The following is a 68,466-nucleotide window of genomic DNA, read 5'->3' on the forward strand; positions in this document are numbered from 1 at the left end:
TGGAACTCCAGGTTATTTGTAGTAATCGATGTCATTGTATCACTTACTCTGTTCTATGAGTTTTACTGTGTTTGAGCTTAGAACAGTATGGGCACAGATTACTTAATAGTCACTAGTACTATACTCTCATACAAAATCGAAAATACCTACGTTATAATAGCCTACTAATTCTGACTAACGACACCAGGTGCTCACTACGAAAAAAAAGGAACCTAAGCACGTGCTCAGTGAGGTGAAAATAACGTAGCCCGCCGTGTGCAATCGTGCGGAACCGAATGCTGGGGTTTTATAAGGATCGTAATGTAAATAAAAGACTTATCTGAGCGTTTGCACTGTCGGCGATACACTCAGCGATAGGCACTTATCACGTAACCTCGAGCAAGTGACCGAGCCCTGTCATAGTATATCATTGGTTCTTATTATTTTTATCGGGTAAACATTATGTAAGTCCTCTCATCATTGACTGTCTTTATTAAACATTCTTCTCGTAGCTCATTACGACGTACGACTTTGAATAGAAATGTAAGAGCAAATACCAGTTTGAACAATAGGTATTCGCTTACTCTAAACCGAAAATCCATTGCCATCGAGAAGTTTTCTAATGTCAGTGATGATTCAATTTTTTATTTATTTATTTATGGACCATTGCAACGGCTAAATTTAAAAATCTCGTAACTCCGTTTTTGGACAAATTAATTCCCTTTTTTACTCTTCAACCACAATATCGGGCAGTTACAATTTAAAATATATTTTTTTTAATTCTTTTTTAAAAATGATTTCTAGTAATTCTTTTTTGCCCCTACTCAAAATATACATAAGTACGAGTTTTACGAATCTAGTCGACGATTGCCTGTAGAATCATCAGCTTAAAAACGTAACAAATAATTAGGAAGCTTACAACGTTATGTACTATAACCAAAAATTAATTCGTGTAAAAACTGTAACCACAAAATCCCAGCCATTATGTCCGCATTAGTGACGATAGACGCACTTCTATTACACTACTATACACATTTTTTTTAAATTTTCACCCGTATATTTGGGTAGGCAAAGGTTCTACTCTTTTTGTTAATCTATTTTTTAATTAAATCTATAAAGGAACTTTACCGTATAGCACGACGGTATGTTACTTCGTAATGCTACTCAATTTACATATCGATATTTTGGGCAAGAAAGGACTACAAAGCTTACAAAACGAAGGGAAAGCAACTAATTTAAATCGTTTTCTGTTTTGGTTTCGATCCGGGAACCGTTATTAAACAAATTTGTGTATTTGATGTGGGAGGGTGAACGTGCTCACGGAGTATGTTCGTACGAAGCTTATCAGGGTGCGGTTATTTGTACAGGTTGGTTTTGGTGCATTTAATATTGGAGTTGTTGTGGTTTCAACTTGTTTTGTCTGAGACGACAAGTAGTGCTATGAAGAATTTGTACACATGTTTGATAAGTAGTATTTTGATTCTGTGTTTGGATTCTATTAAGTGTTTTTTGATGTATTGTTTTTCTGATAGGGATGACATGTTCAATAAAGTTAAATAAAGTATAATAGTGCTTATTATTTTTATTAATGTATTTACGTGAGAAAAACCCTTTAGTAGCAGTAGAGCTCCTTGAGAAAGAGTTCGTCCAGGGAAGTACCGCCGTCTGTAACCGCCATTGCCGCCAAGCACTAATGTAGCATTACTGTGTTCTGGTTTTGAAGGGTGAGGGTGCTGGTGTAATTACAGGTACATGGGACTTGTCACTTTATGTCTCAGGGTGACGGACGCAGTGGCAGTGTCCCTTACATCTTTGCGATTTAAAGCTCTGAGTGGCATTGCAACTTTTATGGACAGGCTTTTTGGCGAATAACTAAATCTTTTAGTAGACAGATAAAAGAAGCATGAAATTTGAACTCAAGTATAGGTACATATTAGCAACAATCGTTTTTTTTTCTTGTTTTGAAGGCGAGAAGCGCCTGACCTTAATTAATTTCATATGGTATTTGATAACGTATCATTCGGAACCATAGTGTGATAAGGCCACATCTGTAAAATGACAACTTTTTAGGAGAGAGGTGTAGAGGCTCTACGAAAACAATTAGTCGATAACCGTACCAGCGCCGCAGTCAAGTTATATGACCGTACACGCCGCATACGAGCAGGTTGATGCGTGGTCCGTACGTTGTGACCCTTTTAAAGAAGTTAAATAGACTGTATGAAAAGGACTGAACAACAGAACTTATACTACACTAAGTGGGTTTCGTGCTTGTATGTTTTTGGTGAAATTACAGGCAGATTCGATCCAACGTCTTCCAGCAAGCCATGCCAGCTGCTATGCGAACTAAGCCACGGAACGAACTAACGGACCTTACGAATTTTTCTGTTTTTTACAGATCTTTGTGTTTGTAAAATAATCTTATTTGCCGTAGCGCTATCTGTGTCATATCTATTTCTTCACTCAGCCAGGTAGGTACCATTACAGCTTCAAGCAGCTGAATAGAAATCGCTTTAATGCGAACGGTTACCATGCTGGACTGCCATGCAGAGGTCCCAAGTTCGATTCTCTGGCCGAGAGAAACGTTTGTATGGCCTACATTTATTTCTCCCGTGAGATCGGGTGTAATTTGTGGTTGTCTGTGTATGTTTCCATGGCACCCGCGATACAAGGTTTCTCTAATAGCAATGTGTGTGCGCTTTATTATTATTATTAAGTTTATTGAATTTGTCAATGATGTCACTATGTTTGACCACTACGATATTCAATTATTTTTGTGAAATTACTCCACTAGTTTGTTATAATTATTAATGCAATGGTCATTTAATAACTTTCATGCCTATAAAATCTCACTTATACATAATTTTTTTCATGTTATTTTTAAGACTTATAAGTGATAAAAGCATAAAAGTAATGACCACATGTGGCTCTGTTATACCAAGTATACGAATTGGTTAAGACAAGGTAAGCATCTATGTTTTTCATAAGGGCTTGCGCGGGATACCCTAAAACAAACACGACTTGACACGTGACTGAATGTAAAGAATAAATAATGTTTCGCAGAATAATGGCGATAAATTAAAGAAAATACAGTAAATAAATATAATTTTATTGAATACTATGTTGTTATAGACGATAGACAGTGTTGCCATAGTCTTCAAAGTTTCGGCTCCAATAGCGCCAGTTGTGAGGATGCCACGTCCAGATCTCGTAAGTGATGTTTTTCTTCTGTGTCACAGAAATAAGTAAAGTTATGAGAATTTTATTGAATGAATAGGTTCAAGCATTCAAGATTTAGCAGGAGTAGAGCTCCTTGTGAAAGAGTTCGTCCAGGGAAATATTGCCACCTTACGTATTTCTGCCGCCAAGCAGTAATGTTAACATTAATCATTTCGCACTACTGATAGGAAACCCATAGGGGTAACCTATCACAAAGTAGAAAATTTTTTGTCCGAAATAACGTTTGTTCGAATTTTCATTACACCGAAAACCGAATTACAACGAAACAGTTGTTCTTTCAGGATATGTTAAATGCTTATCGTAAAGACACGATTAGGTTCGGTTAGGTTAGGTTAAGTTAGGTTTAAAAGAAAAACCGTTTTCCTCTCAAAATTACTTTCGAGATTATGAAATTTCGACCAAACGTTGCTACTCGAAAATGTCATTTGGGACTACTGATAGGCACAGCAACTGTTATGGACAGGCGTGTAGCTTACCATTAGATGCACGACTTGTTCCTCCCGTCACTTGATATTATAAAAAAAGACTTTGTGGAACTAAATTGTTCGACATTCGGCCAAAGAACTTGATTCTTCGGACGAGTGTCGAACAATCAACAACCGAGGATGCCTCGTAGAGAGGCGAAACACGTGTCGGGTAGGTATATTTTTTAATGGTTGTGTCTGTGACTGTAGTTGCACTTGTGTTATTTATTTTAATAATTTTATACGTAGCAATTTTGCGTGATTTAACCTCGACGGTGTTGGCGGAGTAGCAAATTAATATACTTCCATTTTTTTTAATGAAAATAAAAGCAATCTGATGACTACATAATCTAGATAACCTATTCTTAAACTAGTTACTCCACATAAGTATATACTTTAGGCACAAAATCATAGCTTCGAACCAGGATCACTAAACTCGGCTCCAATAGGGAATTGAACCTAGAAGCTCTTTTGTCTAATTTACCAGATAGGCCTCTTTAGAGCGGAGAAAAACTTGTTTCAGCAACCTTAGCCGTTCATTATTTTGAACGAATGAAGGAGATATCAAAACAACAAATAAATTTTAATTGCCTAATGTTTTTTAGAGACATGTGTTTTCTTTTTATTTGTAATAATTAAAACAGTTACTTTGTAAGCCAGTAAATTATTTAGAAGTTTTGATTGGCGTGTTATTGATAATAATGCAAATTCATTTTGTAAAAGTAGTTGTAAGCTCCCATAATAAATAAAATAGAAGAGATTATTTCATAAAAATATTGAACATTTAAACTATTAAGTGACTAGGCTAAGTTATGGAGTGTTTTAAAAGTTGTACTTTGACATGCTTATATTATTATTGTTATCACAAACGTAACGGGACGAACAAGTCGTTTGTCTGTTGTTAAGCAACACGCCTGTTCATAGCAGTAACAGTATCACTCAGAGTTTAAATCGCATAGATCTGAGAGTCACAACCACTGCACCCGTCATCCTGAAACATAAGTTGACAAGTTGCATGTGCCTATAACTTCACGAATAGTTGCTTTCCGAAACACTGCCTTCCCCACTACGCCTTAGTACGTGATTATAAATGAATGCTATCAAAATGCCTGAACTGCTGAAGCTGAACTCAAATGCTTGACTGAAACTAATAAAAATAGTTTCAGTCAGGCACAGAATTGTAACAAACGCCTTTCCATTTTGTTGCTGCAAAAAGTCTATCTACAATATTGAGTTCTTAACATTTTGCGATTGCTATTGCTACACATATAGGACATGAAACTATTTCTTTGGGTCAAAATCGCGTGTATATGTTTTTCCAACAAACCGGCGAACCGGCGAATTTATTATTAAAGGATATAATTTAAGTTAAAAAGTAATACATAGAGTCTATGTCGTCAGGAGACCTGTAAAGAGCCCGATTGCATAAGCATATTATAGGTTTCCGTTGAGTATATCTGGTACTCGATGTAGGTTTTATATTTAAAAATACTTTACTTTCAAACATGGAATTTATAATAAATACATTAAAAAATGATGCAAATTTAATTTAAAAAGCAAAATATGGTATTTTGACTTACAACACATTACAAGGAAGGTATCGATATTGATTATAATGAATTTTATGATGTTTTATTACCAAGATATTTATTCATTTTTCTTAAATTACTTCACTAGTTTGTTATAAGTATTAATACAAAGATCGTACACAAAGAATAATTCCTTCGATAATACTTTGTCTTTTTATTTTAACCAAAAACACTCCACTCCAAAATACCTCGGTATTACTTTGGACAGAGCCTTAACTTACAAACAGCACTGCATCAATACCAAGCAGAAAGTGGGCAGTCGAAACAATCTCCTGCGCCGTCTTACATCTTCCAAGTGGGGAGCTTCGCCACAAACTTTGCGAATAACCAGACTAGCCCTTTTCTTTTCGGCAGATGAATACGCTACCCCAGTTTGGAGCCGGTCAGCACACACGCATCTGGTGGACACAGCTCTAAGTGCCACATGCCGAATCATTACGGGGTGTCTGAAGCCAACCCCTGTTGGTATGCTGTATCCGTTGGTTGGTGTTGCCTCTCCAGACGTCCGCAGAGATGTGGCAAGCTCCCTGGAGCACTTAAAAAAACAGACTGGCCCGCGGCACCCCTTACATTATCATGTGCCGGTAATCCAGAGGCTAAAGAGTCGACATAGCTTCATTAAAGATGTCCCTCTGGACGGGGAAACTAATCAAGTCCGTATAAATCTCTGGAAGGAGAGATACGCCACGGCATCAGTCATTCCGCTGTCGGAGCACCTCCCTCCTGGGCATAATCTACTGGCACACTTGGAAGTCTTTAAATAGACTGCGGACTCAAGTCGGCCGAAGCAAGGAGAGCATGCACAGGTGGGCTATAACCCCTGAGAGCGCATGTATTTGTGTTGTCTCTCCCCAGACTATGGCACATCTTTTGTCTTGTCCTGCGTGCCTTTAAACGTGCACAGCGAGGTGTTGTACAACGCCACTGATAATGCTGTATCAGTCGCTGGTCCTCACAAATATAAACGTCAAAGTCGACACGCTAAGAAGAAGAACCAAAGACAAAAGATCTGTAACAGACGCATAGAAAGATTCATAACACTCGAGAACTAGCCCAATTGGTAGAACGGTCACCCTGGTATGACACAGACGCGGGGTCGATTCTTGTCAGACGAAGAATTTTTTCTATGTATTTTCGATCTTCGTATTAATAATTATTGACAAATAAATTAACATCGAAGGACTAGGCAGAACACAAAGACCAAAACTAATGTAGATAAGTTCATTTACTAAATAGTTCCTTCCATGAATCGAATTCGGTATTTAATACACCCATATTGCTAACCGCTAGGGCAACGAAGTCATCTAGTTAGTAGTGGTTACTTGTATGTTCAATAAACGGTTAATGAAAAAAATGAACCAAGTACTTACTTTGTGATTTGTCTTGTTAAGGAGTCTCAACACTTATGGATTAAATTAGATAGAGCCGGTCAACTTTATACCAATGTATATAAGAGCGAAAATGACGTCATACGTTTCGACGGCCCGAAACATTATAGGGATATAAAGTTTATTTCTAGCCGGATGAGCCGTTTTTGTGTCGATAAGTGTTGTGATCCCTTAGGTCAGGTTAGTTCGTTGAAGAAAAATAGGCGGCGAAAAAAAATATACGTAATTTTCGTAGTATTTCTTACTACGGTTTTATATTACATACATTATACTATATAATGTATTTATTTTAATATATACATTGATTTTAGTAGTAAAGTAAAGATTATTTGACCTAGGCAAACAAAGCATTCGAAGGCGGAAATTTCCATCGACTCAAGCTTTCGAGTCGATGGAAATTTCCCTTCTAAATAGCTCGCCATCTTTGAACGATTTTATTATTTTCTAATTAATTGAATTAGGTTTTTGCAAAATTAGGTATATCACATGACTTCGCGAAGAGTAAGTAGTGTACTTAAATATTGTTGTACATTTAAAGTGTTGTCGTGATGTAAGAGCTATTTTTAAAAATGTCGCGTTCCTTGATTAAACATGAGCAGCAACAGACGTCTTTTATTTACCGTACTCTGCCTACGTACTTAATATTTCAACTTTGTTTTCTTATAATTCGTAATTACTATGCAATAAAAATTAAAACATTGCAATTCGTCGTCCATTTTAAGATAAATGTAGACAAATTTCAACTTGATATCGATTGCACTGCCGAATAAACATGTATTACTCGCATCGAGTGTATAACCAGACATAGAGACGAAATAAGGGTCATACATTCTTGGTAACTCATCAGTGATACATCATTTATAAAAATCAACTCTCGTTTGCATTGAAATATAGACAACGCCAACAACTGACCTGTGTGTACGTCTCCGTTTATTCCAAATATATTCTGTATTTATTGTAATAAACATAATATCTCTAACAATGGCATGCTGTTCCATTCGGTGGTGTAAGGAAAAACAGCAAAACATCTAATTACAAAACAAACGGAATCAAATTTCATCGGTAATTAAATTTTAAATATGTAATTTTGCAATTTTCGTCCATTATAGCAAAGCTCAAATTAACTGGTCGATTTGAATTATAACAATTGACGACACCCATCAATTGTTTCGAACTCGGGCTGGCCAATCGGAGCGCAGTTGTCACAGTAATGACATGGCAGAATAGTTTTCAAACCATTGACTTACAATTATATGGACGTCGGGTCCGCGCTAAAAAGTGTCCGCACTTGTAAGGCGCTAAAATCGTATACAGAGCGCGACACTCCGCTTTAGTCTTCATTTGTTCTACGGACAGCGCGATACTGCGATGACATAACAATTTAAATTTCGAATAGGTTGACTTGGGACATTTTTTTCGTGGTTTTTGTATTAGACCCGTCGTCCATTTATTTGTAAGTCAATGTTTCAAACAAATTAAATAACATTTCGTCTCTATTTCTGGTTATATACTCGATGATTACTCATATCTACACGTATCTTATTACACTTTTTCGTATGTTGTCGTCGATATGTTGAAATGAATTTCAATTTGAATTATATTTTTCGTATTATATTATATTATTACTCGGAGTGTTACAGAATGAATTTCATTGCTCTAATGCTCATAGCATCGTTTACTGACATATACATTTCACAAAAAATCTCAATAATTAATTAATATCATCAATAATTATTACTCTATTAAAATAAACCCATTAGTGAAAATGTTAAAAACGCCATTAGTTAGGTTCAAGTGGGGTAAGAGGAACACCAGGTAAGAGGGACTTGAAGCCTTACCTCGTAATCTTAAGACTTTAGTCTCAGTCGATAAAACAGAGAAACAAATTAGTTTAAACCATTTTAAAGAGATGTCGCTACGATGCTCCAAAACCAAAGGGCGGAAAAAATAATTTTGACAGTTGTGAAATCTTGAGAACACGATGAATATTATTATCTACCTTACAAGAAGCAAGAAACACGATTCCTCTAATGCCATTTTTTGGGAGAAGAGAAACTTTAGCAAAATTAGCACGTTTTTGCCATATACATCGTAGTATAAAATTTAGCGTAATGATTGTTAAAACATGTAAAGCTGATAAACAAAGTCAAGTTACTTAAGGGTACTTCAAAGCTCTTGTAAGACTTTATCTCTTCGTTTTAGAGGTCAAAACATTTGACTCCAAATAATGTACGTCCTTTTACCCCACCTGACTATATTGGGAATTATGAACAAAATACAAGGTAAACAAAATAAACAATAATGTTAGTGATCAATCTGTTTAATCAACAATATATAATTATATTTTAAAATAAATAAATAAATTAATGTAAGGCAAATGCTATCTAGTTATTTTGTCTAAATGCGTAACAACATTTAACTGTACAAGTTAGTACGTAAGTATAACTAGCAAAACATAAATAAATAATGTGTTATTTACATTGCACATTGTGTTCCTAAATATTCTTTGGGAATTTTAATAAGTTGACAGTAATATGATTCTTTCATTCATGGCCTTAAACCTTTTTTTTTAATTTTCAATATTCCATACATTAAGTTTGCTATTTAATCTTAATGCCAACTTTTAAGATTTAATTGTAGATTATTCTACGGCCATACTTACTGCGATGAATCAAATCATTCAAAATGTTATTACTAATTATTCAAATCACAATTTTCGAATAATGGTTCAAGGGGTTATTTTTTTCGCGCGGTTTTCAAATCGATTGTTCGAACGTGAAAGTCGATTGGTTAATATTCTCGAATCTTTCTGGAATGTTCTAGAATGTTCTGTCGCAGTGCAGTATGACGGTAGACGAGTCAGTCGTCATTTATATCATTCCGTTATCGCCAATGCTCCTTGGATTCTTCACGTTTCAGATGTAGCTACGATCTACTGCTTTTTGATGATAGTCTGAAAAGCATTCGTACGTTTAATCTTTTTTATAAAAGTTTCATAGGGTAACTTTAAAAACAGTGTTTTCAAGGTTTACCTATAACCAACAGTGGATACTTTAAGGGTATAGTTATCAAAAGAATGATATTTAGAGCGATACCACACGGGCACAATGATTTCAACGCACCCAATGCCACATGAGCAATGTGGTGTCGCAACGTAACGCACCGCCACTTGCTTACGCACCACAGCACCCCTCCCCACTTCGTTTCCTGGCCCCTTGTTCGATGCGCACTCGTTCTGTACCCGCGCGCCGATTCAACACACTATGTGGCATGTAGTTCTTATTTAAATGTAGTAACCACAACGCTGCGTCACGGCGCAGGCGTCCCGACGACGGCGACGCAACGCATCGTGTGGCATCGCTCTTACGGTATTTCCAATTCAAAATCGCATGAATATAAGAGACAAGAAAAATTTAATGAACGACAACTTTGACTAAGTTACAAACTAAACTGAAAAACATTGACCTTATTATTATTGATACAAAGGTCGTACAAACACAAAGAAAAATTCCTTCGATCTGATTGGATTCAAACAAGCGTCTGTTGCCTCACCGTGGCTGCTGCTCGCGCACCGAATCAGTAGATTTTAAAAATTTCTCTGTGTGCTTGTTGCACTATTTGTTGTTGATCTCTTTGTATTTAAACAGCTTTTTTACCGTAGCACCACCTGTAGGAAGCTTATGAAAGTAGCCACGGTTGGGCGCACGGCAGACGCTGGTTCAAGCCCAATCAGATCGAACGAATTTTTCTTTGTGTTTGTTCGATCTATGTGTCAATAATATTAAAAATAATTAAAAACTAATGGAGTACTTTCACAAAAAAAATACATCATGGTAGTAAAACCATAAAAGATATACAATTAAATCAATATAACATTAATTTTCATGAAGTCAGCCTAACAACGTACTTGATGGGATTGATCACAACATGATATCAAACTCAACGGATAGATTAATTAACTAAATAAGGCGTTACTTTGCGGAACTGCATGAAAATAAAAATGGAAATAAATTAATTTGCCATTCAGCGTACCCAGTGGAGGTTAAATCGTGCAAAATAGCTACGCTTGTGTTGAATATTTTTTCATGCTGTATGAAAAAATTTTCCACTCCACTCCACTCCACTGGGTTCGCGGAATAGCAAATTAATTTACTTCCATTTTTATCATTAAATTAGTTACTTAAAATAGTTGCAGCAATCATTCCTTGGTAGGTTGAGAAATAAGGAAACAAGCTACACGATCACCTTAAAAAAACATACTGTTCATTTCTATCACATTGTTTTCCTAGTGCAAAAATATATGCTGGCAATGTACAAGCACTAAATAGATTTAACTACTTTTACTTTATCTAGCTAAATAGTCGTCGTGCGGTGCTCTGTGCCTCGTTTATATCCTTCCAACAAATGTTCCAAATTACAGCCACTAACTACCTAATGATTTAAGTTGAAAATAATTTTCCCCTATACAGTGTATAATACTATAGCCTATACTCTGGAACAATTTTTGAGGGCCTGAGCGTCTAAACTACTGGTGTCTACTACTGTACAATTTAAATTAAAGGAGTGCAGAAATACTGGTGTCACATTTCACACACTAAATAAATAAAGTGGCTTAATTCGAAAATTAACATTATTTTTGTGACCCTGATAAATATTTTTTTTAAAGTCACACTTGGCGTAATAAAGATACATCTGCCAAATTACAACATTTCAGGACATTGGTTTAAAAATTGTACGAAGAAATTTGGTGTCCATATCTTTTTTATACTTAATTTTTGTTATAAAAAAGCAATTGATGGAACGAACTGTCCATAACAGTTGCCACTCAGGGCTTTAAATCGCAAAAATCTGAGGGGCACAGCCACTTCACTCGTCACTCTGAGACATAAGTTGACTGATCCCAGTGCCTGTAATTTCACCAAAATTTCAATAGGAGAATTAAAAAGTTTGACATAAACAAATTCATTTCATGCAGTTTGTTATTTTAATGATTAATTTTATGCAATAAAAGCACTTTTGGCGCATGATCACATGTGGCTTCATTATACCAAGGATACAAAATCGATTTTCATGTAAAATTGTTTTGTTGTGATAAATTGCTCGGGACAGGTACATAATTTATTTTTATAATGTTGTTTGTCAATTTCCTAAAAACTGTTTTTCTAATTAAGCCACTTTATAGTTAAAAGTGCGATGTTTACTTCAAACTCACACGTAACGCACATAAAATTGACGCAAAGATATCGAGTTGCGGAAAACTGTAACACCATACCATATTCACGAATCGTTACAAGTCAATCCGGAAAATTTTACCATAGGGACCTCTGGTAGGTTAGCATATGTCCTCTATGGGACGCTCCATATAGTAAAATTTCATATTACTAGGTACAATTATCTGCTAAAATATTGTGGAATAAAAAAAATCACCTTGTATTCACGATCTATGCATTTCTTACGGTGGAAGAGCATATTACGAAAATGTGATTATCTACAGTAAAAATGTGGTTAAATAAACTAATAAATTACTATATCGTCATCAAAGCAAATGTATACAACAAGTACAGTCACGTTCATTAATAGATATACACGAACGAAATTCAAATTCGAATTAAACAATCAGTATCCTTTGCGGTCATAATCCACGTCAACATCCATATTGGGAAATATAAATAAGATAAACGGAAAAATTCAAAATAAATGGCAAAAATTTAATTAAAAATAAAAGTTCTACTTTGTGTTAATTGATCTTCTTGTCTGCATGACAGCACTATTTTCCAAAGTCTTCAAAGTTAAAGATTTGGAGTAATTTCAGTTTTACAGAAACAGGCAAGTCTAATAAAGCTTGATCGTCTTTATACCCGAGATTATACTGCCTCATTGGGGGTTGAATATTTCACACATTTTGCAAGGGAATTTTCTTTTATAATTGAGCGCTAAAAGCGCAAAAAACGCCCAAATGCCCAATATTCAATTTTGTATGAAAATAGTAATTTTTAGATGCCTTATGGCCATATGGAATATGTAGCGCTAAATTTTAATTCAATATTTTCATTCACAATGTTCGACACTGGTTGTTCGTGATTATAGGAATAATATTGTCTGGATTTGAATCACTTCATAACACTATGTGACATCAACCCTGTGTGATGAGCGAGAAAATAATAATACTTAATAATACATACAATAAAAAACTAGTTTACCAATGCCATAGTCAGTTTCCGTAATATACAAAAGTCTCCGAAGCTTGATCTCCAAAAAATAGTACTGTACAATATATTAAATCATGTGACTGTACTAGTCCACGTCAATTTATAATAAATATGACGTCATCAAACCTACACACAAGATACACAATCTACTCGTCTACGCGCCGTTAACAACAACTAGCAGTTTGTACAACGCAAAACTACCTACGAATTGTTCATATTTTATACTTACATTTGTAATCCTTATATTGGAGCAATTGATTTCAACCATAGAGCCTTAGTACTGCCGTTTAATTTCGTTATTCTGTCATATGATAGAGAACAGTTTGTCAGATATAAATATTTTAGAGAGCGAGGAATCGGACAGATACCTAATGAGCTTTAAAAAAAATTTTTTCTTTATAAAAAAATTCTTAAACTCGAAACAGATAAGACAATCTTCAATGTCTTGATAATCCTCAAGCTTTGTTTCAAAAACAATTTATATTATAGTTACAATGGCAATGCACAAAGTACGAAAGTAATCTGAAAAAATTTAACAGTCTATAACTAACATTCTAAGCACATTTTGTAACTACAAAATATAAGAAAAAATAAACAACTTTTCAATGCTTGAATACTTCTCGATCGAAATATATAGAATTTTAACAGAAGACAAGAAGGAACCGCTTCAATAATACATTAGTGGGATAAAGGAAATGGCTTAGCATTTCAAAGAGTGAATGCCTACGTTTGTGGATAGCCTAAATTATTTCACAAGGCGTCTCCACAAAAAAAAAAAGTTTTTTCGACATCCGGAATAGTCCAGAAGGTAAAACCATGTAAATCGAATAACTGTGAATTATATTTTCTAGAAATTAGGTAGGCGTATCAATGTATTCGATACTGAATTCAAAACAATATCTACTACTACAGATTTTGAGCGCAATTTAATATACAAAAAAATATTAGAAGTACATTTTCAGACTGAGTCCAGTCCAATAATGTCGATTAATTCTACCTATTTGAAACAAATTCTCTTATTTAAGCTGACTAAGGTATTGAGAATACTTGAATTGAAAAAAAAAACATTTTTTATCAAAGGAGTCTTAGGTACTTATTCAGAAAAGGTTTATTGAAATTGAGTTAAGTTTGTATATAAGGAACCTAAAGTGCTAAATAGTATTATAACAACAGAACGTTTTAAAAAGAATGATACTCTTAATTGGCCATTTAAGATCAATCTTAAACTCAAATAAAATATATTAAATTAAAAACAAACGACAGTAAGACTTAAGGTGCTTTTGCACCAGTGAGGCGAGACCGGGGATTGTAATTTGTATGGCAAAACTTTAATTCTCTCCTAGCGCATCTTCGGTGGACATGGTCTGGATTGACGAGGATGGGAGAGGCAAGAATTAAAACATTTGTTGTTGTAATGTTGATCCGTATTGCTGCCTACATAGAGTATACTCGCGCGAGCTCGCGATGGCTACTCATATCAATTGTGGGGTACGATTTGTGATGTAAAAAAAGATGACTTCTTCGGATTCATCTTCCGTTAACATTATTTCATAATAATAATTTACGGGACATGTTACTTCAGTCGCATGTTTATCGCTAACTAAACAACGCTGAATTGTCTAGTAGTCACAGTTTTTTTTATAACATCAAGTGGCGGGACGAACTAGTCCTACGCTTGATGGTAAGCTACACGTCTGTCCATAATAGTTGCAGTGCCACTCAGAGCTTTAAATTGCCAAGATCTGAGGGGCACTGCCACTGCGCCCGTCACCTTGAGACATGAGTTGGTAAATACCATGTAGCTAACATTACTGCTTGGTGGTAGTACTTCCCTGGACGAACTCTTTCACAACGAGCTCCACACAGTGCGCGCTTACGAGAGCTAATGGCAATTTTTAGTGGAAATAGGCCATCGAGATTTTAATTCTCGTCTGGTCTTGCCTCGCCGGTGGTAAACCGCCTTCAAATTAGACGCTTACAGAAGCGCTGCAGCAGTGTCACTACTAATTTTCATACAATATTTAGAAACGCAGTTGCAGCACCACTGTCGTGACAGACGTGCCCACTTTTGCAGTCTCAATTTAGTAAACTAAAAATTGTTGAAGAGCTACCAGACAAGCGGCTGCCGCGCCGCTGCAGCTCTTCTACAAACGTCTAATTTGAAGACGCCCGTAACGTCTTTTACTATTGCGTGATTTTAGGACACTCAAGCAATATTTGCCTTTAACCATTAAGGTCCTGTATTTCTCATACAGATATTATACCTGTCAAACAAATTACTATTTTTTATAATATTTATAGTTCTATTATTCAAACTATATTTTCCGTTTATTGTGCATTGTCACAACACAAATTATTGTACAAACCAATTACTGAAGATACTAACAATGTTCACATTGTTTCAAGCAAGTCAAATTACAGCATTTTGTACCTATTGTAATGGTCTGTAATTTGCGGGAACATCATTTCCATAGGATAGCAAGATGGGAAAAGTGACACAATGGTTTTCACCTTCTATGTATTTTTTTAAGTTTTCACTTTAGACTACACGGTAATTTACCTGTGTTACTATTAATTATGTTTAACCTGTCATAATTGTTCACTATTAACAATACAATCACATCGGTTTTCATAATGTCGCCATCTCTGAGGTCCCAGGTTCGATCCCCTGCCGGGTCAACGTACGAGACTAACTTTTCTATATTGTCTCGGGTCTTCGTGTTTGTGGTACCGTCGTTATTTCCGATTTCTATAATACAAGTGCTTTGGTTATTTACTTTTGGGATCCGAGCAACGTATGTGATATTGTCTAATATTTATTTATTTATCTATTTTATTTTCATTTTTCACTCGAGTTTCTATGGAAAATCTGGTGTTGATGCTTCAATATAGGTACGTTCGTCTTTTGTGCCATTTTGGGAGTAAAGTACTATAAATAGGCAAAACAGGTAATATAATATAATATTATTAAAAGCAAGGTAATATAATATTATTATGGTCGTATAAATAAATGTTATTTGTTTATTTTAGTCCAGAAAATTCTACAAAAATATACATTCATCAACAAGATCGATAAACATGCCTTAACCATTACATTACGTGTGTTGCCAGTTTTTGATGAAACAAAAATAGTGTTGTCTTAAACGGTCGATTCATGACTCACTCAGTAAAATGACCAAGGTAAATTACATGTTTACAAATCAAGAATTTGATAACAGAAAAATGACAGAAGTATGTATGTAAAATATAAATGAAAAATATTCCATTTCAATTGTTCGCTAAACAATAGTTTAGCGAATATTTTTTTCAGATCCAAAACGCGTATATTTGTTTTTTAAAACAACCAACGCTTCGAACCCTTTACGGGTACCATTGTCGCGCCTGACTGTCTATGGGACTTGTAAAGACATTTGTCACACGTTGCATATGAATTTTTCGTACTTGATTGATTAGTATTTCTTATTGACTGATTGTATTGAACTAAATTGGCAATTAAACTAAACACATCATTTTTCATTGTGTGATTAGGGCCGTCAATTCGCTATCGCTAATCAAAATCGGACTATATAGACACTATGTTAACACGCACTACACTATGTAAGCACGGTACTCAGTGAGAGCTTAGTTTGGCTAGCGAGCATTCGGAGAGCGAGTATTTATTTCACTAGAATATTCTATATATATAACCACTGGCCGTTCACTGCCAGAATTCATACTCGCTTCGCGCTTCGATTGAATATATTTCCACGAGACATGAAAGTTAACGAAACTAAGAGCCCATGCACAAGGCATATTTTTTACGCGCACACGAAGCGTGTTTCACAATACTGATGAGCCTCAAAAAGTACTTGTATTGATTTATACGCGTGTATAAAGTTCGTTTGTTTGTATTCGATTCAACAACAATAACATCGCGTTGCAAAGCTGAGAAAAGGGGCGTGGAAGGGGCGCGTGGTCACGCCACTGCGCCACTTCGCCACCCACAGTCGTCTGTATTGCCTACGCGCGTTTACCGGGCGTAGAATCTAAATTGAACTGCGTTAAAGCGTAGCGTCGTAGACGCGTAAAAAATACGTCGTGTGTATAGGCTCTAATGATGGTGGTGTATACCAAGATTTGCTTGAGCTGCTTTCGCGAAGGAGCGCATGATTCTTAAGAAATATGCTTACGAAATAGACGCCTCTACAAAAATGTCAGTAACTAACTGAATTCAAGCACTACAGGTCTGACAACTCTATTAGTTGTCTCTTCTCATGCTGGATTCCTACGGCCGTGGAAGGGTGCCGCCCGAGTTGGCGCGAGTTTATTGCATTGTATTCACGGACCATAGAAAACCGTCTTTAGTCTTGTAAGTATCAAAGGACATAATATAAATAAATACAATGAATTTTGCCTTCGATTTTACCTGCCGGGTAACTAACACACATTGACACATAAATTAAACAGACACAGACAATTCGCTGACTCACGCTGCGACACCACGTTACACTTACACAAACACACTTTTCTTTCTTCTAAATATTTAACCGCAATGAGTTGGCAGTATTTGGAATAACTAGTTTATATGGTTTATATAATACTGTTCTGTGTATCTACCCTGCAGATTTATTGGTAATGTAAATAAAAAAAGTATAAAAGTAACGTATAAGAAAGATTAGCGAATTAGTACATTAATATTAAAAAATCCCAAAAACCAAAGATGCTCATACAAAACTAATCGTTCACCTGATGGTGGAACAGCTTCTTCAATCCGATGATCGTAGCCAGAAGAAGAGCAATCTTCGAGATCAGAAGGGCCTTCCCAACCATCAGGGTTAAGCCCTTGAATGTAAGGGCTCCGAGAAGACCGAACTTCATAGCTGCGGCAGCTAGAAGTGGTCCAATGTTCTTCTGGCGACCCCTACCGGTCTCGACGGCTTTAGGGGCCTTCAGGGATACTCCTGAAAATAGAAAAGTTAGAAAAATGACTTCGTGATGACAAATGGTCACGGGAAACTATTGAAGATTTATTATTATCCATCCAGGATACAAGGATTAAAAAGTCTGCGTAACAATGGAAAGAAAAGACAAAATGTTTTTCACAAAATTGTCATTCATTCTGCATGTAAAGTCTAGCACATTAATTTTAAAGACTTCCGTGTTATCTTTCTAACTTCTGTCTCGTACAATAATGATAATTAATATTTCTTACGTGTCCAGGTAGTGGACCAACACTGAATTACCCAGTAGAACAACAAAAATTGGTAAAATTTAACGTTCTTTTTTTGTTATAATGATAATATAATTTTTAAGCCCTAAAAGGGTGACGCTGATATAACGAAGTCTTTTCATTAGCATTTTTTGTAGGTTCTTTGGTGAGTAACCAGACATTTCGAACAACTAAACTATCTAATAAAAATTACTAAAGGCATTACATTACATTACTTTTTACATTACAAAGACATTACATTACTAATTTTTATGCTGACTTACGCCGTAAGTGTGCGCTTAATCATTACGGACTATGGCAGGACAGAATGTCAGCGAAGAATATGTAATCCATAGTCTACTAGCTAATTCATAGAGCTATTATGGCGTATTTTCATTAGGTCGACAAGTCGCCTTCGTTTATCCGCCGAATGCGGCAATCTACCCAATGTACTGAGTCGTTTAAGGTCCGTACCTCGCTGCCGAAATTGACCGAGTCGACTAGGTGTAAACACTGTCTCTCTAGTGATATCAGTATAGCATTGTGGTCTGTGATAGCAAAGTGGATCGATTCTCTTTTGACTTTGTTTTTTTAACCGACTTCAAAAAAGGAGGAGGTTCCCAATTCGAATGTATTTTTTTGTGTATGTTACGCGATTACTCCAGCATTTGTGAACCGATTTTTTTTAAATAATATTGAGTGACGGAACGAACAAGTCGTACGCCCGCCTAATGGTAAGCTATACGCCTGTCCATAACACTTGCAGTGCCATTCAGAACTTTAAATTGCAAAGATCTGAGGGGCACTGCCTCTGCGCCCGTCTCCCTCAGACATAAGTCGAGTAGTCCCATGTGCCTGTAATTTCACCAGCGCTCTTACCCTTCAAAACCGGAACACAGTACTGCTAACATTACTGCTTGGCGACAGAAATAACCACCTTACGGTAAGACTACTCTGGACGAACTCTTTCACAAGGAGCTCTACTGCTACTGCTCTACTTTGTTGAAAAGAGAATAGATACCTCAGCAGTGGTCCCATTTAAATTTCAAGAAAATATTCCACCTCTAAGGGTAGCAAACTAGTGGATGAATCTAGTTTCGCTTTCTTTTAACCGATGTCAATAAAACTTGGCAAATAGGTGAAACTCCAAAAAAAACCCCGATAAACAAACGTTTGAGGTCGGTTTAAAAAAATAAAAAAGTCAAAATTATTTATTTATAAATTATTTATTTATACAAACAACCTCAAAGCTAAACAACCACACTATTCATCTGGTCTCAAACTAGGGACTTGTAATTTTGCAATCTGTTTCCAGTTCATCTAAGATAAAGGGGTGATTTTACTGGCTTAAGTGTTTAAGACCCTAGTTCAACAAATTATTGATAATCATCTATTAGTAAGGATTTGTACGCAGTGGTGGTTCTAGGGGGATTAGCAGTGTCATACCACTCACTCAGTTTTAGCACCCACTGCAAATCAGCACCACAATCTTTACTCAGCTGTGACATTAGCTAAGTGGATCCTTTTACATACGCCACAGCCGCACACATGACGTTCATTAAAATTGAATTGACTGTTTAAAATTGGATTACACACATCAAAAAAAGTTTGCGATCAATAGCATAAGCTCCTATAATTCTTTAAATTTAACTTTATCAAGAAAAAATCTATGTTGTATGCTTTCTTTAAATAGGAATACCCTGTTTGAAATTAAAATATAAAACTATTTTTTATTATTTATTTTAAAAAATTGAGCCAATAATCATAATGTAATAGTGATAGAAATTTCATAGAAAGAAAAAGACTGTTTAATTAAACTTAAACAACAATTTATTATTAAAATTTTATTATTAATTATTGCGAACGGTCTGCGTGCAAACTTCAAGCCCAGAGGCGGCCCTGACTTCTGCTTTTATTTTAGTGGCGTTGATTGTTGGATCACGGGCTGCCAGCAATCTAATATAGCGCTTTTGGACAGCTGTCAAAACAGTTGGGCGACCGCTGCTGGGTCGGTCAGCTAAATTCCCCATTCCGTGATACCTCTGCAACGTAGCCACGACACAGGATTGGGATATAGCAAGCCTGCGTGCTATTACTCTCGTGGTGTATCCTTCTTCCCTCAAAGTTACTATTCTAGCTCGTAAAACCTCTGATAATCCTCTTGGCATTTTTTCAATCACAACTTTCCGCGAAAAATATCTTGAATCGCTTATAATTGACTAAATCAGATTTCTGAATGAGCGTAAGCTAGGACTGAAAGCCTTTTTATATGAAAAAACAATTGAACGGGGTCATTGTTTTATGTTCTAATTTATTTTTAAATAAAGAATCTAAAAAGAAGAAAAAATCATAATATAATCTACAGTAACAAAAAAGATTTCAGTTTTTCGAAGTGATCGCAAACTTTTTTTGATGTGTGTATGTTTCCTTCGTCATTTTTATTTTTTGTTTTACTTTTGCTTTGTCTTTTCTTTATTTCTTCCTATATATTTTTGTGTTGTTGCGTTGTTATATATGAATTTTATTCTATTCAAACAAACATTTACATTACATAAAAGTAAACAGAATCGCTCGGTGGTAAATTAATGGAATCATTATTAATTCCTATTTAATCTTTATTAAACTCCACAAAGATATAAAACCTTGATTGTAAAGCCGAATAATTCAATCAATGCTAGACCCCACTGCTAGTGTGTCATGCAAATAAATATTACATTCATTAACCAAAACATAAAAAGGAAAGTACGATAACTAGCTTTTTTGCTGTACTAGCATATTCTCGCATGTCGTAGAATACTATCTATGTCTATCTTCTTATAATTTTCCGCGATTTATCAAAATCTTTTTCATAAATTATATATTGTACCTTTAAACGGTGTAAAATTTGTACCTAAACATTCCCTTCTACAAATTCCGGGACTTCTCGGAACTGATGATATTAATTATGCATATTATTTAAGCACATTGGCAACAAATTATAATTTCCTATTAAGTATTTACTACAAATTATTATCTCAATCAAAATTAATAATGTAGTTGAGTTTCTATGGTATATGGTATAAACGGAAGATAACCTATATTTTAGACTGTTTAGAACATAAACTGTAAAAAAACGTAACTTTACACGCATTGATGACGACATGGGTATGTCTATACTAAGCTACGTAATCGATCACTGCTAATTACTTTTAATAACAATAATAATACTTGTGTTAAGACTTGCCAACATTTAATGTATTGAATCAAATTTGCAATTGCTTGTATTTGAACGATTGATTTTATAAAATGAATGTAACTTTCTGTTTAACCTGAATAAATAGAACATTAATAATAAATGATGTCATTAATCGACAAATGAAAGTAATTGCGGAATCCGAAGGCCCGTTATCCACCAAGGCGGAGCAAAGAAGAACTATGCTTTAGAAAACAATCTCATTTTATTATTTTTACTAACGACGTGGTTACATTTTTTTAGTAGGACTCGTGTGAGATTTCAACTAGATTTTTTTTATTAATGCTACATATTTCATGGTATATCTTAACTATTCTGACGCAAGTTGAACTTGAATACCCTCTTTCAACCGTCGTCCTGCGTCCTGTGTTTGGATTTCATTATTGGAAGGCTATTCCAAGATCGTTATCCCAACTACAGTTAGTGAATTACAAGGAGTTTTTGTGGTTTAGCCCCTCGTGACATTTGAATATTACAAAATTCAAACAATATACGGTCTGGAAAAAGTTTTGAATTAGGCGAGTAATTTTCGAGTAATTCTTATTCAATTATTTGTTCCTGAAAAATTTCAGAACTACAAGATGCAACCAAATTGGATAAATCAATGATTATTTTTTTATATAAAATATGGGTTCGCACTTCACCACAATAAGAACTATTAACTCAAGATGAGGTCGCCTATGGTCGGTACCTTGCCCAGAAGATGCCTGTTTATCCTACCCTTAAAGACGTCGGCCGCTTTTTAAGTGAACTTCTGAATTTACTCTTAGCAAACATAAATGATAATATATTTCGAAAAGTATTTCATTATACGATCAAAGTGACGTGAGCCTCTACCAAGAGATTACAGTGACAATTCTCGCTTGCGATCCTGTAAAATATTAGTATACAAACGTTGTTTTTTCTTGTGACCGCAATCACAGTAAACTCGTAGTAGAGGTACTGAGCCTCTATCATGAGATTAGAATGACATTTCTCGTTAGCGACCGCGTAAAATATTTGTATACAAAATGTTGTTTCTTCTTTTGCCCTCAAGAGGCGCTGTATAATTTGCCAAGTAAAATAATGAAATAATTTACGTGATCGCTACAGACTTCTCACTATAATCTTGTGGTAGAGGCACTGTACACGAAAAACTGATAAAACGTCAGGAAAACTCACCAATACCCAGACTTCCATCCTTTTCCTGTTTCCCACTGATGACAAGGTCAGCGTTGTCCAAAAGTCTGTACCGGAGCGATCTGGTCGTGGCAAAGTTGAACAGCTTGTCCACGATCACTTGCTGAGCCTGGTCTTCCAGGGACGTACCAGCCCTAGCCAAGGACTCAGACCTGATCGGCATCTCTGCTGCTACGCCATTGCTGCAAATAGAAGAATAAAATATTAAGCTGCAATCTGACAGACATTTCGCTCTCTCACTCGGTTCTGCATCGCATCGGGGATGTTTGCTAAAGCGCGCATAGATTGCTTCCATGCAATCATGCGCAAGCGGTGCACATCACTGATGCGTAGGGTGCCGGTCAGCAAAAGTACATACAAGACATGGACCATGGTTACATGTAATTTTATTATTATTTACTTTAAATTTTGATTTTAATTTGGTACTCTATTTTTGAGTTTCATTCTATTAAATTTTTGTAATGTATAATCCATATTGGTCGAAATAAATGATTTATGATTACTATATTATTATTTATATCGGATTCTACGTTCATATGAATGTAAGGTTATTTATTGACCAAAGCAATATCTACAAGATGATAAAACATAGCTTCTCTTCGCTCTGCTTTGGGAGATATCGGTCATAATCAAACTTCAGAGGCACTACAGATCATCCAGACGAGAAACAATTTAAAAACGGTTTCTTTACTCTGCCTATAATTAAATTCAGTACTTAATAGTACTGTAAATATTGCTTAATTGCTCAATCATCTTCATTCGTAATTGAGAAAATACTAGAACAAATGAAGGTTTAAAAGTATTTCCATTACTAAAATTCCGAGGAAAATGGAATCGTATCTATTGTATTTTAGTCACAGCAGGTAGAGATCCTTTTGAAAGTGTTTGTTCAAGGAAGTACTGTCACGTTACCTATCCGTCAAGTTGAAACGTGAGCATCCGGGTTTGAAGAGTAAGGGGCTGGTGAAATTATAGGTACATGGGATTTGTCAAGTTATGTCTCAGGGTGACGGGCGCAGTGGTAGTACCCCTCAGATTTTTACGATTGGAAACTCTGAGTGGCTCTGCAACTGTCTTACATAGGCGTGTCGCTTACTACCAAGCGCACCATTTGCTCATCCTGCCGCTTCAATATCATAAAAGTGCTTAATGTTAAAAAAATACCTATAGTATAATTTATGAGATATAAGTACCTTTGAAAAAACAAAATGATTTTATTTGACATGAAATACAATAATTAAAAACATGCAAATGAATAATAAATATATAAATAACCTTTGTGGTTAAAAATAGGACTTTTTTTTCACATTTGGTCAGTTCGATTCACAAATGAGGTAAGCAACTTTTTAAAAGTTTTTGAATGCAGTATTACTTACTTTTAGAAATAAATTCTTGGTATCGCGTAAAGTATTTTTGCTCACAGAAATTTCAAGAATTCTCGACAGTTCACAGTTTGCTTGCGACGACGAATATTTTTTTTTTCTATAAAAGCTGTAGACGTATCAAAACTTTCTCTATTTAAAATCTAACACCGTCAGTAATGTTTCTAATTCAGGTTGTTTATGTTTACGTAAATAATCGGTGTTTAAATTTATTTTGCTCTTTGTTTGGTTTGTGATTTTGTTTTGTAATTGTTTATTATTGTGTTACATGTTACCTGTGCTAACCCTTCACAATGATATCGCATACCAACAGTGATTGTAAAAAACCAGTGAAACATTAGTAAAATTCCCAAAAGTGCAGTGTCGAAATTAAGGTTAACCCATGTAACGTTTTAGAGAGCACTCTTGCTGAATCGCTGAAGTGAACCTGTCAATTAGCATAATTAGTTTTAAGGCTAACTTATGTAATACTTCCATTAATTAAATGTTATAAAAGGACACAAATTGCCTTTTTTAAAACCTCCTTCCGGTTGCCAGTTCCGTAATTTATATGTAAATGTTTTTGATTATGTTTTTAATATTTTTTTTCTTGTGTGGTGTTATTTATGGTAGTCTAATTAAACGACAGATCTATTTCCCATTCTAGAGGCATCATTACAAAACAATATTATGTTAAATGAAGCGTTCTAGGACAAAGTGAAGTATAATCAACGTTAAAAGTGACTGATGTCATAAAGGTTGCGTCACGTCACACCGTGCCGGGCTCGGGCCGTCATAGTGGCGTGTCGTTTCCACCGTGCGCAGGCCGGTTCAGTCATTCACTGAGTCATGTTACACTGTGCCGGGTCCGGGCCATCAGAATTACGTGTCGTTTCCACTGTGCGCCGGCCGGGTCAGTCATTCTCTGAGTCATGTTACACTGTGCCGGGTTTGGGCCGTCACAATGGCGTGTCGTATCCACCGTGCGCCAGCCGGGTCAGTCATTCATTGAGCCACGTTACACTGTGCCAGGTTCGGGCCGTCACCGTGCCGTGTCGTTTCCACCGTACGCCGGTCGGCCTGGTATTTTTTTCCAAATCAAATTTTTGTGTGTTTTTTATCGAAATGCTTCGGATGAGTCATAACATACGTACACATTTTAAACTTTTCGTCGTTCATTTTGCGCTTGCGCTTTCCAGTACCCTATAGTCCAACGTGGAACGTGCCCGGCGAGTGCATTCATGTTATGACGTGTCGCGATTGGGGCGGGTTGCAACTGGGAAAATATACTCGACACTAACATGAAGTTCATACAAAAGCATTTATAGATCGACCGTGTCGGCACATGACCGGAGCACGGCCTGGCCCGGCACGATGTTACATGAATCCGCCTTATGGGTTATAATAGGTATTTATGATATTAGTACATTTTGCCGAGCTTCTATTTTTTTTTATCCTTTACACCATTTGGGGTGCAAGAACGGAGCCTTTCCACGCAATATACCATGCCTTTTCTATTTGTACCTACGTTTAACGCGCCTTGGTCACGATCGGCAAGTACCTTATGCCTATTGGCAAGTCCTTTCATCACAATGACATGCATTATAGTGTGTGCTATCGGTACTATAAGAAGGATACCCATTACACAAACATTGAGAATTTATTTACTTATTTTATTTTTGAGGGTACAAACAGCTTGTATTACAATGTAATAGAAACTATATTAAATAATTGTATAAGCAAGAACCCTTAGTAAAATCCAAAGTTCCCCACTGATATAAATACAATAGCAAAATATAGCATTGACAACACTAAACAACTAAATGACATTGTACACACACACACACGACTGACACATTATAGAAACACAGTAACATTACACAATATAGCTTACTTTATTAATAAAAAATGATACAAATACAAAGATCCGACAAACAAGCACATAGAAAAATTCGTGAGGTCCGCTGGTTCGTTCTGTGGCTTAGTTGGCAATACCAAACTATGCCAACTGGCATAGCGTCTGGCACGGTTTGCTAGCAGACGCCGGTTCGAATCCGGCCGGATCGAAGGAATTTTTTTCTAAGTATTCGATCTTTGTATTAATAATTATGAGAAACTAATGTAATATCAATTCAATACAAATTTAATAAAAAATGAATTAGATAATTATTGTTATCGTACGCGCAGCTTGTGTTAAACAAATCAAAAACGTAAAGAGCAGAAACTTTGTTAAAGTTATTTATATTTATCCAAGAGGAAGTATGTCTTTATAACTTGGTGAACGTGACCAATGGCGGATTTGCAATTTTGGCCGCCCTTGGCCCCAGGCTATGTAGTCAGCACCAGCAGCCGTTCAGTAATTTTTGAGTTTATCGCGATCAGACAGGTAGACAGACGTAGTAATTACACGTTACATTATAGGTATGTAACATATGTATATTTTATACACAAAATGTATGAAAGTGATTTAGGAAGGTTATTTTTATACGAAGTGGCGCAGTGCGGCCCACCACAATGTGCGTGAGCCTTTAGAATATTTAAGTACGTTGAGTTATTTTTTGTTATCATCAGTGAATTTTTTATCACGATTGGCCGCCCCGAAAATCTGGCCGCCCTAGGCCCGGGCCAACTGGGCCTTAGGGCAAATCCGCCACTGGACGTGACATAGCAGACATAAACTATCTCATTAAAATTACCAGCAATATCGTCGACTGCCCCAAGCTTCTGTTTCTTCTGAGACTCACTTAAGGGTCCTTGCTAAGCATTTATGTATGGAGTCACTAATTCATTTACCAGCTCTACAAAATTACAAACGGATTTCGTTTATATGGCGTGCGTGCAATAACTAACAAAGTTTCTGCTCTTAAGGTTTTTGATTTGTTTAACAGATGCTGCGCGTACGTTAAAAAGAATTGTCTAATTCATTTTTTATTAAATTCGTCATTGTTATTAACTACCATGGCCATTTATATGCAATACTTGATAAGGGCCCTGTTTTTTCTTATTGGAGTAGAACACCAAATTTTATTTGTATACCTTTATAATAAATATTATGTCAACTGTAGACGTTTAATAACATCTTGTAGTTCTCGCTAAGGTGAGTTTGTATTTTTTTTGAGAAATAAATATCGTAAACTATACTAAAAATCACATGAATGTACATACGTACAAAGCAACATATTACACATTCTAAAAGTAAAAGAATACGCCCGTGGTAACTGCGAGACAGAAAAATTAATGGACATATCGTGGCAGAGTTCAAAATGTGTATTCCATTTATTATACAATATCTCTTCTCAGCTTTGTTTACGTCTTGCTCGTTCACATAGAAAAGAAAGATAAGAACATGACAAAAGCAAGAAACTAATGAATGCAGTTAGAAAGAAAAGTCCTTAATCGCAGCACAAAACACAAATAAGGAAGCTTGTGAAAGAAATGGTTTGGCCAAAATTCTTAAGAAGATAATCCTACTAGGCGAGGCCACGTGGATTCGTAGCTTTATGTTATATAACTATTTTATATGACGATCTCGGTGGCCCAACGGTTTGCATTGTGGGCGCTGGATGAGGAGACGGTTTTGATTCCCGGTTGGACCAAGTAGCAACCGAGAAGAGTGAAGGTGCTGGTTAAATTACAGGCACATGGGACTTGTCAACGTACGCCTCCGGGTGACGGGCGCAGTGGCAATGCCACTCAGATATTTGCGAATTAAAGCTCTGAGTGGCAATACAACTGTTAGGCTGCTAACTGATTGATTGTTAGCATCCTAACAGTTGCGAGGTTTCGGCAGCATGAAGGTGATTACGACTTCATGCATTAAGGATAATACCTAAATAATTTGCTAAGTTGTTACACGGCGGGATGTAATTTACCCGATCATATATAATACACATAGAACAGAGAAATAACAGGTGTACAGCTATTCGCAGATGACATAGTCCTAATGGCAGAGTCGGAGGAGGTGCTACAACAAATGCTGGACAACCTAGCATCCGACTCGGAACGGACTTTGCTCGGCATGTACTTAAATAAAACGAGAGTCATGATCAATGATGATATTGTCCCAAGACCAATCGTAGTAAATAGCCACCTTTTTGAAGTTGTTTCCGAATACATTTACATTGAGCAGATTTTGCAATTGGGTAGAAACAACTTCGAGAGGGTAGCCAATAGGAGGATTCAGCTTGGCTGGGCAGCGTTTGGCAAACTACGTTGAGTCTTTTCGTCACCCATGCCGCAAAGTTTGAAAACAAAGGTGTTCCGACCTGTCACGACATATGTTATGACATAAGGAGCCGAGACGTGGATACTCACGATACGGTTAGTCCACCAGTCAAAAGTCGCTCAGCGAGCTATGGATGGATGGAACGGGCTACGCTTGCAGTTTCTTTGAAGGTCAAGGTACGGAACGAGGTTATCCAACACAGAACTAAGGTCGTCGACGTAGCTGGTAGAATAAGCAAGCTGAAGTGTAAGATAACCGACGAGGGAAGTGCGTTCTTGAGTGGAGACCACGGCTCGGCAAATGTAGTGCGGGACGCCCTCTAGCCAGATGGAGTGGCGATTTGCGAAGGGCTACTGGCAGCAGATGGATGCAACGAGCTGAGGACCGGGCGAAATGGCGCCCATTGGGAGAGGCCTATGTCCAATAGTGGACTACGATAGGACTGTTGATGATGATGATGTATAACAGGTATATCTTATGTATTAATTGATAAAAATAACCTAAAATATAAGCGCCAATAATAACCAAGTAGAGGCAACATGTGCTGGTTCGACTCCACTTGGATTGAAGGAATTTCTTTTTCGATCTTTATATCTATATTCATAAGAAACTAGTGGAGTATTTTCACAAAAAATAGATACTCGTAAATATCATTCTAGAAAAACATCTTGATATTCAATAAAAATAAAATATGAATGTTTTCTCGACAAAACATAATTAAGGCTGTCAGCGCAAAAGTTGTGTAACTCACATTCAATTTTTTTGGGCAGCTGCCTTGTTGTTATATATATATATATATACATATATATAAACTTTACAAATATGAGTGTAAATATATCTCAAGGAAGAATGGCATAAGTAGAGTTACATTAGAAATGTTTATTGCTCCATTAGATACAGAAAAGTATAACCCACATCCTCTACAAGTCTTGTAACTCAATCAACTATATTTTATTTATATTATAAATACCTTACCTTTACCTAGTCTATTCTAATATAAGTGTATATTCCTTGTATTGACAAATTAACCATTATCATAGCTATGCAAAGGGGGAACGCTGCCAGCATCTTGGGCACTTTGCCACGGTGATCATATTTTAACTATGGTCTAGTAAATAAAATTCATATTAAGAAAATAAAATAAATCAATGAAGGAAATTTTTGTACAATATTATTTTAAATAACCGAAGTGCATAATTATTATTATTTTTGGATGGTATTTCAATGCAAATTTTTTTTAAATCCTTATTTAATTTTAGAACTTTAGTTCCATGGAATATATTGTCAGTCCTATAACAATCTCATTCTAATTGTTATACAATTTACTCTATAATGATTTTAATGATAAATAAGGAGAATGATTTAGGTGATATGTATAAAAAATAGTCATATCATTAAGCGTTCGCAGTAGCTTTGGGCTCAATTTATATTGCGGCCGAGCGGAATGGGAGCGAACCAAACATGTACGTAACACAATTGATCATAAAGTTCATTATGCTGTGAACAATATCGTTAAACAAATTCGCTTCCATTCCGTTCAATCGCAATATAAATTGAGCCTTATGGTTTGACCCACCGCCTCTCAAGCAGATACCGTGCGTTCGAAATTGGGCTCGCACATTTGAGTTTCTCAGAATATATGTGCAAAATTTACTTTGAAATTTACCATGCGCTTTTTGGTGAGGAAAAACATCGTGATGAAACCTGCACGTTGAAGAAGGATCACAACCCTTGCAAAACGTGTGAAGTCCCTAACCCGCATTGAACTAGTGTGGCGGACTATGGCATTCGCCTGAGGGGAGACGCATGCCCAGTAGAATAGAATAGAATACGTTTATTTGCCAGAATACAGTAATTACAAAGGTCTTAAGTAAAATTAAGTAAGACGTACAAATGGGTTGAAATGATATATGAAACAAAATTGGCAAATTTTAAACCTCGTATAATGGATTTCATGGGGTTACACCACTTTTGTGCTTATAACGTCAATTTTAAGTTCGGTATATTTCAATATAAAACAACTGCTGTATTACAGTTTTCACAAAACGCCTGTTAAACATTTGCTATTCAATCGTAACGATCAAACGTTACTTTGCGGTATATTTTTTAATAAATCTGCTAACGCTGTACATTTCCAATAAGCAATACTTCAGTGCACAAGTGGTGTTCAACGTATCATATACAGTTAAGATATAACAACTGGAGCGTTATATATAAAACGCAAAGTTCCGTAAACAATGTCTGGAATGTATTATTGGAGTTATGTTTGAGGAATTTCCACTAAACCTCTTTCTTTTTATGACTCGTGTAAGGAGATTGAAAATGCATGAATATTGAAATTAAAAAACAAAAGAATAATACGGAAAGATAGAAATTACGGAATATATGTATAATAACATTTTGTATGATCATCAACCCATATAATCAAGGAATGGTTTAGGCCATGGTCTTAGACTTCACATTCTTGGTGGACTTTCTTCGACGTGAAATGGCCGAGCATAGCGGTAGGTATATCACATGCAATGTGTGATAAACGTCTCCGTGACATATTTATTTCGGTTGATAAAGCTGTGTTGCCATAATATTTTATTTTATAGCGGATTCTGAATCGGTAAGATACCGAATACTTAAGGATTTAAGGGCGCTACTAGCGACGCGGTCAGCGTGGCTGTATTCTGGGCCACAACAGTTTATTGTATGCCATGTATATGACAAGTGTGGGACTATTTTAACGAAGTGCAACTCCTGTGGTGCTGCAAATGTCTTTAGATGTCCATGACTTCTTTACTTTCAGTACCCGCCCATTGTTGTGTACCATAAAATTGTTTAAAATATATCGTCCTACCTTTCATCAACCACCATTACGTCGTCGCTGAGCTGGAAGGAGGCGGTTCTCAGCATCCTGTCCACGTAGCCCACCAGCTCGATGGCGATACATGAGGACGTTTCCCGCGCAGCGCATTTATTGCTCAAACCACGTTTCAGGCTTTCTTCTGTGGGTATGGTCTGGAAAGAGAAGGAAAATGATAATGGCTTTTATTTTTTTATTCTGACTTATAATTTTATTATTATTGATTTTATTTTAATCGCAATTTATAATACTTTATTTATTATTTTAATTGATATTTATAAATTGGTTCAATAAAGTAAATCAATGACGAATGAATGAATAAATGAATGAATTTCGACGACCTCCGGTTTTCATGGTTTCGCCATCTCTGAGGTCCCGGGTTCGATCCCTGGCCAGGTGAATGTAGAAAACTAACTTTTCTATATTGATTCGGGTCTGGGTGTTTGTGGTACCGTCGTTGTTTCCAATTCCACGACACAAGTGCTGTAGCTACTTCCTTTGGGATCAGAGTAACGTATGTGATGTTGTCTAATAAAAAAATAAAAATATGCTTGTGTGTTATAGGTCGTGGTAACTCGATATAAATGATTTTTTATTTTATTTTATAAAGCAAATTACGTTTTTAACGCACCAATGTACAGAGTTCAGCTGTTTCGAGCTTAAATAACATGCAGTAGAAACTTGACAAACGCTGAGCCAAAGTAATAAATTACTTAGGAGTTCTTTAAAGTATTATGTCGTAAGGCTATAAATTTGTGACCAAAACAACGACAGCATAATTTAACTTCGAATGGAGTTTGAGTTCAGTGTAGCTATTAGTATCGGGTAAAAAATCTTTGGGCAAACCAGTACAGCGTAAACGATTGCAACGATACAAGATAGCTCGGAATCATGAGTGCAAAAGAAGAGGTGAATATCGACGAGTTTCTTTTTTGTTAATTGTGGCGATGAACAGTCATACATGAAACATTATTAAATTATTACCTTTTTTGTGATACTAAGTGACGGGAAGAAGAAGTCGTGTGCCTGGTGGTAAGCGACACGCCTATCCATAACAGTTGCAGTGACATTCAGAGCTTTAAATCGCAAAGATCTTATGGGCACTGCCACTGTCGCCGTCACCCTGAGACTTAAGTTGACAAGTCCCATGTGCCTGTAATTTCACCAACACCTTCTAAACCGAAACGCAGTAACTAGCGGCTAACTAACTAGTGCTAGCAGTTTAATAAAAATTATAATTGGTAAGACTTCTATAACACGTTATTTTGTGGAATTATTAGTAATGATAACATTCTTGTTTTATATGTCACTAGGATTTTACAAGACGGAGTTTATCAAACGATAGTACATATTAAATGCCATGTACAGTTTTTTTAATTTACTAATAATGGTGTCAAAAAGATCAATATTAGAAAAAATGTTGTTGTATCTATATGTTGGTGAGATGGTAAATGAACGAATGTCGTTTATATAATTTAGTAATTTAGCAAATAGAGGACTTTTGCGATAAGACTGCACGAGTTACGAAAAGCTACGAAACGAGTTCTTAAGTTTTTAGGATTGTTATACATAGAAAATGAAACAATTATTTTCGGATGTAAATCGCGTATATTTGTTTTTTCAAACAATACAACGTTTTAGCCCTTTGCGTAAAAGTTTACGTGTAAAGTCATTAACCAGTTATGTCTAATATTAATGCAAACCACTATATTTTTCACTACTGTTAATAATTAAATACCTTATTAAAATTTTTCAAAGATACATTCCAATTTACGCTATATTCTTGTTTTACAAATTTATTTTATTTTAACAATCACAAATTTTTCATAAATTTAATTTTTTATCATTAATAATGGTAATTATAATCAATTAAAAACATAATAATTACTCAGTACTAATTGTAGTCAGTCTTGTGTCTGCTTGGGATTTTTCATCAGAGGAAATACTACACTCGATTTAGATCCGAAGTTTCAATTCCTAAGAGGTGTATAGTTAAATGAGACCCAAAATCCGTCAGTTTGAAATGGCACTGGCTGGACACGTCTGCCTCATGTCAAGCGATCTGTGGGTAAAGATCACTACGGTATGGATCCCACAAAACGCAAGACGAAGACGTGGAAAGCTCAGAAGGAGATGATTTGACGAGGTCATGAAATCCTGGGTGGAGGAAGGGAATAGAGGCTTTTACTCTGCAGTAGGATAGTAACTGCTGAAAATTGAATCTAATGACTTTTGTAAAAATTACAATATATATTTATTATTAGGCCGAACGATTATCATGCCGGACTGCCATGCAGAAGTGCCAAGTTCGATTCCCGGGCCGGGAGAAATACTTGTATGGTCTATATTTATTTCTCTCGTGAGTTTGGGTGTAATTTGTGCTTGTCTATGTGTGTGTACATGGCACCCGCGACACAGAGTTTCCCTAGTGCGGGGCATGTTGAGTGAGTGCGTTATTATAATTATCATTGTGACGACGTTCTTGGTCGAGTGGCCGGCACACCAGTTTTCATGGTTTCACCATCTCTAATGTTCCAGGTTCGATTCCTGGCCGGGTCAATGTAAAAACTAACTTTTCTATATTGTCTCGGGTCTGGATGTTTATGGTACTGTCATTGATTTCGTTCTTCTTCTTCTTAGCGTGTCGACCTTGACTTTTATATTTATGAGGACCAGCACTTAGCGACTGAGACAGCATTACCAGTGGCGTTGTACAGGTCCTCGCGTGTACAGAAGAACTCACGGAAGAAATAAATGTAGGCTATACTAATATTAGAACCCGGGGCCTCTGCGTCTAGCATGGTAACCGTTTGGCCACAGAGGCAGTTATATATTATCAAATACATCAGTTATTTGTATAAATGCAGCGACATCGTTGGTTTTCCGATGTAAATATGTAAAAAATATAAAACGTCTTGCGTAATGACCCCACGTTGCTTTGTTACACCAAGGACTTATAACAGCCTTAAAAAATTAGTTTCTCGCAAATGGAAATTTCCAACAGCAATATAAAGTTGACGACATGACAAATAAAGATTACACTTTTCAAGATTTCAAGGAGGTGGCCATGGTAAAAATTGTTTGTGTCAATGGGTGGAATCTGTCTGAATTAACTGCCTCCGTGGCCGAACGGTTACCATGTTGGACTGCCACGCAGGGGTCCCAGGTTCGATTCCCGTGCCGGGAGAAATATTTGTATGGCCTACATTTATTTATCTCGTGAGTTTGGGTGTAATATGTGGTTGTCTATGTGTGAGTCCATGGCACCCGCGACACAGGGTTTCCCTAGTGAGGGGCTATGTTGAGTGTGTACGTTATTATTATTATTATAATCACCCCCATTTCGAGAGTAACGCAATTAAGTTAACACCCTGCACAGTAAGTTAATTTATTATACCCCAGAAAATTATGTCCGACGTTTGCTAACTTAATTTTGATTGTGTATTGTCTTCTTTCTTTGTTTCTTATCTTTCTTGAAACCGTGTAATAAAAGAGCGTTGTGGTGTGAAATTTCCTTAGGAAAGAAAAGGTACGCTTCGATGGTTTGACCGGAAAGTACGAGTGTTAGTAGAATAACGGCACAAATTTATAGAGCAAATATGAATGGTAGCGTGGGAAAAGGTAGACTTCGGCGTACATATCTTAACCAGATGATGGTGAGGATGTTCTCAATATGTCTACGGTTAAATTACATATAAACTTAAAACTTTTCTACCTATAATCAAGTATAAAATACAAAAAGCGACATCTACGTCAGTTGAGGCATTTGTAAAGATACCGGCTACGGTAAGGTTTTTCGACTCTCACTATATGTCACTAGAGAGAAAGCCAATACAAATATCTATAACAAAAACACTGGAGAATTTCGACAGCTCGGTAATCTGACCTGTGGCCCAGTTGGTAAGAGCAATGCAACGGTGCAGCATGGTCGTGGGTTCAAGTCTCACCGGGTCGTAGAATTTTTACTGTGTGTTCGATTTTTATATTAATAAACATAACAAAACTAGTGGAGTTATTTCAAAAAAATCTCAATATTTATTAAGTTCTTAGGTTTTCGCGATTGCTACACGTAGGAAGTGAAAATAACTGATTTTTTGGAACTATATTAAGTATTAATTAAATTTTTATTGAATTGATATTCAATTGGTATTATCAATACGGAACTCAATTCTCACGCTATATTTATCCAACTTTGTAGAATCTGATTGCAGGAAACTTACAACCACTTATAATTATTCATATAAACTATACTTTTTTTAAACTAATCATTTAGATTAGCAATTCTTTGGCTGACTGTACATGACTGTGATGTTAAAAGGAACTATAACAAAGCCGATTAGATACATCATAATCTAGATCAGAATTCCAATAATCACTCTTCCGATGTCAATATCCACGGATACATACATAAAAGAGCAAACAATTAACTTGAGTTTTTTAGAACATGAGAATTGTGTTAAGTCTAGGTAAAAACAATGTGCAAGTGGCTTATCACATTTAATGCATCGATGCGGCGCGGGAAACACAATGGCTGTTTGCGATCAAACTCGTTATTTAATGTTTAAAACGTCATAAGCATTTAAATTACATTTAAACTTCACGTAATAGTTGGGCTAATGATAGAGCAGTCTTGTTTTAGAGTGGCGACTACTTCAAGACAAACGTAGTGCATTATCAACTGCCGTATTTGGAAAGATGACGACCACAGTGAAATTTTTATCCACGTAAGAGAGACAGGCTGCAGCCATTCATGATTTCTTGTAACTACACGGCAGCTAGCATATATATATATATATATTCAATTAAACCAAACAAGAAAACAAGAGACAATTCACGTGTAAATTACAGCTCATGTCACGTTTTCGTCCCAAAGGCCATTCACGTATAATCATAACTGTAATCTGATTCGTAGGTGCCAAATCGGAATTTTGATCAATTATATTGTTTTTCGTAATCAGAATGATTTATTCTGTGTAAAATTCGCAACTGATTACTGTTTCGTAGAATCGATAACGATTTAATTAGTAAACATCATCGACTGCATTCTCAGCACAAGCGTGGAACAACTTATGGTTTTATAATATGAATTTTCAAATAGAGGTAAACAGATCATGGAGGCGTACCTTTGGATATAATAATATGTTGCGATTAAAATACAGTGATTTGTTGTGTCGCTAAACGTTTTTTAAAGCATGTTACGATTGAGATATAGATAGCGTTAGGGTAGGTACCTTTATGTTTTATTTGAATTCATTACAATTCACAAGCTTGGCGTAATAAGGTCATATCTGCAAAATGACAACATATAATTTCAAGAAAGAAGTTTAAAGATTCTACGAACAAACTTAGTCGACAATTTTTTTATGCTTAAGTAGGAGAGACCAAATTTCACATATCCGTAATTTATTTGTTGGAGCGAACAATGCTCGGCATTTCTCTACGCGATCGAATCCGAAATGAGAAGATCCGTAGAAGAACGCAAATCACCGTCATAGCTCAAAGAATTGGCAAGTTGAAGTGGCAATGGACAGGGCACATGGCTAGTAGTGACGGTCATTAGGGCAGAAAGGTTCTGGAATGGAGACCACGAACTGGAAGGCGTTCAGTGGGACGGCCCCCTACTAGATGACGGTTGATGTAGTAAGAGCGGCGGATAACCGATAGATGCATGTCACATCCGACCGTCTACCGTCCCGTCCGTCCGACCGTCCGTCTAGTCTGTAAGGGTGGCCTATGTTTAACAGTTTGTCCTTTTGCGCTCCTCGTAAATACCTTAATTAATGATCTGTGCTAATGTGTATCACTAATTTTAAAATAAATGAATAAATAATTTTAAATCATATGACTTATCTATTTACATTTAAACTTAAATAGAAAAAGGATTTGTATTCAACTGAGAAACTCAAAAATATTCTTCTGTGTAAAAGAAGCCAAATTTTTAAAAGTTTAATATATTTCTTTAAACAAATTTGACTTCCAATGGCCTCAATGGAAAAATCAATAAATCTACTTGGCGTCTAACGTGTCAAATGATCACACCACTACCGTGAGACCGTAGCTCTTTTCAGGGAGATTCTGGCTGAAAATGAAACTTGGTTTACACAGCGAGGACTCTGAACCCTATATGGGTTCAGAGTTCTCGCTACACATTTGTAACCAATAATTACAGTATTTTGGTTTAGTTAACATTTATATGTTAGACTTTTTATCTGCATGTTTTGGTTTTTTTATACGTGGCAAATATATGGAATTAAGAATTTGGATGTAGCCTCAACGACATAACTTATTTTAATTATTGACGATGTACAATTGAATATCTTATATTATGTTACTTAAATACATTTTTATATAATAAAATATTAAATAAACTAATCATTATTCGTTTTGTATCTTGCAAACAGACAACAATTGGACAACTGTGGCGTAAAATGTGAGCTTTTTACTGAGAATCATGTGGAAATCGTCTCAATTTAAGAAAAAGAAAAATAGAAAGGTGAAATGAAATTAGCAAAAAAATATACAAAGAAAATAAACTCGTGCTTGTTTATTTAATCATGTAAATCTATAAAAGATAAGAGCCATTTTTTGCTCGACTGTACTTCAAAACATGATGTACGTATTGCACGTGGAAAGTGTTCTAAACCAAAATAGTTAATTTTCTGACTTGTTACATAGTTCTCTCCTTTGAAATAAAGTTTCACTTGTTCTTTTCATCTATGTATAGGTAGTTCAAAATCATGGTATTTATAATATAATAAGTACTGTGTTATTTTACAAAAGCAGCGAGTTGTATTCCGAATTTTTATTGTTAATGCGACACAGAGTTTTTAATTGGCTAAAATATAATAATAATGATGATAACGAGCACACTGTATCTCAGGTGCCATGGACACACACATAATCACACATAAAAATTATAAATTACACCCGAACTCACGAGAGAAATAAATGTAGGCCATACAAATATTTATCCTGGACCGGTATCAGTGTGGCAGATCAGAATGGTAACTGTTCGACCAAGGAGGTAGTTCATACCCGTCTGAATTAACGAAGTGCTACCAACTTACCTATTTCTGCTGCCAAGCAGTAACGTGAGCATTACTGCGTTCCAGTTTGAAAGGGTAAGGTGCTGATGAAATTACAGGCACATGGGACTTATCAACTTATGTTTCAGAGTGACGGGAGCAGTGGCAGTGCTCCTAAGATCTTTGTGATTTAAAGCTCTGAGTGGCAATGCAACGGTTATGGACAAGCACGTTGCTTACCACCAGGCAAACAACTTGTTCGTCCCGTCAGGTATTATAAAAAAAAAATCATTCGGTTCTAAATTGATTCTACCAGGAATCAAACCCAGGGCCTCACATCTAGCGCCCTCTGGATAAACCGTTCATCGACCGTCAATTATTTTTTATACCATCATCCTTTTACGTATTTTTGAGGTAGCTCTATGTGTTTATAGAGCCATTGGTATGTAGGTATCACTTATTTAAGCCCATTTTCTGCTAAAGCGGAGCGGGGAAGGGCGGCATAAGACACAGCTAGTTTCCAGTCCGTTTTGTAAATAACGAGCCTAATATCCCAAAGGGTATCGATTCTAAACGGTAGCGAATCTCTCTGGGAACCACAACCGTGCTAGTTTTCCACTTTCCAACGATAATTGACACCTGGGTATAGAGTGACAGCGATGTGAGAGAGGAAAGATGGCGGAACTAATTACTAGTTACCTTAACCTTGGATTACTAAGATAAGATATACCATTACGACGCTCATTAGAGGAATTCTATCAATAAATATAGTTTGAAATAATTTTGTTTATCGTCATTGATATCGAGGTAAATGTTACTGCAAATAAAAAAATAACATCGTAAGAATCGAAAATTTGGAGCTATGGGTGGTAATGTAAGTAATACAAACACATTCAGTGAGCTGAGTATAACAATAAGTAGATAGAGTAGTTACTGTATCTACTTATTATACTAACTCTACTTCTTAACTTAAGGTAAGATCGTAGATCGAAGAAAGTAAGGTTGTAGATCTCGTTGTGCTGATTCCAGATATGTTAATACGTGGGGCGCACTATAAGTTTCCGAAATGAACAAGCAAAAATACTGTAAATGGTTAGAAATTAATTTATTGTTTCTCAATATATTCTCCGTTAGCGTTAATGCACTTTTTCATACGAAATTTTTCACGAACCAATTTTGGAAACATTTATGCCTCCGTGACAATCTCTAAAAGATATTTTTCATACTCTTCGATAGCCTCTTCAGGTGATGCAAATCGTTGACCGCGTAAGTGGTTCTTAATTTTTGGAAATAAATAAAAGTCACAAGGTACCAGGTCAGGACTGTACGCGGGATGGCAAGTAAGGTCAACGTTGTTCACCTTCAAAAAGTCATTTATCTGCCTGGCCGTGTGAGAACTGGCATTATCGTGGTGTAAGATGATACGGCGTTTATTTTTACGGAGTTTGTCAATAACTTCCGGCAAACAAATGGTCGCGTACCAATCACTATTCACGGTACACAGATTCTCCAAGGCAATATTAGCCACGTGTCCAGTTTTGTTAAAAAAAGAGGTAATCATCCGCTTACAGGCACTTTGCACGCGCGCCACTTTGGTTGGTTTCGGATCAACTCGAAAGACCCATATTCCTTGATTGCTGCTTTGGGATCGTAACTATAAATCCATGTTTAGTCACCTGTTACTATGTCCCACACCAAATCTGACGCCCCTTCGTTGAATCTGGTAAGCATGGCATTGCACCAAGTGACGCGATCCGTTTTTTGAGCCTCAGTCAAATTGTGTGGGATCCACCGAGACCACAGCTTTTTCACATCCAAATGTTTGCGTAGTATTGATTGTATTTAACTCAAGCCTATGCCTAAAGATGCTTGAATCTCATGGTATATCACATGCCTGTCTGTTTTGATCATACGGCGCACAGCATCAATGTTTTTGTTGTTCACAGCAGTGGACGGGCGACCATCACGAAATTCGTCACTGAGATTCACACGACTACGTCTGAATTCTGCAAACTAGCTAGCTATAAATAGTCGTCTTGTATGGCGCTTTATTGCCAAAATCAGTTTGAAGCCGAGCGAAGCTCCGATGAGCTGTTAAATTGCACATAAAGTCGTAGAAAATCATAACACGAAAATTTTCACGAGTTAAATCCATGATGAAGTAGACAACCAATTTTTAAAATGGCGCCACAATGTAAAAACAAGTGATAGTCAGATGAAACAATCTGTATTCTATAGCCAAAGAGTTCCATTTTCAAATGTTGTAATTACTTTTTAAATATTGTTTATGTAAGTGACCAGTTCCGGAAACTTACAGTGCGCCCTATGTATTTCTAACCACACAATTAGCAATAAATATTTTAAGTTAAATTCACACATCGCACTGTTAATACAATAGTGTATTAACTCAAAAAGTGTATTTTCTCAGAATCGACAGAAAACTAATTACTCGCTTCCCATGAAAGATCTGTGTAAATTTATGGGTTATATCCTACTTGCCAAATATACATACTTAAAAATGAAAGAAGAAAATTATTTCATATTTTTGAGTAAGGGCTATTTTGATCAGAAGTATCTCACATAAAGTGTGTCTCATTTTGAGTTCAGTAGATATCTTTTAGTTTTTTTTACAATATTCTAACGACAGTCTTATTGACGTGTAGAGAATCAAATTTTACGTTCAATAAATATCGTATCTTGAATTTCTCATATTTTGAGTTATAACATAAACTATGTATTATAATAGCTGTGCGATATATTATTACGTACAGATCTCGACCTTTGTTGACGTCTAAGAGCGGTTACACACGACAACTTTTAGCAGCAATGCAAACGCGATACAGAAGCGATACATTGGCTAATCGTCTACCTTTTCACACACGCGCAACGTTAAGCAGTGAAGCAAATGCGCGACTACATAAATACAAACGCGCGATTGCATCGCTACACGTGAGACTTATAAGCGATTGCATTGAAGCAATCGCGCGTTAGTATCGATGCAATCGAGCGTTTCACGAAAAGTTCGCCGTGTGTACAACTCTAAGTTGATAGGTAGTGGTAAATATTTTGCCATTACAAATTTAGAACTCGAAAAGGAATTAACATGGTTAATTGATTACTTAGAAAAATAAGGTTCGTAAATACTATAACTACATTTAATTTTGTTACGGGTTACAATTAACATTCCAATATATACTACATATCTTTTGCAAAATGTGTTATTATTAACCGACTTTAAAAAGACGAGGAGTTTCTCAATTCGTCTGTGTTTTTTTTGTATTCATGTTAAACGAAAACTCCGGCGGCATTTGTGAACCGATTTTGATGATACTTTTTTTGTTGGCAAGGGGATACCTAGTGGACCCATTTGAATGAGAAGGATTTTTTTGTACTCTGTACTGAAATTATAACCACATGAATTGTTACTAAACTTAATTGAATAAATTAGGAAGTAATTAAATTGATGAAAACTTTATGTAGCACTGCTATCATATATCTTCTTGGGATTCTTCGTCAAAGGAAATAAAGGTAATTTGAAAACCGATAATATGACCTCAACAAAAAATTTGGATGCACTCGACTGTGAAATATTCAAGTTATATACAATGGTTTGAGATAAAAAAAGGTCAAAATCCGCCAGATATGTAAGGTGGAGACAATAAAATCCTGTCACTAAGCTAGTTGATTAACCCATATTGTTTTTTGCCGAGCTCGAGTATCCTTCAGGTTTTACCATTTATTGTAATATTTCCCATTTCAATTTGAAGAAATTATTCTACCTCGAAAGGTAGAAAATTAGGGGATAAATCAGGTTTATTGGATTTCAACCACTTTCCTTTAACCGTTTTCAATTAAACTTGGCAAACAGATGTAATTCCAATTTGATTTTGGTTTTTTTTTTATAAAAAACGTATAAATTATTAACCGATTTCAAAACCTTCACCTCCTCCTTGGAGGTTCTCAATTCCACTGTATTTTTTTGGTATGTATGTTACGCGGTAACTCCGGTATTTGTGCACCGATTTTCATGATTCAAAGAAACTTGGCAAATAGATGTAATTCCACGTACTTTTGAAGTCGGTTTTTTAGTACTCTGTACTGAGATTATTAATAGTTAATGTTATATTTATTACACTAATTTTTTTTTATTTTTATTAAAGAAACTTACTATTCCTCCTTATACTTAGACATAAACACCCACAGTTTTAATTTCGACATTTTAATTGGGTGGTATTACTAGTATATAAAACGATTCAGTTGTATAGGACCTTTGGTTGGCTTTGAACGTACCTAGGAAGTAACAATACAGCTCGTTGTGAAAGAGTTCGTCGGAAGTACTGCCACCTTACCAACTTCTGCCGCCAAGCAGTAACGTGAGCATTACTGCGTTCCAGTTTGAAAGGGTACGAATACTGGTGAAATTACAGGCACATGGGACTTGTCAACTTAGGTCTCAGTGTGACAGGCACAGTGGCAGTGCCCGTCAAATCTTTGCAATTTAAAGCTCTGAGTGGCACCGCAACTGTTATGGACAGATATGTAACTTACCACCGGGCACACGACTTGTTCATACCGTCACTTGATATTATAAAAAATAGACTATTAATGCTTTTATAAATTCTCGTTAATCGCTTGTAACCTGAAGCAAATAACAGTTTAACAATCAGAGATTCTAAGTTTATCGCCATGTGGGTATCGAAAAGCGAAACTTTAACAGATCTTTAACGTAATAAACCAGTCAAGAACTCGTGATTTCATCAGAATTGGGTCAAATTTATAGTTCGGTTGAGACAAATTTACTCGATGATTCAGGTAGAAATGTTTATTTTATATTATGTAGATGTTTATTTCATCTGTGAGTTTCCAGCTGTGTCTCGAATAGTTTATAGTTTCTCTCATAAAGTACGGTCCAATTTGGATTTTTATAGAGGATCAATTTCACGTTAAATATAGTTTTACAGACCTACCTCTTAACTGAATCTGTATCTGAGGTTACAGTTATGTTGCGCTATACTCGGGAATCATCCGAAGATTTTTCTGACGATATTCAATAGCATGTTGATCGAAAAAAGTGCAGTCATATTGTAAAACGATAAAATAAAACTGTTTCATTGATAATTGAAATGAATAGACATGCCATTTGGACTTTTTTCAATCAACTTGTTATTGAATATCGTCAGAAAAATCTTGTTGAAATTATCCCGTGTGCAGCGCGACATACAACAGTGAGTGAACAGTTACTCCTCCCGTACTGCGCAGCTACCTCAGGAACCGACTCTGTGAAGCGGTTGGCTTGTAGTAAATGTGTGCCACTTTATTCATAATGTACATTAAGGTACTAGGGTTTTAGAATTCTAAGTAGTACCTTCACCCTGTTAACTCATGTGATGCGCCTTAATTTTTGAGAAAATCAAACAAAATAATTTCTAAAGACATACCGTTCATTTAATATAATTTTTACTTGGACTATATGTACATTCTATTACTTACTTTAAAATAATTCTTGTTTCATATTTACATTTCATAAGAACATTTTCGTAGCAGTAGAGCTCCTTATGAAAGAGTTCGTCCAGGAAGTACTGCCACCTTATCTATTTCTGCCGCCAAGCTGTAATGTCGGCTGTATTCTGGTTTTGAAGGGAAAAGGTGCTGGTGAAATTACAGGTACGTGGGAGTTTTCAACTTATGTCTCAGGGTGACCTCGTGCGCCTCGGATTTTTGCGATTAAGAAGAAGGAAGAGCTGAGTAGCACTGCAATTGTTTTGGACGGGCGTGTAGCTTACCATCAGTTGCAGGACTCGTTCATCCTGTCACTTGATATTATAAAAAATATATATAAAGCTTGTTATAACAATCATTTTATATACTGTCAATTTAAATTTTTACGAGGTGTAGTATCATATAATAAGTATATACACATATTGTAATAAGGTTAAACCGACTTGCCGCGCCGTGGTAAGTACGTTCAGTAGATAGGTCAAGTTAGATTAACATATGGAAAATAACACACACACAACAAACACCGTCGCGTAAACAAGTCTGCAGTTTGCGAGCATGTCATGGATAAACCTACACATTCAATGAAGTTTGACAAACCCCAGGTCCTTGCAAAAGAAGTCCGTTATCTGCCCAGGATGCTGCGAGAGGCCATTGAAATTAAAAAACATTCTAATTTCAACAGAGAAGATGGTTTTTCCGTACCACCAGTTTGGGATCCAGTATTTCCTCTAATGAAAAATCCCAAACAGACATAGACTGCAGTACTAATTAATATGTTCTAGTTTATTCTAATTTCTATTAATAATTAATAATAAATTAAACTTAATAAAAATTCATTCAACAAAATAATTTGTAAAACTTAATGTAGCGTAAATTGGAATGTTTTCTTTGTAAAATTAAAAATAAGGTATTTAACTAATAACTATTGTAACTATAGTGAAAAAATAGGGTGGTTTGCATTAATATTAGACATAACTGGTTGAAGACTGTACCACCTCAGTCAACCGTGACCATGGGACCTGTAAAGGGCCCGAAACGTCGGTTTGTTTGAAAAAACAAATATACGCGATTTAAATCCGGAAAAATAGTTTCATTTCCTATGTGTAACAATCGCGAAAACCTAAGAACTCGATATATGGCAAATAATTAATATATTATTTATACGATATATTTCACACCCTAATTCATTAGATACTATTTATAAGTATTCATGATAGTCATTACACTGTCATTTAGCTCTTCCTATTTCAATTAAAAATAATACTAACAACACATGCAGGTTGTAAAACCATTTTCAAAGTAAAGTTCAATAGACACTAGGCATTGCGTGAGGATATTCTCGAATGAAATCGAGAGAGAGCACGCATCGCGCGAGCGAAAGAGCGCAAAATTTCATTCACGAATACCTGCATACATTATTCCGCACGCAAGCACGCATCACTCTTGGGAAATAATAAAAACTGTGACAGTTGATTGTCATTGCGTACCTAGTTAAATGCTAATGTCCTCTGGGATAATAATGGATAGCCTGACACTACACAAGTACGTACTACCACGCTGTTCATAACATTAGGATGGAGAAGTTGAAGTCGAAAAGATAGACTTTTTTATAATACCAAAGTTACGGGACGAACAAGTCGTGCAGATGCAGTACCGCTCTGAGTTTTAAGTCGCAAAGGGCTGAGGGATTCTGCCACTGCGCTCGTCACTCTGACACATAAGTTGACAAATCTCATGTGCCTGTAATTTCACCAGCACCCTTACCCTACAACAACGGAACGCTGTTATGCTTACATTACTGCTTGGCTGCAGAAATAGGTAAGATGGTAGTACTTCCCTGGATGAACCTTTCACATGGAGCTCTATTGCTACTAATAGTATCTTGATCAACGATGACATGTTAATTTTGTCGTAGGGAAAGCAAATAATTTGTGACTCTAACTTTTATTTCAATTGACGATACGTAACAATTCTCTTCAATGTATATAATTTAGATAACAAATCGATAATTGGATAAGATTATCCAACTTACAAAAGATACTTTTTTGACATTTTCTTCATATTTTTAGAAGCTTTTCAAATTAAAAAGAACATTACGTAAACTGCTTATCATAATTTATGTGTCATCTTTAAGTGCTTTGTCTCAAGGCTCAGATTTCCATGCGCTTGTTCCCTGTCTCCTGAATATTGGACATCCACTTTGACGACATTATTTTCTAGACGCCCTAATGTCAAAACGTCAATAGTCCGATGATTGATGACCTAGATCAATTTTGTGAACTGTGTTTGTGTGAACAGTTTAGAAAGGATAAGAGAGACGAACAAGTGCTCCTTATAATTTCTAAACGATATTTATTGAGAAAAGTGAGTAAATTTGCGGATGACAGCGATATGTATGGAATCCACGTCGCCATCTTGACTGAGAATAGCAATATCTCGCGTGGGAATCTACACGAAGCTGTAACTCCTTTTCTAGGCACAGCTACGACGGCAAAGTGTATCGATTTTTTTTTGCATTCCTAAGACGCCATGTATATCAAAACATACATAATAAGTGAAGTGATTCAAACCCAGACATTATTATTCCTACGACCACATAAACGCTCAGTGTACAAAATATCGCATTAAAAGATCCTGGCCCATACAGATTATGGGTTCCCGGTTCAAAAACCACATTACTTTTAAGTTATATATTGTTAATGTGTGAAAACCCTAGTTAGATTGTTGTCGGACTTTCTGTCAAAATATCACACACACTCATGCACGAACCCTGCGCGGTCAGTTGTATCAGGAATAAGACGTAAATTTCTCTCTAGGAAATCATAAAAATATTTTTTTATTCCATAATTCCCAGTCCCCCAGAGTTAAGCGACACATACATTATAAAGTAGACCTTTTTCTATAAATCTACCCATATGTCATTACTCATTGTACGCCGCCGTGGGATATGGCTTTTATAGTTAGGTGGGCCATGATCTTTAGGTTTATAATTATTTTATATGACCACATATACATATAATTGCCGTGGCCAACGGTTACCATGCCGGACTCCCAGGTTCGATTCCCGGGCCGGGAGCAATATTTGTATGGCCTATATTTATTTCTCTCGTGAGTTTGGGTGTAATTTGTGTGTGTCCATGGCACCCGCGACACAGGGTTTCCCTAGTTCGGGACTTTGTTGAGTGAGTGCGTTATTATTATTATACATATCCTATAAATTCTATATATCATGGGTGGGTTCTTCATAATGAAAACTGAGGGCATAATAGCTTGGGCCTGAAGCATGTAATTGTATTTGATATATTTTCGTATACATTGAGCGAGACTGAGATTCTCTTCCTATTGTAGTTGCAGGGTTATAGCAAGTTAAAAGAAAAAAAATATTAAAGTCCATTCACCAGCCACCAACCCTTATAAGTAGTACATTAAACCGCCTATGCGAAGTATGAGTGACTAACTTTTCAAGCATGAATTCGCACCCCTCATGGAAGAATGGCATAAGTGGAGTCACGTCAAAAATGTTTATTGCTCGATTAGATACAGAAAAATATAACGTAGATAGAGTTATAAAAATTGGAGTGGATCCGGGTTCTATTTTTCTGTATCTAATGGAGCAATAAACGTTTTTCATGTAACTCCACTTGTGCCATTCTTCCATGACGGGCACAAATTGTTTATTTAAAACTACTTGTCAATTATACTCACCCATCAAAACGGAAATAGGCAGTAATAAATATCGCACTGAAATTTAGTTTTATAATATAGGTATTATACATTCTATGAGACGAAGGAGTATCTAAAAAATACGTTTTTCATTCAAAACTGATGCGCATACTTGTTTGGGCATGAAACGTGTAATATTTAGTACAGTTCAGTATATTGGGCGTTCAGCGCTTTTAGCGTTGCATAGTCTTTTTTTTTGAATATGGTGTAAAATGACATTTGCAAGTTTGCATTTGCCAATTTTCGTACAATTTTAAATAGTCTTGTAGTTGTTGTTGACAGTTTTATCTACAGATTATGAAATGGTTAATATAAACATTTTGCAAAAAAAAGTCTGAATAGTAATCATTACAATGTCGTAACTTTCACAATGTTACGACGTTCTAATGATTACCAATAAAATTGCGTTATTGTTCTGTTTTTTTTTTCTGGTTTCGACAATTGGTCTATTAGTATCGAAATCTATTTTTAGCCATATATATTTTAATAGCGACAGGCGTATTTGATTATGTATATTAAGTTCAAACTAAAAACTTTGAAATATGTCACCTATTTGTATTTTTATACACATACTGCTAAATTTTATGTACGTATGAATTATCAAAAATGAACAATTCAAATGGACCTGTGCCCAGCAGTTGGATGAATAAAGTTCGGATATTTGTTTCATAAGCGTAACCAACATTCAGTCTATAATCGATAGAATATTTATCGACTGCAATCACTAGTTGCTTGCAAGCGTCCAGCACTTTTGTCCAATGAACTGTCATTTCACTCTATCTTTAAAAAATACAGATACAGAGAGAATACAGAGAGTTTGCTGGGTTTTACGGAGGTTGGGTTTTAAATTGAAAAATAAGCTTAACGTTTTGATTTAAATTCAGTAGCAATAAAGCTCCTTGTGAATGTATTTGTTCAGGAAAGTCTGCCACGTACCTTATTTCTGCCGACAAGCAATAATGTGAGCATAATGGACTAAATCAATGGGATTCAAGTGCTACTAAAGGGTGAGCAAAACCATGAAAGAAATGTACTTACAGTTTATTAAACCAATGTACAGCTACCAACCAAACAGAAAACAAAAAAAAACAATGACAATAACAAAGACAAACGCGCCAAAAAGAATTACATTTAAACTTAGAATTTCAATCTACAACTAATGTTAGCAGCTTATAAAATAATGTACAAAAAGATTTGTAGCTACTACTGCGATTCGCTACAGTGGGCGTTACTCTATTTCGTTACATGTGAATCAACTCTTAAGGGCGCTATTGAAATCACAGGCACATGAGACGGCTTATTCCCAGTTGTCACTGCAATATATCTTTTTATCCCGTTTGTCACCACCTGTGGGGCTAACACGACTGGGCGCGACAAGCACGAAAGCGACTTAAAACGCGAGATACTGCTGTTCTCGCATAGAGATCTCGCGCTTTATGTTGCTCTCATATAAGATTTTTTTTCCATTTGTCGCCAGTGGGAACAAGGCAGTGGTGACAACTGGGAATAAACCTGTGGGACTTGTCAACTTATGTATCGGTATGATGGGCGCAGTGGCAGTGGCTCTCAGGTCTTTGTGATTTAAAGCTCTGAGTAGCACTGCAATTACTATGGATAGGCGTGTCGCTTACCACCAGGCGCACGACTTGTTCGTCCCATCATTTGATATTTGATAAAAAAAGTGTTTTGATCAATGGTATTGCAAGCTGTGTTCACTCATAAGTAGTGCTGAAATTTAGATAAGATAACTGTAAGTGAACCAATAAATAAAAAAAATAAAAAAATATGGTAACATGCTAATTGTGTCACAGGGAAAGCAAATAATTTGTGGGCCCAATGTTTATTCCAATTGACGACGAAGAGACCTCATCAATAGGTATAATTTTGAATCAGTGAAAGCAGAAAAAATACGAACTAAGTAGATCAGTTTATTTTTGGCAACCGATATATAATCACATGAATTAAAGTTGACCTCAAATGAATCTGTTATTATATACCCATGTATTTAGAAACAAGAAAAGCAGAACCGTAAAGAACTGCCCAATTTGAACTCGCAAACTTTTTTATCGCGACTGGTTGAAAATTTACATCTACTAGTTTGTTAAAATTATTAATACATATATTAATATAATAATTATAACAAAGTACTGGAGTAATTTCACAAAAAAAAATTAATATCAATTTAATATAAATTTTTCAATTATATCCATCTAAATATACGTTATAAAATAATATAAGTTTCTTTCATAAAACTTTGATATAATTTGATATAAGTATCAGTAGAGGTCCTTGTGAAAGAATTCGTCCAGGGTAGTACTGCCACTTTATTTATTTCTGCCGCCAAGCAGTAATGTCAGCATTACTGTGTTCCGGTTTTGAAGAGTGAGGGTGCTGGTGAAATTCAAAGCAAATGTGACTTGTCAACTTATGTCTCAAGGTGACGGGCGCAGTGGTAGTGCCCCTCAGATCTTTGCGACTTAAAGCTCTGCGTGGCACTGCAACTGTTATGGACAGCCCTGTAACTAGCTTACCATAGCACGACTTCTTCGTACCGTCACTTGATATTATAAAAAAAAGGAGAAAAATATATGAATTTAAAGACATGTAAAAGCAAATTTTAAAAATTTTATTTATAATAATAAACGCATTAGAGAAAACCTGTATCGTGAGAGCCAGGGACACACATAGACAGATGAGATAAATATTTGAGAGATATGTTTAAAGAGATTAACATTCTTACATTAACATCACAGTACATTTATGAAAATGTTATTTATATTAAGAAAAATATCAGTATTTTTGAAAAGTAGTGACAGACGTTACATTAAATTGAGGAATAAAAACAAACTAGCTCTTCTTGACAGTCTTCTTAAGGTCTCTAATTCATTTTGGGGCAATGTGTACGCTTCTATAATAAGATTCCGACTGATATTCAAAATTTGCCATTTACGAGGTTTAAAACTATAGTAAAACAAAAACTTTACGCTAAAGGTTATTTTGCAGCTTCTGCGTACTAAGATGACAAAAATCCGTGGTACTGACCTTTTTAGCTCTTGCAAGCAGTCTCGATGTAAGATGTTTAAATCAAATGTTGTGTAATTGCTCAAATGTATAATTTCGTCGGCTTATTGCAAGACGTCATTAAATGCTATATAAATTTTATGGCAATTAATAACTTCTTGCACTAAGTCGACGATTTACAAAGAACAAATTCTAGAGTTTCTTACTCATTCTTCTCAGGAGAATCGGCCTTACAAATGAGCAGTAGAGTTTAATCAGTATGACGATTTTAAGTGTAATTTACTTACATACAAGATTACTTGACTTTGACTTTGATAACCATAAATCACAGCCAAACTAACGAAAGAAATAAATGGAGACCATACAAATATTTCTCCCGGTCTGGAATCCCACCAGGAACCTCTGCGTGACAGAGCATAATGGTAACCGTCCGGCCGGGGAAGTAGTTAAAAATAATTTGAGACTCGTTTACGCTTGCCATTATTTCTTCAACCATTAACTTCAACTTGAGATGATTATGAACGAAAGTTATAATAATTGGAGCACCGATAAGTCTTAATTTGAACTTGACTCTTAACTTCAAAGTTGTCAGAAAATTTAAGAAGAAATTGTCTCAACGTTGGAGAAATCATCTTAGCATAAACGAGACTTCAAATTAATGTTATGCGATGTTCAAAAATATTGCTAACAACGCATTCTATTTTTTTCAAGTATTTTTAAATAATCGGTCCTTTTTGGACCATTTTTATCTCACTCGCCTGTCGTAGTGAATCTAAGTATTACTTTCAATGTGGACCCAACTATATTTAGAATAATATTTAACTCTATACTACAAAGTAACGAATTAATGTTCATTATTAACATAAATTCAAAATTGGTACATTGTACAACAAGTGCGTAAAACGCGTCATTTTACCCTAGACGAGTATATCCACCCGAGCCGCAGGCGAGTGTGGATACTTAAGTCGAGGGTAAAATGAGTTTTATGAACGAGTTATACACTCTGGTTTTCACTTCGATTGCGAGAAAATTAAATAGCAATATTACAAATAAACGTTAACACAACTATTGCTAAAAAAAAAATAAGAACCGCCTATGTACTACTTTTTTTTCTACACGTGACTCGGGTCAGACTACATAATGCTCAGTTATATTTTACAAGCTTATATTTTTTTCATGTACATTTCTTACAACTTATTAGAATTATTACTATTGCCTACTTTTCAATTTTGTAATATAACATGGATTAAAAAAAACAAAAGTAAAACTTTATTTTATAAAATTATTCACTAAAAAATTTAAAGTATTAATTGACAAGTGCTATTATAACTTAAATGAATTTTATATTGATAAACTTGCATGGTTTTTGGTTAAATTATGTTGTTATGTTATTTTATGTATTTGACGAAGGCAGATGATGGATAATTGACATGTTGGTATTGGTATTGGTGAAACGGGCTAGTTATTGACATGTTATTGTGATCTATGTTGTATTTTTATTACTATATTTTGTACTGTGTGAACAATAATGTAAGCCAAAATGTGGCGACTAAGTGCCATACCCCTGCGGGGTGTCATAGCAATAAGTACTAACCTAATGGAACGTGCATTGTTGTGACTTGCATTTGAAATAAATAAATAAATAAAGTTCTAGTGCGCGTGGCTGTTGGCGCAGGCATCACTGCCTCGGTCTTCAACGACGATTTTATTTTATACACTAGAGCATAAAATCCCATTTTATGCAGCCTACACCCAGCATAAATACGAACTTTAAGAGCATGAGAAGAAAATGAATTGAATTGAATTGAATATATTTAGAATTTACAATCTATATATTATGGAAAAACAAATAAAACCCTGTATCTACGATTAATCGTCAACATCTTTAGTTAGCTGATCCAGACATGGAATTTGGGCATTGTTCTTTAAAATAGTGCAAAACCGTAGTTGTATTCTATGAGTTCGTAAAATATTGTGCTTTAAGTGAACAAGTACTATTTAATGTCATAATCGTACACTATCAGGTCATATACATATATTGCACATCGGGAATACTCTGAATCTACGAATGTATCCGAACGTTGCTGTCGCGTCTATGTGTTATCGTGTTATTCACTAATGTATTTAAGACAACTTTATCCACGTTGTCAATTACTTCGACGTTAAATATTGACTAATAAATTATGATATTAAATTGTCATAAACACGACAGTTATTAATGCAATAAGTTATAGACGCGGCCACAGCATCCGAAAATATTCGTGGCTTCCGGATTTTCCCGATGTCCAATATTTACAGCCTGGAACTAAATATAAGAGAATTTATTTTTTTCTGTCCTAAAATTGCTATTGTTTTTGATAAACTTTGTCACATACCAATAAAAATATATAATCACATCCCTAATTATATCAAAGATTTAGATAAAATATGGTCTTCGAAAAACCATTAGAAGATTATTCCTCAATAAAAATAAATAATTTGTCTGAATTTTTTGATGATAAAAGTGTTTCATTAATTAATTGCTTAATAATTATTTGTCTCCACTTCCAATCAAAATTATAATAACACATAAATATACCTCCAATATGTATATATAATAATACTTATAGGAATAATGATGCAATATCTATGTCAATTGATTATTTACTTAAATTTTGAAATGTTTCAATATAATTAGTTTAATTTGTTGAAATGGTCCTATATAACTGGTTAATTTGTTACGCATCATGGGTATCATGTGTATGTACCTACTGTAACATTAAGCTTGTTAAACTGTACCATACATGTGAATTGCAATAAATGAATATGAACACACACATTTCTTATATTAGTTTAATCTGTTCATCGCGAGTATAATTTTTAATAACGCATGCACCCATAGCCCCGCACTATGGAATCCCTGTATCGTGAAATACACATCGACAACCACAAATTGCACCCAAACTCATGAGAGCAATAAATGTAGGCCACACAAATATTTCTTGGGTTCGATTCCCGGGCCGGGAGAAATATTGCCTCTGCGTCTAGTCCAGGATGGCAACTGTTCGGCCACGGAGGAGTTAGTTAATTTTAAAGCGTATTCTAGAAAAAAAAAATAAAAATGAAAATATTGTGAACAATACAAAGTACCTAAACATTATTATTTACTAGACAAAAGTACGTTATTCTCGATTTAGTGTTCCAGAGAACACTGAAAAATTATAAAATAAGGCAGACCTTATTTTATAATATTTCAGGATATTAATACTCGAATGTTATACACGTTACGATATAATAAATATGACTCGGATACTTAGAATAGAATAGAATAAGTTTTATCGCACATAAAACAAAAAACAGTGATAATATAAAACATAGTTGAAAGTATAATCAGCGGCCTTATCGCTTGACAGCGATCTCTTCGAGGCAACCTTACAAATTATTACGAAGTTATAGATGAAGGGCAGTTTATGGTGCACAAAGCAGCTCGAGGGTGTATAAATTGAACCGTGTACACTCTTAGACAAAATTCATAACACGTACTACATAACATACTCATTGTTCCATATAAACTCTATATTTAAATCGGTTAACGGAAAGTGAGTGACATCCAATACACAACACCCCTTTTCCAACAAAAAAAAAATTATCGAAATCGAAAATATTATACAAGAAATAGTCGAATTAATAACCTCCTCCTTTTTTTAAAAATCAGGCAATGGACACTAATCTGAAAGATCAAGAAAAAGTGATATAAGTGTGGTATAAAACTTTTACAAGTTAATTGAAATTGACTACTGGGAAAGAAAAATGGAACACTTTCTAGCGACACTAACAATTACAGCACGGGGCATAATAATTACTCCAACACCCAAGGGGATGAGCCTCGGTGCAACTGTGATACACACTATCATTAAAACTCGACACACATTGGAAATATACATACTAGCTGATATTACAGCGAACAAATGAGCAGTCTATTGTTGAACAGTTGTCTTATGTTGGAATAAAGAATTAAATGTCGTCGTTAGGTATGTCTTCCAGAAATATATTTCTATTGAAGTTAACTATGAAAACTCGGTATTTTGTTTTGCTTAATTTTATCTGTTTTTGCTATTTGTAGGTATTTATAGATTGTTGCATGTAAACTTGATTGAATTTCTTGTAAAGAAAGTTTACTTTTGTACAGTTTCTTTTTAGATGGGACAGTACGGGAAAATCCGAAACCATAGAAGATACAAGGAAACTGTCTTAGGAACCATTAAATCCTTTTTTTGCGAAACCAATTTAGGCACAGATAACTTCTGCTGTCCCGGTGTTTTTCATCCCATACAATGAAATGATTCTTACATAAAAGTGAGTCGATCAGCACTAAAAAAAATTTTAATCAATTTTATGAACAACTCACGCTTAAAAAAATATTCACTATGCAAAAATTATTTTCACAAAAAAGACTTTGACAGCTGGTTCTAGTTCCTAAGATAGTTTCCTTATATCTTCTATAGTTTCGGATTTCCCCATACTGTCCCATTTAAAAAAAACGCTGTGTAGATAGATGGTCGTACTCTCGTGCTTCCAAAATAATGCCTTTATGTATAATGTTGTGCCACATATTTCATTAAATGGTAAGCCTTATGAAATAAATAAATAAATGTCAAGCTATGTTTAATATTATTATTTGTTTTTCAAAATAAGTGCGCATTTGACTTGATAGAAAGTGATGATGGAGACAACGATGGAGCCTATTAAATCTCGCCTTGCAGTCCCCATACAGCGTTCACGGAATAAGTCTGCAGGCAGAGAATTCCGTAAAACCGTTCGCTTTATAAATGTGGAAACACAACGCTTCGTGCTTATCTTTGGAATTTCCACAACATCGGGGTGGAACCGCTGCTTATGTCTTGTTCCCCGATGACGGAAAGGGATTAAGTCATGCAATTCCATCGCACACTCTATATCCTGTAGAATACCGATAAGCAAGCAACTTTACGGCGATGTTCAATGTCCCGCAGTTTCATCTTTCTTAATTCCTAGTCACCAATAAGCCTCTCTTGCTTTTCAATTGAAAGTTATAAGTTATGGAAATAGAAATTTACAGTATCGATTGGTTTGTAATCTTTAGACCCGGATCCACGAAACAATTATTCTTTAACTTTGTGTCAAGGACCAGTTTTCATACAAATATTTTTGTAAAATAATATTCTAATGCTAGTTTTATAAACCTATAGTATAGCAATAGTATAGTGTGTGTCAATGAAAAATAGAAATGAGCATAATATTGTTTTTGAGCAAGTAGTTAGGCTCAACTCACACTGGCGCAGAGTGGAAGCGTCGCGTCGCGTCTTGTTTTTCAACTACAACGCGCGACGGCACTCGCATTAGTGCGTCCGTATCACAGTGTGGTCGACGTCTGACGCCTCACTGCGCCCTTATAACGCGCGTCGACGCGCGAAGCCGCTCGACACCGTATTTGCAAATGCATTGCACAGATTTAGCATAGAACACAAATTTGTACCTTAATAACGGGAAAATAGAGATGAATATGCTATAGGCGACAAACATGACGCGTCGCGACGCTTCGACTCTGCACCAGTGTGGGTTGAGCCTAGTGTTATTGGCTCCACGACATAGGAAACGAAAGACTATGGTCGATAATTTCATATTAGTACTTTACAAGAACTTAAAATTTTATATAAAAATAAACTTGTGCAAATGATTTTTTTTTACAAATTTTAAATTATAACTCATACTTTTTACTTTAAATAAATATGTTTTATTTTATTTGCCAATCTTATCGATCGTATGTATCAATAATAACGTCGTTAAGTAGTATGTGCACCATCCATTATGAGAATTAATTGTTGGAACACGGTGAAAAAAGTACGCACTCTCTGCTGTCTATAATGGATCTAAACTGGATATTTTAATTAACACTTGGTTAGTGGAGTAGGTGATTTATTCAATACCGAGAAGATCAACTTGTGTATATATATTTGTATATAGAATGTTAGTGTTGTCACGCGAGTTGCATTGTAATTGGAATACAGACATTGGTTGAGTATCAATTGCTATATACCTGTATCACAACTACAAACACTTGGTAAAAAAACTATACAAGCTGAACAGCCAAATATACTATATATTATAATATAATATATATAATATATAATATAAATACTCTATTTTACACAAAGTCTCGCAGCCCGTTCAGGGCTGCTGTAGGCAGAGATGGACAGTGGGTTAAAACCCAATCAACCCGGCCGGGCTTAGACTGGAATTTTATCCAAAGCGCGTTTTAACACATTTCGGCCCAAAATCATGGGCGGAAACATTATAGGCGTAAAATTATAGGGAATTTTGGTATGCTTCATTTCATACTTATTACAAATTGCAACCTAAAAAATATTTTTTAGACGTAAATTATGCCTCACACACAACAACCACTTCGCAATCCTGGAGACTCTCACTTACTACTAGGGATATACAATATGATTCGATTTTTATATATATTTAAAATTGATTCAGGTGTACTTATTATATTACATTAACATTAACGATTACATTACATTAACGATTTTTTGTATCCACTTATTTCAATGAGATTTTCAAAGGAATCGTTTCAATAGAAAGGCAAAATATGTAATCAACAATAAACATTTTGTTATATATATCACAGGCATTGCTATGCTTAAAAGGAGACTCCTGATACTAATATTGCAAAATGTAAACAGTTAAAGAAATAAACTGTTATTATTATATATGCATCAAATATGCGTCATTCCTCGTACTTCGTTCTTGGCGCAGTATGCGATGGATGCCATTTTGGATTTAATCGACAAGCGTGGCTATAGGCTTATAGGTGATTCGGAGTTAGTAGAGGTGAAGTGGTAGAGCCTTAAACACCGCCGTGAACTTGGTTGTTTATCGGTAATCTTCGAGGTGTATAAAGAAGAGTGAGTGATGGAATTTCTTAATTTGATTCCGCCTTCTCCTTTCCATCATCGGGCGACTAGACATGGGCTGAATTTCCACCCCTATGTTGTCGATATTCCCATTTCGCACGAAGAGTTTCGCTTACACATTTATATGGCGAGTGGCCAAGGAGTGGAATTCCCTGCCTGCGGACTTATTCCCCAAACACTATGACTTGGACCTTTTCAAGGCGAGAGTGAATAGGCATTATTTAGCTGTGCATGCCACATCGTCGACCTCATTGTCACTTTCCATCATGTGAGAAGGATGTGAAATGCGCACTTATATTTTATAAATTAAAAAAGTTTAGTTTAAAGTCGTAGTATTCTGCAGCAGTCCATTATTGTATAAAAGCAGCAAAATCATAAACCGTAATTGTTAACATATAACCCGTTCATGGACAGTACATAAATAGTACCGCACACAAAAATGTCAATACTTTAATTTGTCCTTAAATTGATTCAATATAAAATGTTCAATGAATATTGAATTTTGTCAGTAGGTTGTTGATTCTTCTCTATGTGAAATCAGTAGGCGGCAACTGCCCGTACTATCATATTCTGATTTTCAATTTGACGGCAAACGTCGTTAACATACATTTTATATAACACGTTATGCGAAGCTAAGATTATTTCGTGGCTCATGAAAAATCAATATATGTAATATGTAGGGGTAAGAAAAAAAGGTTGTGACAGTCGGCAAATTTGAATTCCTACTCCAACGTGTAATAATCAAATTTACTCAGCTCTCACGCGGTGTTCTTGCTAAATATTGCAAATACAATTTTTTGTGCTTCGTGCCTACACAAGCGCTCGTAAATTCTTACACTGAACATTATTTACTGCCTCTGTGGCCGAACGGTTAAATGCTGGTCTGCCACGCAGAGGTTCGATCCCGGGTTCGATTCCCGCCCGAAAGAAATACTTGTACGCCCTCATTTATTTCTCTTTAATGGTTTCTTTTTTATAGTATCAAGTGCCGGTTGAACAAGTCGTGCGCGTGGTGGTAAGCTACGCGCTTGTCCATGAGAGTTGTACTGCCACTCAGAGCTGGAAATCGCAAATATTTGGAGGGCACTGCAACTGCGCGCATCACCCATAGACATAAGTTGACAAGTCCCATGTACCTGTACCGGAGCGCAGCAGAAATTGATAAGGTGGCAGTACTTCCTACCTATATAAGAACAATAATTCCTAATCTACCAATGTTCATACTTAGCCAAGAATCTCAAGTTACTTTTGTGGTGCACAAAAGGAGCCTCCCCGTATCACGTACCACTGCTTTCCTGTATTGATGATTGGTAAATTCTTCATCACTGTGTCAAGGATTATTATATGCATGCCCCCGATACAATAAAAAAGCTTTAAAGAGCTTAAAGTAGGGTTATAATCAAGTTTTGTAGATTGTTTCTGCCAATAAATATCATTAATAATATTTCACGCTGGACAAAAAACAAAATTTCGTGATTTAAGTAATACTGCTCACGTTTGGCCAATAATGTCAATGTGGTTTCTACACTAAGCTTTGGGTTATACGCTCACAGCGAATAAGAAGATTTTCGCACAAAAAAATGTACAACGACTTCCAAATTGAACATTCCCTCAGGGAAATCGTGTAATATTTGTAAATAATATTCATATTCAGATGTATTGTGTTAAAACAATACAAATGATGATTTGGGAATATATCTATTATCCTTTTGACATAAAATATATTTTTAAATTTGTTATGAATTTTATATGTACCCTAAAGTTTTCTTATAGTCCAAAACAAATGATTTGATTTTTTTTTTTCAACAAGAAAAATATTGTAGTGTTTATTGGTAATAGCAGATATGATATGAAAATATGATATGGCATGAAAACAAATACGGTCGTAACTTAAAAATGGTGAAAAATGTGTAAATGTGTAAAAATGGTATTGAGAAGACACGATTTGAAAATAAAACCAATTGAATGAATCTTATTGCGAATAATGGATTTTTTATACACAACATTTAGTTGGCCCCTTATGAAAGAGAATATAACTTTATTGGTTCCATTCAGTAATTTTTGAGCTTTCAAATCGAGTTTTCTTAATTCCACAATTTTAGAGTTATGATAGTATTTAGTTTCACGTGAGATGTATTTTTTTAAACCATAGACTAGATAACTTTACAGCTTAAAAGCTTTACAGTACGTCCAATCTTCTATATCCCTAGTAAAAAGGTAAAAGAAACTCACTTCATTGTCAATGTCACTTGCCCTCGCGATTCCGAACAGCAGAACTGCTAAAAGGAATACCTTCATTTTTAAATTCTTTTAATCTGTCCGTCACAACACTGGCACTTTCACAGTTGACAAGCACTGCACCTAGGCGTAGAGGGAAAATGCACAACGCAGAGAAATAGTACTGTTATATATGAACACGCATGACTGAATACGCAGTGGGGTGTTGGACGTCAGCTCATAATCAAAATAATTTTTGTTTTTAATTTTCTGTGGGAATTTCAGGGCATAGATTATTGGTTTGTATACACGGACTTATAGTTCAGTTTAATTAAAAAGTAATATACGCACATGCGCTATTTTACGCTATTTTCTACGACACACATGATGGGGTAGCCGTATGAACTCGTTGGTCCAACGATTTGCACGATGGTCGCTTAATGAGGTCCCAGGTACAGGGAATCACCGAGTATGAGACCAAATTGATGTGGTTGTCTCACACCGACTGAGGAAACCCAAGCTCAGTAGTGGCAAAATATGTATAACATTAACCTACCAATAAAGACACAGTTAATTACACATTTTAATATTTGTGTGTGTGTAATATTCTACATAATACTGTATGGACAATAATTCACGTTGAGTACAGGCTACATCATTACTATTTTCAAGTAGTTTTTACTAGAAGCTAAATTTATGGTAAACTTTTTTATGTTTCCAGTAAAAGTTGAATATGGCGAATTTTTGGGCCTTCAAAATGTTACAAGCAAAATTAAGCAGTACTGCAATGACGTTACAATTTCAATTAAACGTTTTAGTTTTTTATATTTCTTTATCTCAATACGTTTATATAGGTAACTCTGGACTTTTTTTATGGGACGAATGATAATAAAAAATATAAATGATAATTTGAATTCACTTCAAAAAATATTCAGTCCATCTGGCACGTCGGCGATTATAATTAAAAAGCTATAAATTATGTGCCATCTGTTTGGAACGAGTTGCGTGTCTTTTTTCGATTTATTATTCTAATCCACTGTTATTATTCCTATGGCGAATAATTAGACAACATTTCTGAGTGCCATTTCTTTGTTTAGAAAATAATTTTATTTAACAAAATCAAAATTAAACGGTAATTTTATTTGACTTATATATCTGCGAAACAGAAAAAAACACGAAATTTTTTTGTTGTTGACAAAAAAATGTCAGGTGTTTTTGTAATTGCTGTTTTACACCAATAAATTTTTGGTTTAAGTACATTTACGTTTTGAGTTTCTTAACTACTTTTTATCTTTTTGAGCTTAAGACACTATAGCCAATGCTCTATATATAAATAAATATATTTTTATTGATAATAACATTTCAACAAAGATTTCAATAGGTAACGTTTTTTAATAGGTAACGGCATTTCATATATTCAAAAGAAAACAAAAGTTGTCACGTACGTGGAAGTCAACTTTTTAAAACGAAAATGTTTTTAGAGTATCCAATTTTATACATTATTTTCTATGTGTATGTGTATTTTGGTCTACAGGAAGAAATTTCTTTTAGAAATAAGCAGTACGTTTTGTTTATGTGTTCCGTTATGGTTCCGTTTTACTAAATGTGATTTGTGTTCTCCTGTGCAATAAATAAATAATTTAAGTAATTATTTACATATAATGTATAATAGAAAGGATTCCACATTTCCCTTTGAACGTAAGTATGCTTTCACATTAGACAGATATATCCCAGACCGACAGAGGTTATTCCCAAGAACATAGTTAATAATACGGGTAACAACTTTTCCTTATTTCTGCGGTCAAGAAACAATTTGAGCATTACCGCGTGCCAATTTTGAAAAGTAAGGGGTGCTGGCAATGTAATCCCTTTTGGTTGTTTCCAATAAAAAAATGATACTGGCCACCATCGTGACGCGTTTGCTCTTTGTTCTTTTTAAAATGTGTTGCTGTTGTGTGCTGAATATTACGTATCGCTGTGCATGGGTTGGAAGATAAAAAGAAAATATTTAAAAATGAGCAACTACTTTTGAAACTGAATGTCACTCGTCAAACAAATGAAATAAACATGCATTACCCTTGCAGATATATTTAAAAAAGTACCCATGATCGTCTTTCGGTATCTCACACGTTAGTTGTTGTAAATAAAAATACCCTTTTTTGCTTTTTAGCTTAAATGTATTATATTTTTTTATTTATATTATACGTTCCATGTTTGAAAGTAAACATAACACTAACAGCCTATGCAAACGGCGTATTTTATACGCGCCGTATACGCGCGTGTACACGCCACAGACGCGCTGTATCCGCGCGTATACATCACGCATTTTGACAAGAGATAGTTTTATTTTTTGGTTTTGTTTGTTAATTTCAGTTAGTTTGTTAAATGAAGCAACTACATGAAATCTTAAGTGTAAACTCCAGTGGAGCATGTAAGCTTCTTGCTTGCAACACAATGTTTGCGCGCGTTTAAATCGATTCACACAGCGGCAGCGCGTCTGTATCGTACAGTCCCATATCTTTCTACATAAGTTTTGTTTATAGTGCCCCTCCCTATTAACTTCTTGGTTATGTGGGAAGGGCACTGTGACCTGTGCAAACGAACTTGCACAGGGATCTAACCCCTCCCGTCCTAACCCCGGATCAGCACGTTTGCACGCATTTCATCCGGTTCGCTGTAAGGCTAGTGCCTTATATGAGACGCCCCGGGTGCACGTACAGTACCCTCCCTATTTTCCAGATAGGTGCCGGAGCTGTAGGCACGCTCACTTCCCATCGCGCTCCGCACGACTAACGGTTGCCACCGCTGAGCCGCCGACTCTAGGCCGACTACCAAAATTCAAATTCAAATTCAAATTCAAAATAATCTTTATTTCATAGGTAAGCATTATTACACTTGAAATCGTCACAATGGTTAAACTCTACCGCTCATTCGTAAGGCAGATTCCCCTGAGAAGAATGAGCAAGAAACTCTAGGGGTTGCTCTTTGTCCGTGTGCAGTTGCTGGTCTGCCATCGGACGCGTCCCCAGGTGGCGGATAGGGGAACGGCTCCCAGATATGGGAGCTACCGGCTTCGGCCGGCGCGGACCAAAACCAGCACCGGGAGGGGAGGAAGATAGCGTTGGTTCCGTCCGGCGCTATCGAACTCGTAACCGAGACGGTGGGCGGTGCTCGGTCTCAGAACCGGCTCCGGCCAACCCGTAATCCCACATGGAGTGTGACCGGGGGTCCTCCTCACTGAGAGGAGGGCTGCGAGGAAGAAAACCTCTATAAAAAATCACCCCAATCCCAAGTTCTAGCGCCCGGCGATGGGATGAATGGCTGGTGGGTGTCCAGTCATCAGGGCGCACCAGTGGGGAGCTCACCCTCTTTCAAAGCAAGCATAAATATGGAACAGGCACGTTTTAAAAATGGTCCCCAGGCGGGTCCCCGAAAGGGGGAATCCCGCCCATCCGCTTCGGCGGATGGCAGCCCCTCGTACTCTGGGGGGGCAAAAACTGCCTCGTGGGTCGGCCGGAAGTCGACCCTCGTGAACACGACAAACGCACACCAATAACGGACAACGATTTTGCACACGACACGGCAAATACGGATCGCACGAGTGCCTCCAATGTGGTGGTGAGCATTCTCTCCGACAATGAGTCGGAGGGTGAGACGATGCTCTCGACCCTTTCGGACGGAGAGGCCACCCTCTCTGAGGGGAACTCACGCGTGGTTTCGCGCTCCAGGTCAGCCGGAGAGAAGGGATCCTCAAGGGCTCCCAAGCGCGCCGCCCCCCCGTCGAACGAATCTATGGAGCCCGAAAGGGCTCCAAAGATTAGCACGGCCCGTAGGGGCAGACCTAGAGGCCCCGGGAAGTCCTTCCCCGGTGCGGCAACGGCAGGGAGGGGGCGCTCTAGCTCGTCAGAGTGGAACGCCCTCCAGAAGGATGCGGACGCGGCCTTCTTCAAGGAGGCCCTGGGCCGGGGTCAGGCCGGAGAGGCTGAACCCGATGGCATGGCGGGCCTCATGCGAGAGACCCTGGCCCAGGAGGCACGAGACGGCCTCGCAGCAATATTGGCGGAGACCGCCAAGTCCTCTAACCTCAAGGGGACGGTGGTCAAAGCCATAAAAGAGGCCGTCAGGAAGGTGGAAGGAGCCGTCAATTTCCTTCACCGTGGAGAGACGGCGACAGAGGCGGCGCGGCGGATGTCGGAAGACAACCGCCGGATGAGGGGGCAGCTCGCTGCTCTGGAAACGGAGATGAAGGCCCTGAGGGGGGCCTACTCCGCTGCTATGGCCAAGGCCAAGGCACAGGTGGCCCCACCGCCGTGCAGCTCCGCAGAGATGCACGCGGGAGTGAGGGAGGCCATCGACGATCTCAGGCGGGACATCTTCTTCTCGATGAGGAATATGATCGACGCCCGCCTGGGGGACATCGAAAGACGCCTCCCTGCGGAGTACCTACGCCCCCCCCTGGGCGGCAGAACAGGGGCACCCGCCCCCGAGGCGACGCCTGCCGTCACCGCAGTCGCCCCGAGGTTGCTCCCCTCCGCCGCGGCCCCCGAGTCAACACCGGGCCCCTCACTGGCTCGAAACGCGCCTGCCGGTCAGCGGCCCAGCAAGAAGGCCAAGAGGAAGGCTCCCCCGCGGAAGGTGACTGCTGCCCCTCCTGCAGCGCCCACCGCCGTTCTCGCCGTCCCTACCGCCCCTGACGCGACGGCCTCCACGCCGACTGACCAGGCGGAAACGCCCTGGTCACAGGTAGTCGGCCGCAAGGCCAGAAAGGCCAAAACGGCAGCTGCCCGGGCGGCACGGGCCCCCGCCAAGGCGGCCCCTAAGACGGCTCCCAGACCCAGGGCTCTCGCCACCCCAAGATCATCGGCGGTGGTGATCACGCTGAGGCCCGAAGCGGTGGCGGAAAAGGGGGCAACTTACAAGGTGGTCCTTGAGGCGGCGACCGCTGCGGTCGATTTGGGCAGCCTCGGCATCCCGCACGTGCGGGTGCGGAATACCCAGACGGGTGCCCGCGTAGTCGAGGTGCCCGGGGCGACCAGCGCCGAGAAGGCCGACACCCTGGCGGCCAAGCTGGAGGAGGCAATCGGGGGGCTGGCGACAGTAACGCGGCCTACCAAAACCGCCGATCTAAGGGTCACCGGTTTTGACGAGTCAGTGACCCCGGAGAAGATCCGGGCGGTGGTGGCCGCGAGGGGCCAATGCCCCCAGTCCGCCGTGAGCGTGGGAGCCGTCAGACTGGCCCCCAACGGGAGGGGGTCAGCCCTCGTCCGCTGCCCGGTGACGGCAGCCCAACGGGTGGCGGCTGCCGGCCGCATATTGGTGGGGTGGTCCTCCGCCGGGGTCCATGTGATGGAGCCCCTCCCCATGCGCTGCTTCAGGTGCATGGGGATTGGTCACACCAGAGCCCTCTGCCCGTCCAGTGTAGACAGGAGCGGGCTCTGCTTCAGGTGTGGCCAGGTGGGACACTCGGCCTCCGGGTGCACGGCGACCCCGCGGTGCTCGGTCTGCACCGCGGCTCGCCGCCCAGCGGACCACGTGATGGGGGGGCGATCTTGCGCTCCCTCCCCCACCAAGGGCAAGTCGGCGGGGACCCCAGGCCCCCCCCCTATTGAGGGACAAAGTATGGAGCAGTAATGCCAGCACGCCACCATATTATACTGCAGGGCAACCTCAACCACTGCGCCAGGGCACAGGACCTATTGGTCCAGGCCATGGCAGAGTGGGGGGTTGCGGTGGCTGCTGTGGCGGAGCCATACTTTGTCCCCCCGCGGGGGAATTGGGCGGGGGATCGGGAGGAGACGGTGGCCATAGTGGCGTCGACTGCCGGACACTCCCCCCCTCTAGTGGTGAAGGAACGCGGGTCAGGGTTCGTGGCGGCGAGGTGGGGAGAAGTCATCCTAATTGGGGTGTACTTCTCTCCAAACCGCACCCTAGCCCAATTCCAGGCGTTCCTGGAGACCCTAGAGAGGGCGGTGAGGAGGGCAGCCCCGACGCCGGTGTTGGTGTTGGGGGACTTCAACGCCAAGAGCGCGGCGTGGGGTTCTCCGGTCACCAATACCAGGGGGCCAGAGTTGGAAAATTGGGCGGCAGTCCTAGGGCTAGCCATCCTCAACCGGGGCCATGCCAACACGTGCGTTCGGCGAAATGGGGGGTCAATCGTGGACGTCACGTTTGCGACCCCCTCATTAGCCGCGCGAGTATCAGGCTGGCAGGTCCTGGAGGACGAGGAGACTCTCTCCGATCATAAATATATACGGATGAGGGTCTCCCATACGCCGCCCACGACGGCCTCCAACACGGCCCCCGGGGGGGGCTTTCCCAAATGGGCACTCACCCGCCTGGACCTTGAGCTCGCAGAGGAAGCAGCCATGGTCCAGGCGTGGTGCCCCCCCCCACCGGCCACCGTCGACGTGGAGCAGAGGGCGGTCAAGTTCAGGGAAGACTTGACCGCCGTCTGCGAGCGGGCCATGCCCAGGGTCAGAGGGACCCCGGGCAAAAAGAGTGTGTACTGGTGGACCGCGGAGATTGGGGACCTCCGCACCGCCAGTACCACGGCCCGGCGGGCCTACGGCCGATGCCGCCGCAGGCGCCACACCCAAAGTGAGGAGAGAAGGCTCCACAGCGCCCTTCAGGCCGCGAGGCAGGCCCTGAAGGTCGCAATAGGGCGGGCCAAGGACTCCGCGAAAGAGGAGTTCTTGGCCACCCTGGACGCGGACCCATGGGGGAGGCCGTACAAAGTTGTGCGCAACAAAATGTACGGCGCATCTCCCATGGAGTCACTGGAGCTGAATCTCCTCAACCGGGTGGTGGAGGGCCTTTTCCCCGAACCGCAGCCCTTCACCCCACCGGCCATGGTGCCCCCCAGAGCAGACGGGGGGCAGACTGAGGAACCCCCCCCGGAAATCACCGAGGGGGAGTTGGAGTGGGCGGTGGGACGGCTGCGGGGGCGGAAGAAGGCTCCCGGCCCGGACGGGGTACCGGGACGAGTCCTTCGCGTTGCCCTGAAGCATCTCGGGACCCGCCTCAAGCATCTCATGGATGACTGTTTGAGGACGGGGTTGTTCCCGAGATGCTGGAAGGAGGGAAGGCTCGTCCTGGTGCCCAAGCCGGGCCGACCTGCGGACTCCCCCTCGGGGTTCAGGCCCCTCGTCCTGCTGGACGAGGTGGCGAAGATCCTGGAGCGAATCATCGCCTCCAGGATCAACGAACACTTGAGGGGGACAGGCCCCGATGTGTCGCAGGGGCAGTACGGGTTCAGGGCTGGACTCTCCACCCTGGACGCCCTGGAGTCGCTGCGACACATCGTGGAGGAGGGTAACGGCGAGAGGGAAGGCGTGGTGGCTGTGTCGTTGGACATAGCCAACGCCTTCGGCACTCTCCCCTTCGCCGTTATCAGGGAGGCGCTGAGGTACCATAATATCCCCAGGTACCTCAGCCGTCTGGTGGAGCACTACCTGGAGGACAGGGTGGTGCTCTACCAGACGAGGGAAGGGAGGCGCGCCGAGCGCCCAATGAGGTGCGGAGTACCCCAGGGGTCCGTATTAGGACCACTACTGTGGAACCTGGGGTACGATTGGGTGCTGAGGGGCGCGCTGCTCCCCCGGACGGCGGTCATCGCGTACGCCGATGACACGCTGGTGGCCGTCCGGGGGACCACCTTCCAGGAGGCGGCCCGAAGAGCCTCAGTAGCGGCGGACATGGTGGTCCGCCGAATACAACTGCTGGGGCTCGAGGTCGCCGTGCCGAAGACGGATGTGGCCGTCTTCGGCGGGAGGGGTAGAGGTTGGGCGGTGCCGGCAGGCGCCCACATCTCCATCGCGGGAGTATCGGTCCCGGTCAAGTCCCAGATGAAATATCTGGGACTTGTCCTAGACCGGCGATGGAACTTCGGGGAGCATTTTCGGCAACTTGCTCCCCGAATAGTGGGCGCCGCATCGGCGTTGGGCAGGCTCCTGCCCAACCTCGGGAGGCCGGGAGCCCCATGCAGAAGGCTATACGCCGGGGTGACCCGGAGTATGGCCTTATACGGGGCTCCCATTTGGAGTGGGGCCTTATCAGCGGCGACGAAGTCGCTGCTGAGGAGGCCCCAGAGGGTGGTCGCCCTGCGAATGTGCAGGGCGTACATGACGGTGGCCTGCGCTGCCGCATGCGTCCTCGCCGGTACTCCGCCGTGGGACCTCGAAGCCGAGGTCCTGGCGGAGGTCCGCACCTACCGGCGGGGAATGAGGGACCGAGGCGAGCGACCCGCTCCCCAAGAGGTGGAGCGGGAGCGCCGCCTCGCGGCGCAGCGCATGCGGGACCGGTGGAAAGAGGGCTTGGCGGATCCCCCCTATGGTGCTCGTACCATAGAGGCGATTCGCCCTGTCCTCGTAGAGTGGGTAAACCGGTCCCACGGGCCACTGTCGTACCACCTTGTGCAGGTGCTGACCGGGCACGGTTGCTTCGGTCACTACCTGCACAAGGTGGCGAGGAGGGAACCGTCCCCGTCGTGCCACGAGTGCGGCGCTGCGGATGACACCGCGCAGCACACCCTAGAGGTGTGTAGCCGGTGGGATGAGCAGCGCCGCACTCTGACGGGGACTATAGGGCAGGACCTCTCGTTGCCGAGCGTGGTTGCCGCCATGCTCGATAGCGAGGAGTCCTGGGAGGCGATGGCCTCCTTTTGCACAGAGGTTATGTCGCAAAAGGAGGCCGCGGAGCGGGTGCGCGAGGACGCGGCGGACGCGCACCCGCTCCGGCGCAGACGTACGGGGAGAAGGCGAAGGCAGTTCGCTGCTCGCCTGATCCCCTAGTGAGACCAGCGGGCTCTGGACAGGGACTCCGGAGCCTACATTGCACGGCCTCACTCGTCTGGGGGGCGGGTCGGAGGACAACCGACTCGCCCCTCCGTTGGCGCGGGAGCCCTGGCGCAAGCTAGGGCGGCCGGGCGGCGTCGTGGTGAATGTTCACTGATCCCACGGCGCCGACTCAACCGGCGAGAGGGAAACCCGGGGGGGTTTTAGTGGGGTAGGCCTTTCAGTGTGGAGGGAGAGTCCCCACATAACCCCTGAGTCTCCCTGGGCTCAGGGGTATCCATAAAGATTTCCCCCCCGTCAAAAAAAAAAAAAAAATCCGATTAGATCCTCTCGATTCTACCATACT

At 38.2% G+C, this 68,466-nt stretch overlaps 2 protein-coding genes across 7 annotated transcripts; one reads left to right on the forward strand and one right to left on the reverse strand.

Annotated features, from left to right (window-relative positions):
* Positions 1–9,343: 9,343 nt before the first annotated feature.
* Positions 9,344–59,512, reverse strand: LOC113232649. 6 transcript variants are annotated; one of them, XM_026467425.1, is made up of 6 exons: positions 59,344–59,512; positions 30,897–31,057; positions 22,448–22,647; positions 17,592–17,806; positions 13,096–13,167; positions 9,409–9,592 (listed from the first exon to the last, which is right to left on the reverse strand). In XM_026467425.1, exons 1-5 carry the CDS (start codon positions 59,407–59,409, stop codon positions 13,141–13,143), a joined length of 669 nt encoding a protein of 222 aa, XP_026323210.1. In that variant the 5' UTR covers positions 59,410–59,512; the 3' UTR covers positions 9,409–9,592; positions 13,096–13,140. The 6 variants fall into 6 exon arrangements, with proteins under 6 accessions (XP_026323211.1, XP_026323213.1, XP_026323210.1 ...); XM_026467424.1 differs by having other exon boundaries at positions 9,409–9,595; XM_026467423.1 differs by having other exon boundaries at positions 9,409–9,610.
* A 2,873-nt stretch (positions 59,513–62,385) lies between these two features.
* On the forward strand, positions 62,386–64,959 carry LOC113232609. Its single transcript, XM_026467379.1, has 2 exons — positions 62,386–62,488; positions 62,750–64,959. Exons 1-2 carry the CDS (start codon positions 62,386–62,388, stop codon positions 64,957–64,959), a joined length of 2,313 nt encoding a protein of 770 aa, XP_026323164.1.
* Positions 64,960–68,466: the final 3,507 nt, after the last annotated feature.

The sequence above is a fragment of the Hyposmocoma kahamanoa genome, unplaced genomic scaffold (genome assembly GCF_003589595.1).
Source record: "Hyposmocoma kahamanoa isolate Upper Pololo Valley unplaced genomic scaffold, ASM358959v1 76, whole genome shotgun sequence".
Classification (NCBI taxonomy): Eukaryota; Metazoa; Arthropoda; class Insecta; order Lepidoptera; family Cosmopterigidae; genus Hyposmocoma; species Hyposmocoma kahamanoa.

What these genes read in the sequence shown, in the direction of transcription:
- LOC113232609 (XM_026467379.1), top strand. Translation starts at nt 62,386, where the DNA reads ATGGGAGCTACCGGCTTCGGCCGGCGCGGACCAAAACCAGCACCGGGA. An exon ending in TCGAACTCGTAACCGAGACG is followed by an intron (nt 62,489 to 62,749) that starts GTGGGCGGTGCT and finishes AATGGTCCCCAG; the next exon opens with GCGGGTCCCCGAAAGGGGGA.
- LOC113232649 (XM_026467425.1), bottom strand. Translation starts at nt 59,409, where the DNA reads ATGAAGGTATTCCTTTTAGCAGTTCTGCTGTTCGGAATCGCGAGGGCA. An exon ending in CAAGTGACATTGACAATGAA is followed by an intron (nt 31,058 to 59,343) that starts GTGAGTTTCTTT and finishes TTCTCTTTCCAG; the next exon opens with ACCATACCCACAGAAGAAAG. An exon ending in AGAAGCTGTTCCACCATCAG is followed by an intron (nt 13,168 to 17,591) that starts GTGAACGATTAG and finishes ATCATATGACAG; the next exon opens with AATAACGAAATTAAACGGCA.